The sequence below is a fragment of the Neovison vison genome, chromosome 10, assembly GCF_020171115.1.
Source record: "Neovison vison isolate M4711 chromosome 10, ASM_NN_V1, whole genome shotgun sequence".
NCBI classification, from domain to species: domain Eukaryota; kingdom Metazoa; phylum Chordata; class Mammalia; order Carnivora; family Mustelidae; genus Neogale; species Neogale vison.
Genome location: NC_058100.1, coordinates 7,559,139 through 7,631,227, shown reverse-complemented (window position 1 = coordinate 7,631,227; position 72,089 = coordinate 7,559,139).

Sequence of the window (72,089 nt, the reverse complement as noted above, 5' to 3'; positions counted from 1 at the left end):
CAGTGTATTATTTCACCATCATCAAGCTGATTTGCATATGGTGTTGGTCAGCCATAATTTATTATGTACAATGAGACACACCTGAGTTCAGTGCAAATCTCCTGAAAAATGTTTTTCACAAGACAGAACATGGTGCCCTTCCCAAACCCAACTCAAAGATTTCCAAAACCCATGTGCTGAATTCGGCATTTTATCCTTTCCTTAGGGAGGGCTTTAAGGGCACTCAGTCCTTTCCATGACCCAACTCTGTTCTATCTCAGGGAAGAAAGGTATCTCTCTCTGCTAGATAAACTTTTCCTCACAGGATTTATGACCACCAACTCTCAGGCCTGCAGGTCAATGTACAAAATGAAAAAGAAGTTTCCCTAGGGGAACTGCTAACAATTTAATGAGACAATCAGGATGTTGGCCCTGAGGTTAAATGCCTTTGAAGACTTCAGGTTATTTCTCAGGGAAAATGCTTCTAGCTGTGGCTATGACTATCACTACAACAGCAACCTAAATTCAAATCTCATTGTTCCTAATGAATGACATAACAACTCTTGGCAAGTCTTTTTCCTCTTTCTGGAGGCTCAGCTTTCCCACATGTGAAGGAGATTGGCTCCCTACGGGCTACACTGACAGGCTCCAGAGATTAAGAAGATAAACACAAGTAAAGTGCAAGTTCCTTAATAAAGGAGTATTACAGAAATATCAAGTTCTATCATGATTCGCAGAGGAATTTGCCCCAAACAAAGGTTCCTGGGGACTTGTGAAGGCTTAGTGGTGTATACTGAAGGAGGGTAAGGGCCAAGCCTTCTGGTTGATATATAAGATTCCACTGTTATCAAGTCAACATTTCACAGAATAAAGGGGCAGGGCAACCTTCCCCGAATTGATGACCAAGTCATTCCTCTGATACTTACATGGTGAGAGTGGAATGTTAAGTGCTTTTTAATAGTTGCTAAGCACATGAGAGCTTTTATATCATGGTCCTTTTGTCTATTACCAAGTCCCTAGTAAATAAGGATGGCATTGAAGTTAGATGCAGAAAACTATTGAACTCAAATTTCCCTTCTCCACCTAGGAGCTTTAGGATGAAACCACAAGAAAACTGATCCTTTGGGGAAGAAAGGTAAGTTGAAATGGCCAGGCCCTTGCTCAACTGCTCATGAACTTGTTTTTTTCAGAGCTGCTTTGCTGGGACCAGACTCTTCAAAGCACTTAGAACATCACACTCCTCTGACCCTGAGCTACCGCAACAATTGACCATAGAGATGGCCCCCAGTGAGGCTTACTAATCACTTAGTACTAAAGTTAGCTTTTCTGGTGGTGGGGGGTGGGGGGAGAATTTGGCAAGACAGACCCATGCATGTATTTACTAAGAACTAAAAATTACATATTACGGGATTACTGTATCCTGTAAATAAGCTTGCAGATAGGTTTCACATGACCCAGGCCCATAGAGACATTATCAGGCTTCCACATTTCCCCCAATCTTCTTATATCTCATAGTGGGATGGAATTGACATATCTGATAGAAACATACTCTGGTTCCTTAAACAATGTAACTGAGTAAATGTTTATTGTCTGCATTTTATTGGCTTAATCTCCTCCCCATCCCAACCCATGCATTGTCCATGCATGAAAAGCACAGCAATAACAGATGTTCCTAGCCCTACATCTGAGGTATAGCAATATCTTAAAGGATCTTTTGAATTTCTAAAGAAAGATTATCTTGTGTTAGATTCATTCTTGATTTTACATATTTTATGGTTTATAAGGGTGAGCAAACTATAGCTTATTGGCCAAATCTGGCCTGCCATCTGTTTTTGTAAATAATATCTTATTGAAATACATCTATACCCATTCACTTATGTGTGTCTATATGGCTGCTTTTGCACTACAGTGGTAGAAGTGAGTGGTGTTAGAGACCATGTGCGATACAAAGCCTAAAATATTAACTATGTGGACATTTCCCAAAAGTTTGCCAAGCCCTGGCCCATATTAATTTGGAAATTAGCATTCTTAACATGATCTGTGTAATAAGCAATCATGTGCCAAAGCTTGCTTAGCTCATGAGAGCTGATTTTACACATCTCTTCTCACCTATGTATTCAGTGATGTCATGTTGGCTCCTGGAAATTAACCATGGCCAGATTGTTTACTCCACCGAAACCACCAAGTACTACCAAAATGATTTTTTTCTGCAAAAAGCTGGTTGTTAAAACACTTACCAGCACATCATTGGTAATAGCTCATCATTAGGAAGAAGCTCCATTTATATTAGATAATAGATGTGTTGACATTGAACAGAGATCTCATTAGCAACATGAACCCAATCTATGTTTAAAAACTTCACTAGAATTTGAACTATTTAATTCTGCTAATTACAAAACTAATTCAGTATAATATGGAACTCTTAGAAAACACAAAGAAAACCATACTTATAAGCTCATCACCATGCATACTATGAAAGAAATTCTGATGATTTTCTTTCATCCATGCTATATAATTGCATTTCAACGTATGAGAATATACTATTTGTAACATTTGTAATTTTGTTTTGATAGAGCATTTTTTTCATGTTGATAAATATTCTTCTGTACCATCATTTTGCTCATCTGTTATTTCATACCATAATTCAATGAAGTATGTCTTTATTGTAGTATATTAAAAAGTTCATGATGGAAACCACTGTAAATACATATATATTTATAATCCTGCAGATTTCTTTTTTTAAAGATTTTATTTATTTATTTGAGATAGAAAGTGAGACAGAATGAGAGAGAGAGCATGAGAGGGGAGAGGTCAGAGGCAGAAGCAGACTCCCCGCCAAGCAGGGATCCCAATGTAGGACTCGATCCTAGGACTCCAACATCATGAACTGAGCTGAAGGCAGTTGCTTAACCAACTGAGCCACCCAGACATCCCATGCAGATTTCTTTAGGATAAATTCTATAGCCTCATTTCATTAAAGCCCAAGAATTAAAGTTGAAACTTGCTTTATTTTTCATTTTTCCAAGCCTCTCTCAAATATTCATTCATTAACAAATTGGAAATGAGATTATTACATATCAGATACTTTCCTAAAAGTTGGAAATAGAGCAATAAAAATACTAAATTTTTAAAAATTTGCTATCTTGGAGCTTTCCTACTAAATTCAATAGGTGTTATAAAAAGAAATTTGAGGGGCCACTGATCTCAGGGTCCTGGGATTGAACCTTACATCAGGTTCCCTGCTTCTCCCTTTCCCTCTGTCCTTCCTGTTGCTTGTGCGTGCTCTCTCTCTCTTAGATAAATAAATAAAATCTTTAAAAGAAAAAGAAATTTGATCAATTCACAATTTAGTTTTATCCAGTACTGATTCATTGAGTAAGTAATTACTATATGTCAGACACTTTTTTAAAATATTTTATTTATTTATTTATTTGAGACAACACGAGCAGGGGGAAAAGCAAAGGGAGAGGGAGGGAGAGGACCCCCAACAGACTCCCTGCTGAGTGACAAGCCCTATATGGGGCTTAACATGGGGCTCGATTCCAGGACCCTGAGATCATGACCTGAAGCAAAGTCAGACATTTAACTGAATGAGCTACCAAGGCAACCCTGTAAGACACTCTTAAGAAACTAAAGTATCATGTTTAATTGCACTGATACTAACAGCTTAGTAGGGAAAACAGCAACAATCATCATATATATATGATACATATATGTGTGTGTGTTTGTTTACTTATTTATTTATTTAAGAAATCCCGGTTGTGGGGGTGCCTGGGTGGCTCAGTGGGTTAAGCCGCTGCCTTCGGCTCAGGTCATGATCTCAGGGTCCTGGGATCGAGTCCCACATCGGGCTCTCTGCTCAGCAGGGAGCCTGCTTCCTCCTCTCTCTCTCTCTCTGCCTGCCTCTCTGCCTACTTGTGATCTGTCTCTGTCAAATAAATAAATAAAATCTTTAAAAAAAAAAAAAAAAAGAAATCCCGGTTGCAAGTAAATCCAGAGTAAACCAGCTTAGTTAAAAGGAGAATGTATTATGTGCATAAAAATGTGTTTTGAGGAAAACTCAATTGTAGAAATATAATGAGGCATTAAAGAAAATAATGCAACTAGGGGCTCCAACTCTGTCAGAATCTTCCCTTTCTTTTGTTCCTTTTCTTTTGTCTCTCCTCTTTGTTCCTTACAAGCAAACTTGTGCTTTCTTCTCCCACCAACGATAAACACAAGTCCTGATAGATATATTTTATATATTATAGTTCAGCATTCAAGAATGATTGTGACTGCCAAACCCATAAACTCCAGTTCAAATACTGGTAGGCAGAGTGTATGTCCATATCTAGCTATGTGGAAGGAAAGGAGCAGATGGGAAATCCCTAGAAGTGCCAAGCACAGTGTGCATACTTGCCCATCTCTCCATACCTTCTGGTATTCTGGATGGCTTAATTTGGCATCAGTAATATCTAGCCTATACCTTCCCCCCTTATTAAGTTCAGGAGGAAGTTCCCCTGTGACATTCTAGCATCCACTCATGCATTGCCACTCACTTGTGTCAGGAGAGCAAAAGCAGAGTATAGTTTGATACAATGGGAAGGCCTTATATGTTTTGAGGTCAGACGCTTTGGGTTCAAGTTCTATTCCACCACATATAAACCCAATAACTTGAGCAAGTTGCTTAACCTCTCTGGGTGTACATTTCCTACTTTATCAAAAAAGGAGGAGGTAAGTTTTCAATACAACTGTGTATACCTACTAGACCCTCGTTTCACATAGAAACAACTACAAGTTATAGGGGCAAAAAGATATAAAATAATGAAATGGAGATATATTGAGTGAACAAAAGCAAACAGATTCTGAAGAGAAGACATTTTGAAAGGAGCTGTCGGAGTGATTTTGCTGTTTTTATAAGCTATAGCCTTATGACTGGCCAGAGTCAGTGCTGTGATAGGCAGCTAGAACCTTAATAGAAATTCAGCAGTCTTTCTGAGCTAAAGAACCAGAGACCAGAGTTTAGGACAAGCACCTGAAAGTGAGAGGGCAATTCAGAAAAGAGATACCCAGAGAGGAAAACCCCCAAATTCTGCATGCAAGGTTTTCTCAAATGTCTGGCTATTCTCTGAGATTTGTGCAGGAAACTGACTCAAAGCAGCTTGGCCAAGGCAGAATTCAGATGGGAACAGCTATTCAAAACACAAAATTTGAATCTGAGCCCAACCAATTTAAATGCCTGCTAAAGCAAAAACATTAACACTTTTAAAAGGAATGTAACAGAAACTAGAGTCTATACAACATAACATTCACAAAGTCTGGGGTACAATTCAAGTTAATTGTTATACACAGGACTAGGAAAATGTGACCAAGTCTCAGGTAAAAATACAAATAACTAAAACTGACTATGAGGTCATGCATATATTTGAATTAGGAAATAGTTTTTTAAGTAGCTATTGCAACTATGCTCAATAATGTAAAGAAAAAATACACTAACAATGATTCATTTGAAAGAAAATCTTTGAAAACAAATAGAAACTGGATAGAAATTCCAAAATTAGAAAGTAGAATATCTAAAATCAAACGTTCACTGGATAGACTTATCACTGGAATGAGGATGAAAGAAGAGCAAGTTCATTGAAATGAAGAGAGAAAAAAAGAAATTATTAAATCTCAAGAAGAAAGTGGAGGATTATTGGGATGTAGAAGGGAGTAGAACCTTAGTAGAGACCTGTAGGAAAATGTCAAAAGATCTAATATATTTTTACTTGTCATTCCAGAAGGAAAGGAGACAAAGAAGGAAGCAGAAAATATTTTAGAGAATACATGTAGAAAACTTCCTATTTTGATGAAAGCCATTATATTCTCAAATTCAAAGTGCAACAAATCCCAATGTATTTTATATATACATATATAAATATTTATATATATGTATTTTATATGTATTTTATATATGCATATAAAAAATCTTGCCTAGTAACATCATAGTCAGACTGAATAAAGCCATAGATACAGAGAAAAGCTTGTTAGCAGCCAGAGAAAAAAAAGGACATTGGCGCCTAAGTGGCTCAGTGGGTTAAGCCGCTGTCTTCGGCTCAGGTCGTGATCTCATCCTAGGTACCAATGGAAAAATAATTGGAAGAATTCTTTGGGTAACTAGAGTATCAAATCTGGAAAACTACAGCAATGTAAGTGGAGTGGGAAATCCTTCAAAGAAAAAGCACAGAGGGATTTCTGGATTCTATCTGAACAACCTTCTGCTTACCCTTGAACAATACATGCATGAATCATAGACAAAGAAATTCAGCTAAAGAGAGAATATTTGAATTGAAATTGAAACTATCATTTCAGGAACAGCAGTTTGTGTCCAACCAAGTTATGTGCCTATTAAAATAATCAAGTCTCATTGGAGAAAAATAATAGAATCTAGATTTTCAACAACTTATTATTCATTACCTTATATATGCACTGGAACCTATCTGCAGGAGAAAAAAACAAAAAAACTGAGACTAATGCTTAAATGATCCAGATGTTAAAATTAGCAAAGATTCCACATAGTTACTATAATAATTTTCAATGAAGTAAAAGAAAATAAGTTTGTGTATGTGAAAAATAGAAGAAATGTCAGCAGATAAAAATGAAGCAATAAAATAGAACCAAATGAAAATTCTAGAATGAGAAATATATATATTATAAATGTAACATATAATAAATATATAACATATTTATTATATATTATATTATATATACATATTTTTAATTCACTGAATAGAGATGACAGGGGAAATTTCAGTTAATGTCAAACCAGATTAATAGAAATCATGCAATATGAAGAACATTGAGAATAAATATACATAAAAAACAGAACTTCAAGGAATTTTTAGATAATTTCATGTGGTCTAACATATGTATAATGAGTCCCAGAAAGAGAGAAAAAATAGAATAGGGCCAGAAAGCTATTTTGGAAAATAATAGCTAAATGTTTCCAAAATTTGACTCAGGGACTAAAATTTACTAATTCAAGATATATAATGACTATAAAGCAAAATACATATGAAAAAGGTCATGAGTATGTACATCGTAGTCAACCACTAAAAAACAAAGAAGAGCAAATCTTGAAAGTATCACAAGAAAAATTAAGTATGAAGAAAGACAACAAATCAATTAATGGCTAACTTTTGATCAGAACTTATGTAGGCCAGAAGATAATGAAATAATGTTTTCAAAATGCTGAAAAAAAAAAAAAAACATCAACCCAAAATTCCTCATGTAGCAAAAATATTCCTTGAAAAAAGAAGGAAAAATAAAGACATTTTAGAACCTGCACTACAAGGAATACTTAGAGCATTCTTCAGACTGGATAAAAATAGTGATCCAAGAAAGAAATATCAACTACTTCTTTGGTATTAATAGAACTTTACACCCCTACAACTGTAAAACACACATTCTTTTCAAGTGCGCATGATACACACAACAAGATAGACTGTACACTGTACCATAAAACAGTCTCTTTGATCTAAAAAGTTTGAAATAGGGTGCCTTGATGGCTCAGTCAGTTAAGCATCTGCCTTTAGCTCAGATCATGATCCTAGGGTCCTAGGATAGAGCCCCACCTCAGGCTCCCTGCTCGGTGAGGAGCCTGCTTCTTCTGCCTCTCCCATTCTGCTCTCTGTGCATTCTCTCTCTGTCAAATAAATAAATAAAATCTTAAATAGATAGATAGATAACAAAGTTAAATTAAAAATTTGAAATAATATAGAGAATATTTTCTGACCACAGTGAAATTAATCTAAAAATTAATAAAGAAAAATATCTGTAAAATCCCAGAGCATTTGGATATTAAACAACACACTCCTAAGTAACTCATGGACAAAAGAAATAAAATGAAATATTATAAAAGTTTCCAACTGAATAATAATACAAATGCCATATGTCAAAGTACAAAAGCAAATGCACTGCTTACAAGAAAATATTTGAAAAATAAGAACAAAATTGGAGGATAAATACTACCTGACTTCAAGATTTCTACAAAGCCAACATAATCATGATAGTGTGGTATTGGCATAAAGTTTGAAAAATGAATTAATGGAGTAAAATAGCTGGCCCAGAAATAGACTTATAGTTATGTGGCATATGATTTTTGATAATGCACCAGGATGGTGGGGAAAGAAAAGTCTTTTTAATAAATGATGCTAGAATAACAGAATATCTATATGAAAAAATGAATCTCACAATGTACACAAAAATAAATACATTATAGATTTTAATACAAATGTAGAATCTTAAGGCTTTTAGGTAAAACTTGTTTTTTTTTAAGATTTTATTTATTTATTTGATAGACAGGGATCACAAGTAGGCAGGGAAGCAGGTAGAGAGAGAGAGAGGAGGAAGCAGGGTCCCCACTGAGCAGAGAACCTGACGTGGGGCTCGATCCCAGGACCCTGGGATCATGACCCGAGCTGAAGTCAGAAGTTTTAACCCACTGAGCCACTCAGGTGCCCCTAAAAACTTGGGTTTTGACAAAGGTTTGTTAAGACAGTCACAGTGGTCTGATGAGTTAGACTTCAAAACTGAAATTTTTCATCATCTAAAGTTACCATTAAAGAAAAGGAACAGACAACAATAGTTGGGGATAAATATTTACAATAAAACAATCTGATGAAGCATTGTATCCAGAGTATATAAAAAGACATGCTGACCTGGAAGTCTTAAATAAAAAAACAACAATGTTAAGACCAAATGTTGGCACAGATGTAGAATATCTCCAACTTCATTCACTGCTGGTGGAGATGTAAAATGGTTCAACCAAGTTGGAAAAATACTGACAGTTTCTTATCAAAGTGAAAATATCTTATTTTATGACCCAGCAATGTTATTCCTCTGTATTTATACAGTAAACATGGGAGAATATGATGACAAAAGCCTTGTAATGAATATTCACCATAGCTTTATTTCTAATAGTTAAACAAGTAGAAACAGTTCAGATGCTCAAAAATAGAATTGATAAATAACTGAAATATTAATACAATATAATATTACTCAGCAATAAAAATCAAGAAATTCTGATACACACAATTCTATTTGTTTTCTATTAGTACCATAAAAATGACCACAGACCTAGCAGTTTAAAGCAATACAAATTTATTCCCATATAGTTCTTTAGGTCAGAGTTTCAGAAAGGGTTTTGCTCAGCTAAAATCCAGGTGTCAGCAGGACTATGTTTCTTTCTAGAGACTCTAGGGAAGAATCCATTTTATTAATCACTCTATTTGTTGGCAGAATTCATTTCCTTGCAGTTGTAGGACTGAGGTCCCAGTGTTTTTGCTGGCTATCAGCTGAGGGTCTTTGGCAGTTTCTAGGGACCACCCATGTAACTTGGCTCACGGTCCCTGTATTAGTTTGCTAGAGTTGATGTTAAAAAAAAAAAAGGGAAAAGAAATACCAGAAACAGATGGGTCAGAACAACAGGAATTTATTGTCTCACTGTTCTGGAGACCAGAAGTCCAAAATCAAGGTGTTGTCAGGGCTGTGCTCCCTGTGAAGGCACAGGAAGAATCTCTTGTGGGTCTCCTTCCTCACTTCTAGTAGCTTCTTGGCTTGTGCCAGCATTAACTCCTGACTTCTCACTGTGTGCATGTATGTCTCCTCACATGGCCTTAGTCATGACACTAGTCATGATGAATCTACTCCAACATGACCTCATCTTAACTAATTACATCTGCAATAGTCCAATTTCCAAATATGGTCATATTTTGAGGTACTAGGATTTCAACATATGGAGTTTTGAGTGAAAAAATTCAACCCATAACAGACCTCTTTCTCCATCTTCAAAGTCAACAAAGGTGGGTTAAGTCCCTCTCATGTTTCAAGTTTATCCTACCTCTTCTTCCATCTTATCTCCCTGATGAATTCCTCTGCCTTTCTTCCTCTTCCACTTTTAAGGGTCCATATGATTACATTGGATTATCCAAGATACTCTTCCTATAAGGGTAATTAAATCTGTTAATTCTATTTGTAAAACTTTTGTAATATAACATAGCATATATTCACAGGTTCCAACAAAAGATGGACATCTTTGGGGGAGAACTTTTTTTCCTATCATGTCAGTGTCCACTGTAATATTCCTTCAACCTTATTTGTAGTATGTTAAGAAAAAAAAAAAAGAGAGGAGTAAAATAATATCTACCTTACCCAACAATAGTCTCATGGTGAGGTTCAAGTGAAGTAAGTAAACAATTATAAAGTGGTATTTAAATAAAATTCATCATCATTCTTGCACTTAATTTCTTTTTCTAAAAATTTTTCTGGAGGTATTTACTGAATAAGAAGATCCATGAGTAGATTCAAAGTAAATCTATTATTTGAATTTTACCTTCCCTAATCTCATCATTTCCAACAGTCTTGGATACAATCTATGTATGTAATTTTTTAGTCCTTAAAAACTCCAACTCTCTCAGCTACTGGGCAGTATTAGTCATTGTCCTGGGAACACACTTTCTTCACTTCCTTGGCTTTTCAAATCATGCTTCTATCATCCTATTCTTTCCTTCTACCATACTGGACTTGAAATTCAGAAACTCCTATTTATCCTTCAGATTATTAAACTTTGGTCTACACTTCCTCCAAACCCTAAATTAAAATAGATATTCTTGTTGTGAAATTTGTAATTGCTGAATAGATAAATGAGTTATTGACTTTCTTTATTCTCATACTTTCTCCTAAATATATTTTTTAGTTCTCTTTTTTCCCATGCTTTATTCTAGAGTTTACAAAGGGAGGAATATTGTCTGTCTTTTTCACCAATATATATACAGTGCTTATCACAGGACCTGGTAGGTACTGGGTGCTTAGTAAATCCGTACAGCATGAATAAATGAATGAATGACTAAATGAGGAAAGTCAACATTATCTTAGGATCAGAATTCAACTCTGTGGCCTCCCACAGCTTGTTCCGTTCTTGCACATTTTCTGATATTCTGGATCAGTCTTTCCTATGATGTACTTAGTTCACATCTTCTGCCTCAGCCAACTTCCTGAAATACTGTATTTGGAGCAGAAATCTGTTTCCTCCCTGATCCATTCCACCCTGTCTCATCTTAACTTCTTGCTTGATAAATAGAAGATATCTATCAGAACCATCTTACACAGCCAGATTTCTGGTTCTGGACCTTTCTTATGTCGAATTTCCTCGCACTTTATTCTTTCTAGGATAACTTAAAAATATAACAACGAGCAAAAGCAAGACTTACACATTGCCATCCAGAGATAAGATATCTTTATCAGGGTTTTTATTTATTATTAACCTTTTCCCTTAGACATTTCAACTCCCTCACATTATAGCCTATTTTATCCTATTATTGTAATTGTCCACTGAATAAATAAAGAAAATCACAGGATTGTCCCTAATATAAACACGATGAATATGTGCTAGAGACAGATGTAAGCCCTAGCAGAGCAGCTGCAACTCACAGAGAACAACATGGGGTGGGGAAGTGCCAGGGGGACCCAGTTTTAGGAAATGACTGACAAAACCACAAATGATCATTGCAGGGTAATCATGGCTCAGGGGCTGCTCCACACAATTGTTGGTGTGGCTGACTATGAAGACGTGATTATAGCACAGCAAAGTCTATGCAGCTGGACTCACAATAGAGTGGAATTCTTTGCAGAAAATTAGTGAACCACTGCCAGATTTTAGGTCCAAGGTAAATGAGAACAGAAAGAATAGATTTATTCTCTGTTTAGACTCTCATGTAAGCAGACTAACCACATTTCTATTGCTGAGGCTGAGAATTACACACTTTGGATGAAAGTTCAGACCTCTGGTTCCCATGTGCCTTCCAGTTCAACTATACCTTGTGGGAGAAATGGGGTGGCCTGCACCTAGAATCTGAAGTAAAGAATCCCCCAGTAACAGAACATCTGACCCTGCATCAAACCTTAGTATCTGCAGCTTACGCTGGAACCGATCTCTAACCTATTAATATACTGGGGTAATTAAAAAAAAAAAAAAAAAAAGGTGTGTGGGTAGAGGGGACTAGGCTTGGGAGGAATAAATGCCTTGGAAGCGTTCTTCTATAGCACTTTAGCATTTAGACATCAATTCTTCATCTTGGGGCCCATTAATTTTGAGAATATTCTTCCTCAAAGTGTAGTCCATGGCTCACCTGTTTCAGAATTATCTACAATTTCTAGAATGTTTAGATTTGGATTCCTTTTAGGCCCAATGAACTCTGATTTCAGGTTGTAGGGCATGTGATTCTTCATTTTATTTTATTTATTTTAAAATTTTTATTTATTTATTTGACAGACAGAGGTCACAAGTAGGCAGAGAGGCAGGCAAAGAGAGAGAGAAGGAAGCAGGCTCCCTGCTGAGCAGAGAGCCCGATGCAGGGCTCGATCCCAGGACCCTGGGATCATGATCTGAGTCGAAGGCAGAGGCTTTAACCCACTGAGCCACCCAGGTGCCCCAGATTCTTCATTTTAATAAGCACTCTAAAGTGTTTCAAGGGCTTGTTAAAGTCTGAAATGCCTTACTGAATGATGTTCATTGACAGTTTTCAAGGGTGCCTTCAATAGCCCCCAAATGTTATAAACTATCAGATTATACCATCTTCTGAAGAATAATCTGGTTTTGTTCACTCACGTACATGCCAACTATAACCTTTCCCTATAGAATTAAAAGATAACCATGAACCAATTTTCAGATAATCCAGATCTAAAATGTTCAATGTGTATGAAAGCCACAGGGAAAAACTCTTCAGTCCTTAACTTAATCATTTTCTTCCTTAATCTTTCTTCTTTTGCCTTGTATAGTTGGATAAGTAGATGTTCCCAGGCTCAACTCCCATCTAAGTCTGAACCATCCTTCCAAGAATAGACAATATACAAGAAGTTCCAGAATTTCATCTAGATGCACCTGGAATAAGTTTTGCCACCAAATGACCTATTATCTTAGGAATCAGATTTGAGCAATATGTACCTTTGTAAAAATCAAAGTTACATTTTCTACTTATCTTTTTTTCTACTTCTATATGGGCATTTTACTATACAAGAAATATAATCCTTATACCACAAAATCAGCTAACGATAAATGTTCAGTTGCTTAATTTTCTTTAAATTAAATCTGTGCTCCAAGCTCTTAGCCCTCTGAGATAGAAATCAAATTTAGCCATTGTTGCATTTGTTCAAATATCCAAGACTATACAAAGATCCCAGGATATCTTACCCAGAAGACTACATTAGTCAAGAGTCCTCCACTTATTAGATTAACCAGTTAGCCTTAAGATATTCATTGGCCCAGATGCATGGTCTTACTGAGTTCAGTACTTGAGCTACTTCCATGCCTTGTTTGGGGACAGGACACTTTCTGAAGCTGAGAACCCTGGTGTTGTAGAGCCATCTTCTTCTCATGAATCATGTGAAACCTAAAGGTACTGTTACCTCCTTATGGTACCTCAAATGTTACAGGCAAAGGTTATCATGATTTTTAAGACTCCAGACCACTCTTTGGCCCCTTTCTGGGTCCAAGAATTTTAATTTCCCTTTTCTTTCCATTACTCTTTACCTTTGTCTGAATGTTTGTGTCTCCTCAAAATTCATGTGCTATACTAACAAGCAAGATGATGGTATTGAGAGCAGAGTTCTCATAAATGAGAATAGTGTCAAGGGAGGGGTAAAATTCTCTTGCCCCTTCTGCCATGTGAGGACACAGCAAAAAGATGGCTAGCTATGAAGTAGGGGTAGGTCCTTTCTAATATAAACCTGCTGGCCCCTTTAATGTGGCTTTGCAGACTCCAGAAATGTGAAAAATAAATTTCTATTGTTTATAAGCCCCTTAGTCTGTGGTTTCCTGTTATAAGAACTAAGACACTCCTCATCCTTACCTCTTTATCCTCCATTTCCTCTGCCGATTCTTGTCTATCTCTCTAAGGGGTCCAATTAAAAACAAAAGAACATGAGAAGAGTGATTATTACAGGCAACTTTTACTCTTGGCTTGCCATATAAATGTCCCTAACTAAAGGAAAATAAAAATCCTAAAAATCTTCTAGAACTAGGGGGAAGAAGAAAATAGAGGAAATAAAATATAAAATTTTAAATTAAAAAAATTATTCCTCTAATTCTATATCATTCTCTGGGACCCTATTCTACTAGAGTCTGCTCTCATCCCCAATTTACTAATGAGGACCTACCCTCCTATCTTTTCTATCAAGCTTATTTAGTCTAAATTGAATTTCAATCTTATAATCCTAGATTGCCATGCATGAACCAGTCACTCAGGGCATGACCTCACCCTCCAAGTTGAGTATTGCCAACATACTCCTTGGGGAAACAGTTCTCTATGTCTTATATTTCTGCACATCATTTAAGCAGAGATACTAATTATCTTCTTTCTGGACTGTCTTTTCAAGGATGTTTGTACAGAGAACAGTCTTGGAAGATCAAGATAGTATCTCCCTTTGGAATTAAATAACAGGTTTATGTACTATACAGTATTGTAAAGACAATGTCTCTTTCTGCAATAAAGGGCAAGTTCCCTTACAAACTTATAAGAGAGAAACTGCTTTTCTCTGGAGTAATGGAAGGGCATGCTTAGGTCCCTACGCTCAGAATTTCTCTCCTGTTACTCTCCTCTGTATGTGGAAGTAACAGTTGTTCCTCTTTGCATTACACTGTGGAAACTGAGCATCAGGGAACTCAGCACAAATCCTTGCATTCTGGCTACTACTATTGCACTAAATAGTAGTCTTTTATCTCTGACCCAAGCATCTTGTGTCTTCTGCAAGTATCCCTGAAATTTTGGCAAGTAGGATATAATCATAGGACCTGTACAATTCTTTGCACTCCTGTGCCCTGCGTGCTGGATGGAACAGCCCTCAATCCAATAGCAATATTTATCCCAAACAAGTCTGACTTTGCTAAATTTCTTACACACTCAGTATGGGATCAGCCAACAGACTCTTTAAGGGTCAGAACCAGACTCCCACAGATCCATACCCCAAACCTCGTGCTTCTTGTCCTCTTAAGACCTTCATGCTGAGGTTCTAGAATGAAATACCTCAGCCAGCCTGCATTTTGAGAAGTCTCAATTAATATTAACTGTATAAATAGTAACTATACATATATATTTTTTCATACTTACTAAATATCATAGAATTAAAGGCCTTACTATAAATTAAATATCTATTTTCTTCTTTTTTAGGGAGCAGGTAATTATGCATTAGGATGGAGAGGCTAGCGGGCATTTTTTTTCACAGATTATTTTCTAAACTCAAGTTCTACTTTCTCTCCTTTCTAGTTTTTTTTTTTTTTCTGTTTATCTCCAGGTTCTCCTCCTCCTCTCTTCATTTTTATAATCTGAATGGGTCATTGATCATAATAGCCCTCTTCCTGCTCATGCACAAAACTCTAACCACCCTATGAAAGGAGTCATAACTATATTCTACGGCTCAGGGCATTTCCCAGCCTGCAGCTTCCTTCTGCCTTCCCCATTGAAACACTTTATTTAAAGGATGGCTCACGGGCTTTCATCCCTCAGTCATTTGGATACACACATATACACACACATGTACATACAAATATGCACACATACGAATTACATACAAAATGGCACCTTAATATGCATATATATGTTCTAAATAATAACAAGACTTATGTACCCCAAATCTAGCTTTAAAATAGAATATTATCGATGTATTAAAAACTTCCTTATGAGTCTTTCCAATCTCATCTGCCCTACAGTTAATTGCAACTTAAAATCACTGCCTGTTTGTTGTTTTTATTTATAGTTTTGATTTATCTTTACATATTCCTAAACTTTATATGGTTTTAGCTTTCATGGTTTTGGAGTTTATATGAATGGAATTATACATATTATTCTGTGAATTTTTTTCTTACAATGTTTATGGTGATAATTATTTCTGTTGTTGCATATGTGGACATGGTTTATTCATTTTTACTTAATGATTAGATTTTTGTACTCTCTCCACCACCTTTGGACTATTGATTCTATTGCATTTTCTGCCTGACCTTGGCCCCAGACAGTGATACACACATCACCCTCAACATTATGCTCTGTGGATCTGGGGCTAGTCCTGTCTTCCTACTATCTGGCCCAGATACCCAGGACATGCCACCCAACTTTGGGGCCTAACCTTGAAACTCGTATCTTCCTGTGAAAGCCGTGAAAGATCTTAGGTAGCTACCGGCTCAATAAGATCATGGCTGCTTTCTGTAACATCTGCATGTAATGGAAGAGTGTACAAAAACTGCTTATGGTTCTTCCAATTCCTTCTCCATCTTTAGCTTAGTTCAGCGCAACACCATAGTCCAAATGAGGTCAAAAACCAGATAATAGAGTCAACATGTAAAATGGAAAACAGACTCAATGAGTTTAAAAAAAAAATACAGCTTATGAAACTTATTTCAAAGATCTAAAATGCATCCTAATATTAAATCAGATAATAGGGGTGGTATTATAAGAATCTCTCAGATGAAAAGACTCTTTTCCCCTCCAGTCCCTCCCTGACTCCTCTCAACATCATTGATTCCCTTCCCCTATCCTTCTCATATACCATGTGCACAAAGCAGCAGGTTTTCAGCATGAACTCATTAGAGCTACAGACATAAACTAAAGTAAGTCCTCTTGGCCTCTCTTTTTCCTACTTTTTCTATTGAATTTTACAGGATTTGGTATGAGACAGATGGCATTGGTTTTCCATGCAGGCAATTGTTGGTCCATTTAGGCTAAGAAACTGATGGGATGGAGAGGCTTGGGAATGTCAAGAGGGAGGGACTGGCATTGGTGAATTGGGTAAGGACAATGCCAACAGAATTTTGGCAGTTTTGCTGAATTTTGAAAACATATGCAAGATTAGATTAAAATACTCTTCAAACTAGCAAAAGCTGGGGCCAGCTTGTCTCTGCTAGAATGTTCAGGCTGGCTGGCACTTCTGACTCTGAATTCCTATTTAAGTGTCAAGTCTGACCTTTACTTAGTTTATTTCGATTCTGTTTAATTCTGCAAAATTTACTGAAGCCAACTTTAGCCAGACTACTGCAGATCCTAAAGAATGTATCATTTAGTATTAAGATTATTTTTGAACATTAGGAAAAAATTCCAAAGTAAGGAAACAATGGATCCTTAGGGCTTCTTCCTACTATGCAGTTTTTTCATCTTACTTTTGTAGTCATACACAGCAATAATGATGGGGTCAGAGAGAAGGAATGAAGGAAGAAAGGCAGGAAAAGGATAACAAAAGCAAAAAAAAAAAAAAAGGAAAGAGAGAGAGAAGAGTAAGAGTTGTAGGTGTTTTACGCTGATTAGTATTATGAGTCCAACTTCTAACAAAAATCAGTATGATGAAGGCGATGCCCACTGAGTAGGAATTTAAAGATACTTCTTAACTTGGGTAAGCAATTTCATCTCTCTGAAATTTAGTTTTCTTTCTTTTTTTTTCTTAAAGATTTTATTTATTTATTTGAGAGAGAGAGAGAGTGAGAGGGCATGAGAGGGGAGAAGGTCAGAGGGAGAAGCAGACACCCCATGGAGCTGGGAGCCCAATGTGGGACTTGATCCTGGGATTCCAGGATCATGACCTGAGATGAAAGCAATTGCTTAACCAACTGAGCCACCCAGGTCTCCTGAATTTTAGTTTTCTTAACAGTAAAATGACATGGTATGATCAAATGTCCTTTTTTCTACCCAAAATTTAGATTTGAAACTAATTTAGAGTCATGTCTGTATTTTTTTGGGGGGGGCCAGTGATCCTCTTCTCCAGGGCCCGTTCCTCAGTGAGCATCCTGAGACTTGGAGAGATAAAAGCGTTTTTTCTCAAAGGATCAAGACAAGAGTTAGAATTATATGTCATACTTCAGAGTCTTCATAGTCTGAACTCACGGTGGTCCTGACTGGGTTTGCTGAACTGTGGCAAGATGAAAAGGACAAGATCAGAAAAAAAACCCAAAAAACAAAAAACAAGGTAAAGATCATAATGATGTAAAATATCTTTGCAAGATTCTCTTTCTGTAAACTTGATGCACCTTCACTTCTGTTTACATAATTGCTCCAGTATCGATTAAGGGGCAGTAGCTCTATCCTTAACAAATTATTCATTTATCACCTGCTGGAAGCATTGCCACATATGTGTCTTTCCATCCCTATACTGTACAAAAGTGCCAGACAGGGGCTAGTGTTGGACCTACCTGACGACCTAATCAACAAGAAATCTTGACACACATACCCCCGCCAAAAGCTCTTTTGAAGACTGGAGATTACACATCTTTGCTTCATTAAGCCTCCACTTGAGTTAGAGGTGGTCGTAGGCAGCACTGGGCAGAAGTAAAGAAGTTTGGCTGGCTGTCTCTCACCAACTTGGAGGAGCCCCACAGGCTGTATATCACACACCTTCTCATTCCTAGCAGATCTTCTCCCCAGCCAGCTGTCACAATCTGGTCTCTAGGGAATGTTGCTCTTCTAATAGCATCCAAAGGAAGTTAAGCTTTCAAATTTCTGAAAGATGACTTTTAGTGTGGAAATTTAACCATCATGAAGCTTTATTTATTTTTTCTGTTTGTTTCTTTAGAAATGAGAGGAGGGCTAGGGAAGAAATTTCAATGGACTTCCTACATTTTAAAGCGGCTTGTATAATTTTTTTTTCTTCAAAATTCTACAAATTAAAACTATATATTCTTATTCCAATCAGTTCCGGGGTGATGAATTTCTTACCTAAGATAGAAGAGAACTAGATTTCAACTTTTAGTACTGCCTTATAACATAAGTGAATGGGTATGTTTTTGGACTCAGATCTGTGTTCCAGCCCTACCTTTGCTGCTTACTGGCTATACCACTTTGGGTGAGTTCATCACACTTCTATTCAAATCCAAGCATCAGCTCTTTGTAGCCCTCTCCATGATGCTTAAGCTCTCAGAGACTTGATTTCTCTGTAAATAACATGAGGACAGTAATGTCATAAGCCATTATGACATTGGGTCACTGTGTGGATATTCAGGATGGACTATTTCATAACATAATCTTGACCCACTGATTTGTGGACACACACACAAAAGGTGCTCCAAGATGGAGTAACTGTTGTTAACAAATTTGTTAATGGAGAGAGATATAAGGGTTATTTCAAAGTCCTGTGTTTACAGCTCCTCAGTGTCTAAGTTATTAGCTTATGTACAAAAATCTTACTCACCATCTCAAGTTGGTAGCTAAGCACTTTATCAATTCTGTAGGAGCCTCTGCATACCACATTTCGTTAAGAGATGTAGTTGAGATTTGACTTAATCAATTGCTCCAGTTACCTGGTTCCCCCTCACCTGCCAACTGAATATACAGCTTATTGTAGAAATATCACTGGTGAATTCTAACACATAATAATGAAATTTCCAGACCAGTTGTCCAATAACTAAATATACCCAAATTATGATGAGTATATATGTATATGTATATATATATGTATAGTTACTATTTATATAGCGAGCATAGGTGAGATCCAGAATCCTGCTGAAAATATAGAGAAAATAAAAATACATGCTTCAATTATTAACTAAATTGAAAAAGGTCAACTTTCAGTGTCAGATGTTGGAGGTCAAATGAAAACTCTTAAATAGGAAAGTACCAACCCTTTTCATCACCTAATAACACATAACTCAACGTTTTAAACCAAGAAACAAGAGACTGAGGAATAAGATATTATCACTTCCAGTTGATAGCAATAAGACACTGGAGTAATTTAAGCACTGGAGGAATTTATTAGCTGCTCCAATCAGTACTGATTTGGGAATTTTTATATATGAGAGACTTAAAAGTGGAAGTGGAGGAGAGAAAGAGTTGGCTGATAGGGAATATAAAATAACATTTACAAACATGTTTTTATAAGACTGAGGAAGACTGTGGGAAGCCAATATCTCTCCTAGGATTTCTCTCCTTGGTGTCACCTCTAGTCAACTCACGTCCATCTCTAGTTCAAAGCTACCATCAATGCGATGTTACACTGTGAAGACCAACAAGGAAGATTCTTCTGGTTGGAATATTAGATCCCACTCATAGAGAAAACATGTTTTATTTATCATCCCTACAATGTACTTAATACGTATGAACAGTATATCCATTCATATGTTATTTCAACAACATTTATGAAGCATCTACTCTGTGTCAGGCACATTCTAGAAGCTGATGTTATAAAGATAAATCAAGTATTGCTTCTCCCCTTAGATAGTATGTAGCTTAGTGAGAGAGCCATGTAAGCAGATATCCTATAATTGAGTCAGGGCTGTGAAAGAGAATTACCCACATTGCCATCGAGTGGAAAATTGAGTGCCAGTTGAAAGAAAAAATAAAGAAAAATATAATTTTAAAAATTATGATGTAAATACCTTTTAAATGTAAATAATACTTTTTTTGTAAATTAAAAAGATACTTCACAACAATTACTCATTACATAGTACTAACTTTCTATTATAAATCTTATAGATGTATTAAACTTACTAAGAAAACATTTCCTTCAGATAAGGCAAAAGAAGTGAGTTCTCATTTAACTTGTCATTCATTCATCTATTCTGTTGTTTATTACTTAACATCTTTTACTGCAGGTACTATACTGGGCTTCCTAATTGTTTTATAATTAATCTTAGAAAAATCATTTAAAAGCAATTAGAACTTTCACATCTGTATATTAATATTATCATGTTTTTTTATTGAAATTGTTATGAAGATTAAGGGTTATAGAGTAAACATAGGAAATCTATATGTTTATATTATAGCAACTTGGAAAATTATATATATAAGAATAGAATGCCCAGAAGTCTTCTGATTTCCCTTAATTCATGAGCCTTTCATTTCTCTACTCATTGTTGTTATAAAGTTCCCTGACACTGATTCTCAATTTATTCCAGACTTGAAATAAAGCCACATGAGGGACTTCCAGGTTCCACTTGGGATGTAGAAAAAAGGTAATTAATATTGCTTCCATCTTAACAATAAGAAATACCCAGATAAAATCCTAACTTTTCTTGAGTCCACCAGATTGCTGAGGTCACAGGATAATTAACTTGCTTGACATTGAAAGACAGGTAGATACCTGGAGGAAAGTCAGGACCTCAGTACTTGCTTCCCACTAGCAGAGCAGAGGCAAAAGAACCTTAGCCACCACATGAACTGCTCAGAAGAAATCAACTTAAATTTTTTACCCAACTGTTTACAGTCAGGTATGGGCTGAAGAAAGATTGTTCTGCCACTCACAGACTCCTCTCCATGAACCTCACTCAGTGCTCACAAGAAAGATTGGGACAGGCTGAACGATATAATGAATCAATAATGCCAACTGTTTTAAATTTAATTCAATAACCATTTATTGAGTATCTGTTGTGATGCAATTAAACATAGACCTTGCCTTTAAAAAGCGGAGGTGTGATATATGATCATTTCTCAACTGGTGAAATCCTTTTTTACCTTTGAATACATGTAGAATTTTATTTTTTCTTTCTTTTTACTTACTTCTTTATTATTAATATTAATGCTCTTATTAATAGTTAATGTTTATGAAATCTTAACAAGTGCAAACCCATCCAGTGTAACTGCAACATGCTAACTGCTTTATAGGAATTATTTTGCTAATCCTCACCACAAACCTTTGAGGCACCAATATTATAGTTCCCATTTTGTAAATTTAGAAGGAGATTTTTTAGATTCTTTTTCTTTAATTTGACAATTTATAAAGCATCAGGAAAAAGGAGATTTTTGAAAATTAATCAAATTGCTAAATAATAAGTGATTTAATAAGGTAGAATTTCATTGAAAGGGTAAGAGTTTAAAATAAATTTGATCAGTTTTCACAAGATATGGAATGAGAAAGGATTCAGGAAAGCATTAAAGAGAAAAGAAATGGGATATAAGATTTCCAGAACAGTGGTATTGTTTAAGGAAACCTCTCCCTAAACAAGAATCTGCTAAACTGGTCGAGATTAGCAAAGACAATCAATCAGAGCAGAATGATCTCTGAGAACTGAACAAAGGATTTACAACAAATTGAGAAGCATTTATTAAAAAAAAAAAATCTATGGGAACATGGTAAGAACAGCAGGAGGTGACACCATTTTGGCTAAGCCTTGCAGAAATATTTGAGCACGTTTAGAAGCTGAGTGGTATTTCCCATCTCCTGGGTTGAAAAATTAATCTGGATGCTTTTGGCAACCAGTGAACATTAGTAGATCCCATTTTCTATAGGTCTATGCTCTAGAAGGTTTATATCAGGAAGCTGAAGAGCAAACATATTGCGATCATTCCCCCACCCCAAACTCACATTGAATAGGGAGGATCCCAGCATGGCCAGCTATAAAGAAAGAAGTCCCCCTTGACTGCACAGTTCTGTGTGGTCAAAGAGCTGTTCCAGTGGCTCAGCAGCTTAGTGGTAGCTCCCAGTTTCCCTGATTAGCCTAGGTTGGAAGACCTATTGGTTAGATTTGGCAGCTGATGAACATGAGCAAATTCCATCTTCTGGCTCTAGGATGTGGAAAACTCTTAATAGGAAATGCCCAAGATATGACGGCAGCACTAGTAGCCCCAAATACACATACACACACACACACCTCCTACAGGGAGGGTCCAAGTGGGGCCAACAGTAATGTTCCCCAACTCCCCCATTTCCTTCTCCATAGTGCAGAGGTTGTACTCATGCAGACATCAGAGCAAGCCCCAAAGTCTGCCCTTGCCATGGGACCAGGCTTCATTTGGATCTGACTGTGAAAAAGATTATGCTCTAGGGCATTGTTGAAAACAACAGAGCTATCAATTAAGCAATTAATGGAGAGTAATAGCTGAGGGTGAATGCACTAGAAGAACAACCACATTTCACAGGGATATAAGAGAAAGAAAAAGTCAAAGAGAACACAGCTAAAACCACAGTCATTGTTGGTAGTCAGGAATATTTTGTTCATGACCAAGGCTATAAATTCTGAGGGCAAGCAACAGAGGCTGCAAATTGCAGGGCAAATAGATGGCACTTCCTAGTCCAGCTGAGTCACTAAAAAAGAAAAAGAAGCAAACAAGCACACAAAACAACAAGACCTATACTTGTATTGTTGGGCCTATAATATATAGAAATGTAATATACTTAGCAAAAACAGCAGCAAGGAGATAGGTGGGAACCAAATTGAATTGAAGTAAGAAAATGACAATTATCACTAAAATTCATAGGGAGGTAAGTAAGAAATGAAGTGAGAAATGAAGGAATAAGAAGTTCTAAATATGAAGGTTAATACAGCCCTCTACCAATACATGCTTTCTTGCCTTTCTACTCTCAGCTTCCTTGAATGAAAATAAAATAAATACAGTGAAAGTCACAACGCTGTGTAATTGGGTTTGTAACATACACAGATATAGCATGTAATAATAATGGCACAGAAAAGGAGATAATGGAGCTATGTAAGAATAAAGTTTCTATATCACACAAGGATTAAGTTAGTTAAGTGTGAAGCAGATACTGGTAACTTAATGAGATATGTTATAAGCTCTAGAGTAACCATTTAAAAATGTTTAAAAATTTAAAATTATTAAAGGAATTATAATGTCACACTAGAAAATATTATTTAATTAATGCCAAAGGATGCGCTAGATTAAAGAAAGAGAGAAAAATACATGAGACATAAAGCAAAGTGGTAGATGTAAATCAAACTATCCTGATACTAAACTTTAACAGTCCAATCAATAGGCAGATTATCAGATTTGATATGGAAAACAAGACTCAATATTGGGTTATTTACAAGAGACACACTTTAGACTTGGAGACACAAATTGTTGGAAAGTAAAAGGGTAGGAAAACACGTAACACATATATAGTGCCCTTAAGAGACCTGACGTGGCCAGACCAATATTTCACATAATAGACTTTATTACTTTTTTTTTAACAAAATAGACTTTAAAACAATATTACTAGATATTACTGGGATTAAAAAAAAGAATATCTTATAATGAGAAAAGGCTTAATCCATTACGAAGTTATAAACAGATAAGCACTTAACAGAAATTCAAAATATATGAAGCAAACACTGACAGAACTGAAGGGAGAAAAAGACAATTCAACAATAAACGTGGGGACATCAATACCTTATTTTCAGTACTGAAAAGAATAGTAAGTGTAAGATAAATATGGAAATTGAAGACTTGAACAATGTTATAAACCAACTAGATCTAACAGACATCTATAGATTCCTCTAACCAATAACCACAGAGTATACATTTTTCTAAAGTGCACATTGAGTATTCTTCATACCATATGTCAGAGTTTCCATTAGTAATTTTTAAGAGCTCTCGTGAAGAAAATCCCAGAGCCAAACTGAATCTAGCAACACATTTATTAAAAAAAAAAAAATCATACATAATGACCTGGTGGGGTCTATCCCACAAATATAAAGTTGGTTTAATATCTGAAAATCAATTACCTTAATGCACCTTACCAATAGCATTAAAAACAAAAACCTCATGATCACCTTAGAAGTCATACAAAAAGAGCATTTGACAAAATGCATCACCCTTTCATGATAAGAAAAAAACAAATAAAACAAACAAAAACAAAACAAAACAAAACAAAAAAACTCTTAACAAACTAGTAGTAGAAGAAAACTTCTTGAACCAGATAAAGAACATCGACAAAACCCACAGCTACCATCTCCACTACAGTCTTAGCTGTGAAAGACTGAATGCTTTCCCCCAAGAAGAGGAAGGGACAAGGATGTGTATTCTTGTCACTTCTGTTCAACACTGTACTAAGTTCTAGGTTCTAATCAGGGTGATTAGGCAAGAAAAGGAAATGGAAATCATCCAGGTTGAAGAGAAAAACTTTGGACTATCTGTTTACATACGACATAACCTAATACAGAGAGATTGCTAAGGACTACAATAAAAATTAGTAGAAATAATTAATGAGTTAGCATGATTTCAGGCTACAAGATCAATGCACAAAAATCTATTTTTATCTCTATTCAGTAACAGTGAATGGATAGCTAAAACCCTGCCCTTCTCCACTGGCTACGTCACATAGGTAAAGAGGGATAAGGTCAATAAAAGCACTTTGACAAAAGGAAGAGTATATAACCCATTTGCATAGGCACAAAATAGTTTCAAAATGCAAAGCGGCAGCTCATCTCATTACTCCCATTCCCAAAGAGCAGTAATTATTTTCACAGGGGTCATTTTTGCTAAAAAGAGAGAAAACAAAGAAAAATCCTTTTTTGATTAACAGAGGAGTCTTCCAGGCAGATTTTAGCACAGAATTATGTATTTTCTCCACACGAAGACAGGGCATTCTAAAAACTCTTGTCATTGCAACAATATTCTCATGGCCCAAAGAAAACTTGCAGAACTGTCCAACAGGAATTGGGCATGGAAATGGAGCAGGCCTTCTCTATGGAAATACTGTAGATACCTTCCATGTAATCAGGACACATGGTCCATGAGGACAGAACCTGAGGCAATCACTGACACAGAGACTGAATGTGTATGATGCTTAGCATCTCTGAGGTGGGAAGGGAATTAATAATGCCAACTCCAGGTGACACTAACCACAAGGGTGACAAATGAAGACAATCAAGACCAGAGCCTGTACAGAGACATGGCACCATGCACAACACACCACGGCAGAGTCCTACACCAAAACTGAGTGCGGAGATCTTAAGCACCTAACACTAGATCTTCATGACATTTGTGTATGTATGTTATTTTTGAGTGTCTTATATTTTACTTCATATTATTTTTCACTTTTTGCTATGTGTGTGTGTGTTGGGGTTGTCATTAAGAAGTTTCAATTGAGACATCGTTAAAGAGAAGAACTCACATTGATTGGAACTCGTCATGATCACTGTTGAAGGACTAATGGAGAAGACCAGAGAAGGCTGCCCTGGTAGAATGGTATCTCAACAGGGACCAGTCTTTACAAAGGCATTGAACAATTATGACAATTTTTCCTTATGTTACAAAAAAAAAAAAAAAAGGATTAATAAATTAGCAAAGGCGGGATTTTTCAAAATACAAAGAATTTTCTGTTTAATTTATTTCACAGTGGGAAAACCTGTCTTAAGAAATAACATATTTGCCATCATGTGGAGGTGTTTAAATAGAAGCAGGATGGTAATTTATCAGAGATGACGCCGAATGGGTCATGCATAGGGGAGAGTATTCTCTCAATCATTGAGAAATATTTATTGAGAGCTAAATATGAGAGTGGTAAATAGGCTTCTGGTTGCATGCCAACTCCAATCAATTTGCAGAAGTTTCCTGGGATAATGTTGAGAGGCGCCAACTCTATAGCAAAGACCGCTCTAATAGATTGGTAATACCTATCAACAGAAGCAAGAGTGGGAAGAAATAAATTAAATTCTAGGTTGTTATACTCCTGTTCCAAGCCCTGCTAGATACTGAGAATACAATAGCTAATTTACAGCAAAGGGATAGTCCTTGCTTTCATGAAGCATACAAGAAAATATATAGACCTCTGTGAATGTCTACCAATTGGCTTTCTAGGGGAAAAACAAAACAAAACAAAAAAAAAAAAAACAGAAAAGTTTTATCCTAATCCCCTTCCATTAAGCTTACTGTTGGTGCTACCTGAAAAAAAGTTTTCAGGTATGAGATAAGTGAGCAAGAATGTTTACTATAAATACAGAAATTTCCTGTAGGGTCGTCAAGAGCTTTGTTACATTACTTACTTCTTACATGTTGTTTAAGACCTTGTTGGTTCATGCTTAACAGATAAGGAGCCTCCAGAGAGGGAACCCATAGGTCCTAGAGTATGTTTTCTATTCTGTAACCAGTAGGTCATAAACAGCCATCTCAGGGAAGCTTTTTGGTTTTATTTTTGGTTTTCAGAAAGGAAAAACTACAAACCAAGGTCATGGGATAATTGTATGAAGTATCTGAGAGAAAAGATTCCTCATTAATTTCAACACTGATAAGAAAAAGTGTTGATGAGAAAATAACAGCTGAATGCGGGTATCTGGATTAGGGGGCCGGAGCTCCCCGACATAAAGGCCAGCAGAAAGGCCAACAAAGAAGCAACTGCTTTGGGAAAAGATGCACAGTCAGGCCTGCTCATGGAATAGATCCCCTGAAGGAAAGCTTTTTAAGCAATAGATATCAGAATGGTAACTGATCAAGTAAACCCTTGAGAGAGTCAAGGAGCAAGAGATCTGAAGTATTGACCAGGGCCCTAGATTGTCAGCAAGGGGCTGAAGAGTCTTTCTAGCCCTCTTAGCTAGACTTTAGGGGTAAAAGGGAAAGTCAGCAGATACTTCATTCTTTGGAAGCGAGACTCCCCCATAAGTAGCTTTCCAGGTGAAAGCTAAGAAACACTCTCCAACTACCTGTAGAGAAGATAACTCAACATCTAAGAGCTCCTGCTGGGGAATGCTCTATTGAGTCATTATTCACAGGGATTGATTGGATACTAAAACAAAACTGCATCAGGCATTATGGGTGATTCCTAAAATATTTGAAAATGTCATCTGTCTTCCATGAGATTCCAATCTAGTGGAAAAGGTGAAACAGTCACTCAGTAGTATAAGAAGAGTGAAAGACGGATTTTGACAAAGGCCAAATAAGCAAGGAAGGGATTAAAATGGACTCTGTTGGGTGGGGGACTTATTATTTAAGTAGATGAGGGAACAGAACACTTTTTCTTTCTATCAAAAGATTGGAATTGAGAGTCAAAATAAATCACCCATCAGCATAACTACCCTGCCTGCTAATTTTTTGGTTCTCCAGGTATAGAGAATTTCACATTTGACATGGCATCTCCTTTAAATTTAATATTTTCATATTCCCATTTTCCAGGGTATCTCTAAGTCCCCTATATTTTTGCCACACCAGGCCACTCACAGAACCGTCTGCTCAACATGACCTGCCCTCAGTTCTGCAATTCCTTACCTCTTTTCAGTCTGCAATGTCTTCCTCTCCCCCCCAAATACAGACCTAGCAAAATCTTTCTTCTCCATGGATTCTCTCTGATCCTTCAGAATTAGCTGCCCTTTATCTTTAATCCAACATGTTCCTCAGGTTTTGTTTAGTATTTCCTACCTTCTACTTTTACACTGTATTATACTAACATTAATTAATTACATGTCTATTTCCTCCATTCAATTGTAAGCTCGAGTAGAGTTGTATCATTGCTCACTCATTTTTGAAATTTCTTAGTTTCTGGTATAATCCTTTGCAGATAGAAGGCGCTTCACTTGTGCTTGTTGAATAGAGAGCCAAATCAACCATGCAAACAGACACCAAGCTCCCTCCACCAATCTCCGTGTAAACACTGTAACTATTTGTGGGGCACAGCTTTATTATCTGTTAATGCATAATTGACTATTATTTAGAGTGTAGTCCTGGAGCCCTGAATCCCAGTGTTCAAATCATAATAGTTGTGTGACCTTAGATAAGCTAATTAAAGTCTCTATGCTTTAGTTTCTTCTTCTGTAAAGCAGGAATAATAACAGTACTTACATCAATATATTGTCAGGCTTAAAAATCTTAATCTACATAAAGCCTTAGAACACAGTGTCTGTCCCATAAAAACATAGTAAATATCACTTGTTACTTTGCAAGCCTAATGATCCAATTCTAATTCCACCTTGATTGGTAAAATTACCGTATTTTCCTGTATACTTGTAGCAGACACCGTTGTTTGCTCATGAAATCCCTTATCATTCTTTCTTGTTATTGGGATGTCCATCCACCTCTAGGAACACACATGCTTAGGCAAAGTGAACTCATCTGCTCACTGGTGATTCTGAATAACCTAAGCCAAACGTGGCAATTCCATCCTCCATAATTTAAAGGTAAGTATACGGTAAGACAATAGGGTAGATACTCTGAGAAGCTTCTCAATTAGTTTCCCCCTTTTTTCCCTCCCTCACTTCCTTCCTTCCTCCTTATTTCCTTCTGTTGAAGCAACATACCAGAAAAGACTGTTCTTCTGCTGCTGTTAAATATGAGCCCCAGGAGCACAGCAGGTGTTTTGTGACCATGAGTGTCACTGGCTACACTGATGATAGACACAGTAATGATGGCAAAGTAGATAGAAGAGTTTGGATTCAAAGTGATATTGTTGATTCCATTTGTTTGCCAAACTTCTATAAATATAAAAAAAAAATCTATGGTACCATTTTTAAAAGTATAAATTCTCAGGTCCTAACCCAAGCCCCAGAATCAGAACATCCAAGAGAAGGGGCTGGATAACTGATTTTTAAGCAATGAATCTTATTATCAGAAAAATCTGGAAACCCTACTTTAATCCATTTTTAACTTGGTTTCCTATTATTTCACCTGAAATATCCTACCTGATTTAATAATTTCCAAATGCTTTAGGGTACTGATACAGGAATATTATAAAATTTCAGTAAGACTATCTCTCTGGAGTTGGAAATGGCTTAACTAATCCGTCACATTCCAGTTACAGGGACTGTGGTAAGATGTGTGTCTCTCTCTGGCCCCTTCCCAAACTCCCCAACTCCTAGAACACATGGTTGCCTACAGTGGGCAGAAACATCAAGGAATTTTTAAAATAACTTTAGAAGTCAAGTCAACAGTACACTGTGTTACACTAATAGACACTCATGAAAGCGAATTATAAAGTAGAATCGGCTTAACCAAGGCATACCTCAGTTAGGCCCATAATGGAACCCAGATAGCTACCCTGTCTGGATCCAATTTGCTTTTATTTTAGGATTTAGGATTTCTGACTCTGCTAGACCCACCCTTGGTACCACTTATGGGCTGAGTTTTGTGACCTCCCAAAATTTATATGTTGAAACCCTAATCCCCAGTACCTCAGAACTTGAAGATAGTGTCTTCAAAGAGGTAATTAAATTAAAGAAGGGTCATGTGTCTGGGCCCCAATCCCATATGACTGTGCCCTTTTAAGAAGAGATTACAACCCAGACACACACAGAGTAGTCACCATGTGAAGCCACAGGAGGAGACAGCCATCCACAAGCCAAGGAGAGAAGCTTTCGGAAGAAAACAACCCTGGCTATGCCTTGGTTCTGGACTTTCAGTCTCCAGACTATAAAAATAAATAAATAAATAAAATTAATTTCTATTGTTTAAGTCAGCCAGTGTGTGGCACTTTGTTATGGCTGCCCTCTCCAAAGAAAGCCATGCCTTTTCCCCTTGAATGTTTGCAACTTACCTTGCTGCCGCTCTGAAAGCCTGCACCTTAACATTCCCCTCTTGCTGGCGACCCAGCCCATTTTGGGATTTTGTTTCTGCCGGAACCAGCCATTTATGGGCATAACACTGTAGTCGGAAGGGAAGACTGCCCTATACCTTGCAGTGTTCTCTTTGCTATGCAACCTTAAATTCTTTGCTGGTAGAGATTAGCCCTCTGCTTATGCATCTCTCATCAAAATTCATTTTATAACTGTCTGTTTTCCCTTCCATTGACAATGTCCTGAGGATAACACTGTCTTGCTCATCTTCAGTATTCCAGCCCCTATTGTAGGACACTTGCCCATCACAAGTGTGCCAAAAATGCATGTTAAAGAATGAATAGTTAACAAATGAATGGATGCATGAATGAAAGAAACACTAGTCTCCTGTGGAGCAGAGAAACAGTCACTGTGATGCCCCAACCGGGCATTTGATAAATATGCCAACTACTGACTAGCGAACAGAGCAACTCTGTAAAGATAATAAACGGCATCACTTTCCCTCAGCTAGATTGATGACACGTATTACCGTGGCTATTTCTTCCCTGCAACGTTTTTCATTATAGGGAATATTAATGAGTTAACAAGGACCCTATCTCTGTTTATCTCCTTCCCCATTTGAACAAGTAATTCTGATGCTAATTGACAAATCTCCAGGTTTATAATAATTTGGCCCGTGTGGAAACAGCAGCCTGGGGCAACTTTTAAAAAATTCTCTATACAGAAATAATTACTGGAATTCCATGGTAGAATTTGAAAGCCTATCAATAACAAATACTATCTGTCTGAAGGTAGGAACTTTTTCCAGGCTTTTCAGGTCACAACTTTTTCATCCATCAACTGATAATAGATTTATGTAGCCCCTAAAATATACAGCGTGCTATGTTAGGCATCAGTATGTTAGGCAACAGAAAACCTAAATTTTGCTCCCTTACCTCAGAATACTTCCAACTTGACTGTGTTGCAAAGATGTGTATGGATTAAAAACTTAAATGCCAGAATAACAGAATGGGTATTGTGAATGTCAAATGACTTATATGTAAGTTAATATGTAAGAAGCTTGATATAATAATTTATATCATGTAGAATTTCCTGCAACATGCTTCATTTTAGAGAATGTAGATGAAATATAAGTGTGTGTGTATTTGAAGAATATTGCAGGAAACACAGAGTATCAGTCTGGAAAGATAAATACCAAACTGTAATGGTGGTTATCTTTGGGTGGTACAGTTCTGAATATTCAAAATATCTGCTTTATACCTCACTGTATGATGTGAATTTTTACAATTATACATAAAGTAAATGCATTTAGTTAAAAATATGAGGCTCTGCATTCTGGAAATCAGCATGGAGATTTCTCAAAAAGTTGAAAATAGAACTGCCCTATAACCCAGCAATCGCACTACTGGGTATTAACCGTAAAGATACAGACGTAGTGATCTGAAGGGGCATGTGTACCTGAATGTTTATAGCAGCAATGTCCACAATAGCCAAACTTGGAAAGAACCTAGATGTCCATCAACAGATGAATGGGTAAAGAAGATGTGGTATTTATACACAATGGAATACTATGCAGCCCTCAAAAGAAATGAAATCTTCCCATTTGCAATGACGTGGATGGAACTAGGGGGTAATATGCTGAGTGAAATAAGTCAATCAGAGAAAGACAATTATCATATGATCTCCCTGATATGAGGAATTTGATAGGCAGGGTGGGGAGTTTCAGGGGAAGGGAAGGAAAAAATAAAACAAGATGGGATCAGGAGGGAGACAAACCATAAGAGACTCTTAATCTCACAAAACAAACTAAGGGTTGCTGGGGGGAAGGGGAGTATGGAGAGACTGGTTGAGTTATGAACATTGGGGAGGGTATGTGGTATGGTCAGTGCTATGAAATGTGTAAGCCTGACAATTCACAGACTTGTACCCCTGGAGCAAATAATACATTATATGTTAATAAAAATAATTAATAAAAATATGAGGTTGTGAATTGTCATGACCAAATGAGGGAGGATATCCAGGGTAAATGCTAAAACTTCAGAGGAAGAGAATATAAGTGGAGCTGAAATATTCAAGAACAGCATTGTTGAAGAGGCTGGGCGTGAGCTAGGCTTTGAATGATGGATAAAACTGAGTTGGTTGAAGATACAGAGACCAGGGACCACTCATAGCTATGCATGGACATTACCTTTAAGTCAACACAAAGTAACTCCATGTAATTGGTCCACCACCAAAGTGAGTCATAGGGTTCTCAAGAACTGTTGACACTAATTTCCTAAGACACATCTCATTTATCCCTTCCTTTTTTTTATCCTGCCACCTGGCCTCAGAATCGTGGTCTTGACCCATGCTTGTGATTCTATGACTGGTCTTTGGATTTGGCCTTCAAAGTGGTTTTTCATTCTTGACTTATGCCTTTTTTCAAGGACACTGACCCAGATGTTTCCCTCTTACTTTTTCCTTTTAACCCACATTAAGGAGTAGGCCTCACTGTAACCAGCTCCTGGACCCATCCATCTGTCCTGACACTAGCTAGCCTCACAGTGGTGTCTGCCTTATCTCATCCACCCTCCAGGAGACTGTATTTAACTCCAGATACAGGAAATGAAATAACAAAGTTTGTGCTACACAAAGTGTGTTCAGAAGTCAGTGTTCAGTGTTCAAAGGCAGGATTCATCCAGGGAAATTGAGGACAAAGCAGGATGACACTGCCAAAGACCTTAAAGATACTAGTTTCCTATTGCTGTTACAAATGGTCATAAACATAATGGCTTCAAATAACCCAAATAGATTATTTTACTCTTCTGTACATCAAAAGTCTGATATGGGTGGGCTAACATCAAGGTTGGCAAAATTGTGTGTTTCTTTTGGAAGGAACAAAGAAGAATCTGTTTGCCTTTCCAGGTCCTAGACAAAGCCTACCTTCCTTGACTCATAGTCCCTTCCCATCTTTAAAGCCCTCAAAGCCTATATGTCACTCTGACTCTGACTTCTACCTCTTTTTCCACTTTCAAGGACACTTGTGATGTCACTGACCCCGCAGATGATCCTGGATAATCTCTTTACCATAAAGTCAGCAGATTCTAACAACCTAAATTCCAACTGTTACTCTAATTTTCCTCTGCCATATTACATACCACATTCACAGGTTATGGGCAGTAGGATGCAGACGTCTCCAAGAGAGCATTATTCTGTCTACTACAGAGAGATTAAATATTTGAATATAGTCCTCTAGATAATGGAAAAAGTGTTGATAGTTCTTAATAAATGACAATGTAAAAGGAAAATTAAGATGCATAAATATAGTTTGGCTCATTTATCACCAGAAAATTAAGTATTTCCTCCCTTAAATGATTAAATTCTAGATCATATTATCAGGAGATCCATGTCCAATTTTGCAAGTCCATTTTACCAAGGGAAATGGGATCATAGAGATCTAAAAGTAGCAAATTGTATATGAGGTTGGTCAAAAATTAAAACAACAAAATTATCTGACAAGGCCAATGTTCCTACCCCCCAAGCACAGATAGTCTATGTCTGTACAGAATGATGTTTTCATTGCAGCAGATGGTAGTAGTTTTGACTCAGCCAATCTCAATTCTCCATCATATTATTTCTCTCCTTCTTCCTGTGACTTCCTGCCACCCCCCAAAATTAATGTCAGACAGGCCTTTGTGCTTTGGCTGACATTCAAAACTGTCACCTCCGTGCACACATTAACTCCAAGGCCTCTGTCATCCCTCACATTAAAATTCTATCACCAGGAGTCAGCACAGCTTGACTCAGCAAGCTAAGGGGCTGGTTCTGAGCAAGATGCAGTGACAGCAGGCTTCACGTGTGACAACTCTGGTCAATTTGACAGCAATAAGACACCCTCCTTAGAACCAGTTGCAGCTCTTGTTGACCCAAGTGGGAAGGTCATCCTTCTGAGCAATTCTCTCCCCTTCCCATGAGAAAGAAAAGCCAGGGGTTACAAGATTTGGGTTGTGAATATTTTATGTTTAAATGACCACAACAGTGAAGAACAATTAGTAAGTTCCACGATCAAGGTTTACATTCTAATTGTGAAGGGTAGCCATTTGTTGACTTAAGAGACTCTTTAAAATGATGGCCCAAGAAAATAAACCCATACCGTGGGCAATAGGCCATCGCAATTCTGTGCGGAATCCTAGAGAGAGGATGACTGTGAAGTCAGCCACTAATTCTTCCTTAGTTTATAAATGATGCTCAGAGAAGTCGAATTCCCAGGAGCTACTCTATTAATCACCTCCAAAGCCACTCATGTCCTTCCACTTTTCCCCATGCCTGCCCTTTCTCATGTAGTCCCCCACTGGATCGGTAGTATAGCTAGTGCCATTCTCTGCAATTGGGGACCAAAAACTCATGATGATCATAGTTGAACATTCGTTCATTTACTCTGCTTTTTAGACTAAGCTAAGTTATATGCAAACAAATAAAATATGGTGGACAACAAAGAGTTCCCTTCAAAGTTAACTTCTTCTGTGAAATTTTTTATGACCTCTTCCCAACTCCCAGGAGATATAAGTATCTTACTCCTATGTGCCCCCACTACACTCTTGTCTTCATTCAATTTAATTCTGTAATATGTAAACCACTCATATTGTTTAAAAGTCAACACCACATAAGCATATGCTCAGAAAACTCTCCTATCTACCTTTGTCTCCTCAAACACATTTTACCCCCCACCACCGCTATCTCCTATAGATCATAATTTCCACCCCTCTCTGGTTTATCCTTGCCCCCTGGTCTTTAGATATGTCAGTCATAAAAGCTGTGCTCTTTAGTGGTCTATGAGAGACATGTTTACCTCTCCCTTGAGACTGGAAATCTCTTGATAGCAGGGAACATGTTTGATTTGTCATTAAAATGCTGGTGGCTACCACATGTTTGGTATACACTAGATCTCCTTAAATGTCTATAGTCTATTGAATGAAAACCTTCAAGAACTCCTGACTCCAAGGCACAAGCATATCCCATTCCCATTCAGTTGGCTGGACTTTTATTCTTAAGTGGTTATCATAACCATAACTTCGTAGTGTCTATTGGGAGGGAAGTCACAGAGAATGACTACACCAGATATGACATTGGGCTCAAAGCCAGCAGAAATGGAATGGAGCTTTGCCTCTTCTCAGAATGAGTCTGAGCTTGGGACAAGTCACTTAAAATCCCAGAGCCTATGTCATTTTCTGGAAAATGTGGTTGGTAATTAAGGACACTTCACAAAAAGTCTTCACAAAAAGTGTAGATTAAATGAGATAATCTATAAAGGCAAGCCCTACAACTTTATGTCCTCCTTCAGAATGGTGTATACTGTCTAGTTTTTCACATAATGAGCATGCTACATTTTTTGAGTCAAAGTGTTTGAGATGAAGTTTGAACTCCTTTGCCTGATGTGATATTCCTCAGCCACAAGAGCAGGTGAGCAGGTGACCAGTGAAAACTATTCCCAGACTAGTCTCCAGCTGCCTTGTAACTTGGTTTTCTCTTTCATAGAGATTTTGAGCAGAAGAGGTCACAAAATCACTACTGGAGGGGAGATTGGGATAGAGACATAGTATTTTGGAAAAAGAAGTGAGACCTAAGTCGAGGATAATCATCAAGTTCAAAGACTGTTTTCCCAGACTTGACCTCCCCAGACACTGTTCACACCATCCCAGATTTCTGGGACTTAATATGGCTGCTCCTAACAGCTGATTCCACCCAGGACGTGGTGTGTCATCAAGAGGCTGGCCAAATATATAAATAAGCAGTGAAGATGGTGCTTAAGAGAAGCTTCAGTGTAGACTGAGGTGACTCTATTTCAACAAGACAGATCTGCGCTCTCCTGTCAGTTAGTTGTCAAGAGTGGGTCACCTTAAAGGTAATAAAGGCAGTGGGACATTTTCTTTTCTGTGATAGTGACAACACATGTTTCTATAGCACTTCAGAATTCACACAAAAAATTTCATGTACATTATTTCTTTTGAGCCTTTCCACAATCCTCTATGTATTATTCTCTCCATGTTGTAGCTGATGCAAGGGAAGTTCAGAAAGCTTAGGGGATTTATTTAATGGAGGTCACATAGCCCTTAATCGGCAGAACCAGGATTCAAATGAAGCTATTTTTGATGCCAAAATTGAGGCTTTAAACCCAGAGCTGCAGAGTCGGGGGACAGCAGACCAGACAGTCCACTGAAGTTTCTTGGTCTCTGACCCATTGTGGACTTATCCTTTTCTCTTTATGTGCTTGTGTCTTGCTCTTTCCATTGCCTAAACCTCCTGACCTGGGCCCTCAAGCCTGTATGAATCCTAACTAGGCCAAGCCCACTTTAAAATAAATACATGATTCTTAAAAATGAATAGACTTTATTTCTTTAGAGAAGTTTAGCTTTATGGAAAAATTAATCAGAAAGCACAAAGACCTCTCCCTGCATCCAGTTCCCCATACCATTTACACCTTTAATCGTGTAGGACATTTTAGTAATTGATGAATCAATATTGATGCATTACTATTAACTAAAATCCATGGTTTATAATAGTATTGACTGTGCTGCTCATTCTCTAGGTCTTGACAAATGTATAGATAGATATTTGTCCATCATTACTGGGTCACAGAGAATAGTTTCACTGCCTGAGAAAGTCCCATCGCCACAGCTGTGTGTCCCTCCCTCCCTTGCGCACTCCCTTGGTAGCCACTGATCTTTACTGCCTCCTCTGTAGAGTCTCCATCCTTGTGCCTTTTCCACAATGTCATAGAATTGGAGGCATACAGTGAGCTGCCTTTTCAGATTGGCTTCTTCCACTTAGAAATAAAGGCTGAAGGTTCCTCTCCATTTTTCCATGTTTTGATAGCCCACTTCCTTTTAGCATCAAATACCATATGAGTGTATCCGAGTTCGCGTATCTATTTACCTATTGAGGGACATCTTTAATGCTTTCAAGTTTGGCAACGCTGAATAAAGTTGCTGCAAAACAAGCATGCGTGTACATAAGTTTTCAACCCATTTGAGTTGAAAGGAGTGTGCACATTGGATTGTATAGTAAAAGTATATTTCGTTTTGTAAGAAACTGCCAAGGTGTCTTCCGAAGCAACTGTACCATTTTACATCCCCACCAGACATGAATGAGAATTTCTGTTGTTTCACCCTCATCAGCATTGATGATTTCAGTTTGGCCACCAAAGAGACGTGAAGTAGTATAGCATTGTTTTCATGTGCCTTTCCATAATGATGTATCATCTCAAACATTTTTTCATTTGCTTATTTGCCACCTGTGTATCTTTGGTGAGGTGTCTATTCAGATCCTGTGCCCATTTTACTTATTTTTTTTAATTTTTCTTTTTTTTTAATTAACATATAATGTATTATTTGCCCCAGAGGAGCAGGTCTGTGAATCACCAGGCTTACAGTCTTTACAGCACTCACTACAGCACATACCCTCCCCAGTGTCCATAAACCAACCATCCTCTCCCTACCACCCTACCCCCAGCAACCCTCAGTTAGTTTTGTGAAATTAAGAGTCTCTTATGGTTTGTCTCCCTCCCGATCCCATCTTGTTTCATTTTGTCCTTCCCTACCCCCCAAAGCCCCTTTCTGCCTCTCAAATCCCTCATATCAGGGAGATCATATGATAATTGTCTTTCTTTGATTGACTTATTTCATTCAGCATATTACCTTCTAGTTCCATCCACATCGTTGCAAATGGCAAGATTTCATTTCTTTTGATAGCTGCATAGTATTCCATTGTATATATATACCACATCTTCTTAATCCATTCATCTATTGATGGACATCTAGGTTCTTTCCATAGTTTGGCTATTGTGGACATTGCTTGTCCACAATAGCCAAAATTGTGGCTTTTTTTTTTTTTTAATTGGGTTGTTTTTTTTCTTATTAGAGCCAAAGCAATCTTTCTTTGGAACTTGCCCTGACCATTCCAGCACGCATGAGTCTTACCCCTCTGAGCACATGTGGCTCATTGTCTGTAAACTAATTAGCACTCATGGATTATGCCTCCCATCATTACTTTACTTTCCATGCCTGGTACAGCCTCCCTAACTTACTAATAAGCTTCTTTGAGGAAGGAATACATCCTCAAACTATTCACAATACATGTGGACATATGTTCTGTACATAGTAGGTACTCACAATTTTCTTTTGACTAACCAAAAAGTTAATAACCTAGAAAGTAATTCGATTATAACCAAGACTATTTTTGTAACCAGAACATGCAGGAACAAAGTAGAGTAGATGAGATTTCAGGATATCTATGGTAGTTATTGTTCTCAGAGGAACTTATTTCTTGGGTTTCTTTCTTTCATTCTTTCTTTTTCCAGGTTCTTTTGTAAAATATCTGGTATGAAGGGCAAACATTCTATGGCTATGAAATCACTTTGGATGTTTGCGAAAGAACTCACCTCTACCATCTAAAAATTTTATGTACTTATTTTATGTTCTATCTCCAACTTGGAAGAAGGCAAAAACAAGATAAAATCTTGTGTCTACCTATATTCAAAGATCATTAGTTTGCATGAGCTAGGACTCCAATAAAAGGAGATAGGGCTCCCTTCTACCCTCTTGGAGTTAGGACTCCAAAAAACCCAACCATCACCAAATTAATAAAATATCTTAATTGGGCATAATAGCTTGTCTTTAATAGAGACTAGTAGAGAATGAAATGTTGAAAACAATGCTGTACACATAAACAGAAGAGTCAACTATGGTCCACTCTGGGATTGCACCAGGACCAAGCTGCCAATAATTCTATTTATTCGTTCAACTCATTCATTTGTTCATTCTTTTCTGACTGAAAAGAATAAAACTCAGGGCTTTTTGTGTTTAAGCCATGTATGTACATGTGAAAAATGAAAACCACCAGCCTCTACAAATGAGGTTTTGTGAGGTCATGAGGTCAGCCTCAGTCAATGAATTCCAGATGTCTGAGTATGTATTTGTAATTTCTCTTTGGGGGAGGAAAGATTCTGATAGTCAAGACAAGACCTGAGAGAACAGTACCACTAAGAGATGTGCTGTGTCAAGGAACTTTCTTCTGTGGATGGTTAATTAAGTTGTCCAGGGGGCTTATTTTATAAGAGTGGCTAATATACCCAAGCCTTTAGATAATTGTGAATTATAAAATGCAGTGGTAGGGAGAGATGGAAGGAGTAGAGGAAAAACAAAAACAAATCAACAGATTACAAGGAGTACAAAATTTCTTTAAGCTTACTGGTGTGTTTCAACATGTGAAATAAATTATTGGCAGCTTTTGTGTATGGAAAGTCTTCCAGACTCTTGTGTATGGAAAGGCTTCCAGAATGAACTCATGAGTTACTGGTCTGTTTATTGCACCGGCTGTGCGGCCATGGTTATGCCATGGACACTAGGAGTCTCTGAGCTCTCCTTCTCTGAGTTCACCTCTGGGTACAGAGGCTAATAAATAGTCTCCTAGCTCTATGAAGGGTTACTGAAAGTACCCAAATATTATTTATGTTCCACTCTCTTAATTCAGTAAAAGTGCATAAAAATACGAGCCAATTGTCTCTGTCAGCACTCGAATTTGCCATCCTACTAAGCATCAATTTGTGTATAAGGTTAACCTTAAAAACATCTACCAAATGTAAAAGCTGATGCTACTCATTTAATTTTTATTCAAGAAATTACAAATGATTGATTCAACTTAAAAAATAGCCACTTTATCTTAATATTCTGATTATGTTCCTATACCAAGTGAAAGAAAATTTTTAGCTATTTCCAGGGTAATCTTGACATATTAAAATGAGAGGAAATGTGTTAAATGTAAAAGCATAATAATTCAGGGTGGGGGGAGCAAAAAGGCACTTAATGACTGACGTACTTAATAGCCTGAAAAATTGAGACTATTTCAGCCACCTGAGGAGCGTCTCCAGCATGGGAACATCTACATTCTAAATTTTAATTATTATCTTGATGTCCAGGGTTGGGTGGATGCATGGTGCCTTCATTAAATTATAAGGAACCTCAAAATAAAATTATATGCACTTTGTTTTTCTCATAATTTATTTACATGATTAATGTTGATAGTGCAGTAAACATTTTACATTGAAAACCATTTCTTCATCTAGATGTCTAAGGACGTTTCCAGGTTTGCTTTCTGTATAGGGTTAAGATAATCTTTGATGACAGAAGATACTGATGACCATTGCATGATTCAGCTTTCCCTAGGTTAAACAGCCCCCCAAATTTAGTTGCTTAACAACAAAGGTTTATTTCTCACTCACATTACATATTGGTGGCAGCACAGTTTTCTTCCATGTGTTTTATTCCAGAATCTGGGGTAAGAGAGAGCCCCTCTCTGCTCAAGGCAGAAGGAAGGATTAAGAAGATGGGCCAAAACTCAGTAACGCCTGCTTGAAGCATGTCTCCTCGGCTCAAACCTGACTTTAACCCACATCATGTGGTCAAGCCTGACATCTATGGTGGGGTGAACTTCTCCTCCCGGAAGGCACTAAGTCCTTTAAAAGCCTCCTAGAGGAAGTGGGGAGGGAATAATAAGAACAATAATACAATCACCATACCAGCTCTCACACTTGTTTAGAAAGCTATCTGTTGATATGGGAGGAATCATAACTGTCTGTGTTTCATAAAAATCTATGAAATAGTGGGCAGTCAATTATAACAGATTTCTTTCTTTGTTCCCTCCCTCCCTTCTGCCCTCTTTTTTCCTTTCATCCTAAATGTCTAAATACTCAGGAATTGCTCCAAAGGATTCATCCTTTGTTCTAAAATCCAGGCAAGGCTGTGTCTCCCTGAGTAGCCATCGTAATGAGTGAGAGACAGGAGGAGGTCATCAGTGGAATATACTTTGGTCACAGAATTGCAGTCCTTTCTGTTCATAAACACAGGACAAATTCAAGGCATCAGTGGATTGATCAGGACTCTCAATGTTTATGCTGAATGTTTATAGGAATTGCCTGGGGATCTTATTACACAGGTTCTGGTTGAGGAGATAGAGGGGGAAGCCAAGTATTCTACACTTTCTAACAAGCTTCCAGGTGATACCAGCTGCCACCCCAGGGACCACACGTGGCGTAGCAATTGACAAGGTCTCTCCTGAACATCTTTCAAAGCTTGGTGTTCTCTGAAGTCCTTTCAATTCGTTTTCCACGCCCACATGACTTGAATAAAGGTCCATACAAATTGTCCATGATCTAGGGTGCTTACACTTTTATAACATTGTTTCTTAATGGAAGGGGCAGGGTGTTACCCATCTCTGTGTCCTCATAACCAACATCCGGATAACTGATAATCCTCATTAGCGGGATCCACAAATGCTGAGCTGAGGCAGAGAGGGAGGGGTGCCTTGCAGAATAGGATGCAGGAGCCTTTATGAATATTACAGTAAACATCCCTCCAGAAGAGAAGGCCTTGTTCCCTTTATGGGCCCCTGCCCCTGGGATGGGATGGTTTTTGCTAACCCTTTACTTATACTTCAACGCACATCCTTGCCTCAGGGACTTCCCGTGATTAAGATTGATCATCTCAATCTTAGGAATGGGCTTCATTTACGAGGAAGGCAAGACCATTCAATTCCAATTAACTGCACAGTTCTTGTGTAAAAAACAACCTTAAAATTTTAGACTATTTAAAGAAAAGCAAAAGTCCCCACCCTTACTTTTTTCATAAAACAGAATTGTCCTGACAAGGGCTTTCCTGTTCTTTTGAGTCAATAAGGCTCAAAGAACTTAAAAATAGATGATGGTTTTACATTTATCATTTGAACAAACATGGGAAATTCAGAAATAGTTGCCATGGAATTCCGGGAATAATTTTTTCCATCTCCACAGTTGGCAAAGTGGTTCTAAGGGAACCGTAGACGACATAAATGCACACACTGGGGATGTCTTGGCATCTAGCCTCCTAAGACATAATGTCATTTGAGGCCAATCTCACTTGGAGGGTACACTAGTGATTTCAAAAATGCTGCAGTGATGCTTCCTAACTCAGTGAAACTCTCTCTCCTGGGGCACTGATGATTGTAAGACACCACCAGCCCTTCATTTTCCTCTCATAACATTTCCTCCTATTCCCAGTTGTGTGTCGGTGAGAGCTAGGGATAAACCAATATAGGGAAAGGAAAGGTATGAAAAAGGCCACTGAACTAGAAAATGTGTAGCTCTGGGTGATAATTTCAGATTTAACAATAATTAGCTGTGTGACCTTGAGGAAATGACTTAAGAGGACAGTCCTCTCTTTCCTTACCCATGAAACAAAAGGATGTGTAAGATTCTAAGGACCTTTCCAGGTTAGCCTTCTCAAAGGGAAAGCAGTTTACAATACAAGATACTTTCATTGATAGCCACCTGGTGGCTTTAATATGTAAGCATATGGACTGCATAATGTATGCAGCCCCTATGCATATAGAGATGAGCTAAACAAAAAAGAAGGAAAAACAGGAAACTGTCATGGAAAGAGATTGGGACTAGAAGTCAGACAAACTATTCCTTTTCCTCTCTTTTTTTAAGTTTTTATTTAAATTCCAGTTAGTTAACATACAGGTGACATACAGTGTATTGGTTCCAGCTGTACAGTAAGAGCGATTCAGCAGTTCTATGCATTACGAGAAACTCATCACAAGTGCCCTCCTTAATCCCCAGCAACGGTTCCCCATCTCCCCATCCTCTCCCCTCTGGTCACCCCCAGTTTGTTCTCCCTAGTTAAGAATCTATTTCTCTGTTTCTCTCTCTCTCTCTCTCTCTCTCTTTTTTTACCCCTTGCTCATTTGTTTTGTTTCTTGACTTCCTCATATGAGTGAAGTTGTGGTACTTGCCTTTCTCTGAGCGACTTATTTCTTAACATTTTGCTCTCTAGCTCCATCCATGTCATCAGAGGAATTACTTCATTCATTTTTACTGTTCATTCATATACCATTCATTTATTCAGAAATATTCATTGAAAGTCCGTCATTTACCAGTCACTAGACTAAGGTCTGGAAAAAACAAACTCTTCTGCCCTTTTGGAATTGTTATTCTCCAGGACAGTTGGGTAACATAAAGAAAGAAAGAAAAGAAAGAAAGAAAGAAAGAAAGAAAGAAAGAAAGAAAGAAAGAAAGAAAGAAATGATAACTGAAGATCAGTGTAAGTGTCACAGAACAAATGAAAGAGTCACAGAATTCCCAAGTAGCAAGGGGGCTCTGTGTTCAAGGAAGAGCAAAGAAGCAAGTGTGGTTAGAATGCACTGAGCAAGGAAAAACATCCAGGAGATACACTGTAGTTAAACAAGACAAGTCTCACAAAGCCTTAGCGATCATAGCAAGAATTTTAGATTTTAAGAGTAAAGGGGAAAGGGAACCTGAGTGACTCAGTCGGTTGAGCATCTGTCTCTTGACTTCAGCTCAGGTGATGGTCTCAGGATCCAGAAACTGAGCCCCACATCGGGCTCAGGCTCAGCAGTGTCTGCTTGAGATTCTCTCCCTTTCCCACTCCTCCTGCCCTTCCCTGCACTCTCTCTCTCTCTCTCACTCAAATAAATAAATAATAAAATCTTTTTAAAAAGAGCAATGGGCAAAAAAAAAAAAAAAAAAGAGCAATGGGAAATTGAATCATTGAAGAGTTTTAAGGAGATAAGCGGCAAAGTTTACATCAATCTTTCTGGATATTGTATAGAAAGGAGAGGAGGGTGTTGGATAGAGTGGAGTGAATTAGTGATGGACTTGTAGATCTTTATGTACTATTTTACAACCATTTATGGCCAATTAGAATCATTATTTTTTTATGTTTCGATTTTCCCAAATTTGCCCTGGGTAGAAAGTAGGTGGGAGGAAACTTAAAGGTGACTTCTATGATTTTAGCACTATTTCAATATTCCATCAGTAGTGTCCAAGGGTTCCAGCTTCTTCACATCTCCACCACCACTCTGTGTGTGTGTGTGTGTGTGTGTGTGTATTTGAGAACAGCCGTACTAATGGGGTAAAGTGAAAATCTCATTGCGGTGTTGATTTGTATTTTACTGCTGACTGCTACTGCTGAGCAGCTTTTCATGTGCTTCTTGGCCTTTTGTATATCATCTTTGGAAAAATATATATATATTCAAGTGCTCTACCTGTTGTTAAGTTGTAGGAGTTCTTTGTATATTCTGGATATGAACCCTTTATCACATATGTGATTTGTGAATATTTTACCCCAATCTGTAGATTGCTTTTTCACTCTGCTGATTGTGTCCTTTGAGGAACAGAAATTTTTAAGTTTGCTGTAGTCCATTTTGTCTATTTTTGCTTTTGCTGTCTATATTTTTGGTGTCATTTACAATAAATAATTGCCAAATCCAACATCATGAGACATTTCCCTGTTTTATTCTAAAGTTTTAGTTTTGGGTCTTATGTGTAGGAGTTTATTATTTTTTTTTAACATGGTGTAAAATAAGGGTCTGACTTCACTTTACGTGTGGGTATCTACTTTTCTAAAGACTTATTGAAGAGAATATCCTTCCCTGATTAGGTAAGCAAAGCACCTTTATCAAAGGTGTTTTTTTTCCCCTTCTATTGTGCATTCTATTGGTCTACTAGCTGTCCTCATGAAATACCGCACTGTTTTGATTACTATAGCTTTGTAATATTTTTTGAAATCAGGAAGCATAAGTCTTCCAAATTTGTTCTTTTTTTTTTTTCCCCAAAATTGTTTTAGTTATTTAGGGTCCTTTCAGATTCCACATGAATTTCAGGATAACATCTTTCTATTTCTACAAAAAAAAAAAAAAAAATTCTGATAGGTTTTGATAGAGATTGAATTGAATATGCAGATTGGTTTGAGCCTATTAACATCTTAACAATACTGTCTTCTCGTCTATGAACATGACGTGTCTTTCCATTTATTTGTGATTTCTTTAATTTCTTTCCGCCATGTTTTAAAGTTTTTGGTGTAGAAGTCTTTCACTTCCTAGGTTAAGTTTATTCCCAAGTATTTGATTCTTTTTGATGCTATCATAAATTTTGCTTTCATAATTTTTTTTTCCTGACTATTCATTCTTGGTGTATAGAAATGCAACTGATTTATGTGTAATGATTTTATGTCCTGCAACTCTATTGAGCTTATTAGCTCTGACAGGGCTCTGTGTGTGTGTGTGTGTGTGTGTGTGTGTGTGTGTGTGTTTCTATAGATAAAGTCAAGCCATCTGCAAACAGAGATAATTTTATATCTTCCTCAGCAATTTGGGTGGCTTTTGTTTCTTTTTCTTGACTAATTACTCTGACTAGAACCTCTCATGATGCGTTGAATGGAAGTGGTAAGCGTGAGCTTCCTTGTCTTGTTGCTGATCTGAAAGGAAAAGCTTTCAGTCTTCCATGATTAAGTATAATGTTAGCTGTAAGACTTTCATATTTAGCTTTTATTATGTTGAGGTGGTTTCCTTCTGTTTCTAGTTTGTTGATTATTTTTGTCATGAAGTGATGTTGAATGTTGCCAAGTGCTCCTTCTGCATCAATTAAAATGATCATGTGGTTTTTGTCCTTCAGTCTGTTAATGTGATGTATCAAGACAATTGATTTTGGGGCGCCTAGCTGGCTCTGTTGGTGGAGCATGAGACTCTTGGTCTTGGAGTTGTGAGTTCAAGACCCCCGTTGGGCATGGAGCTTACTTTAAAAAAAAAAAAACAAAAAAAAAAAAAACTGTTGCTTTTTATATGTTAATGCAAGATTTTACAATTCTTTTAATTTTAAAATTATTTATGCTACCCTTCTATGAATTGTCATGGGTTTTCAGGATACAGAGCCATATCTTAACCATCTGCAAATACAGGTATTTTAATTAATCCTTTCAAATCCTTATCCTTCTGATTTTGTCCTTTCGTCTCAATATATAACCTAAAAGCTCCAGTTCTATGGTGAATGATCATGAAATGGCCATCCTAGCCTGATGCCAGACTTCAGAGAAAAGAGTTCAGTCTTTTCCCATTAAGTAGATCTCAGTTTTTGAGTAAGGAATATATATATATATATATATATATATATATATATATTTTTTTTAATGTTGAGAAAACATTCATTGGTTATTTTTACCATGTATTTTTATTGGAAATGTGAGTTAAATTTTGCAAATGTTTTTCCAACATATATGAAAAAGAACATAGGACTTTTCTCACTAGAACTAATAATAAGGTGAAATATGTTAATTAACTTCCCCATATTAATGTATCTTATATTTCTGGTAGAAGGTCTATTTTGTCCTGATACATTGTTTTCTTAATGTGATATTGGGCACTGTGTTGCTATTTATTTTGGAACATTGTGTTAATATTTATAAGCAAGATTTGTTGGTGGACTTGAGGAAAGTATTTTTTTAATCAAGTTTTGTTATTAATGGTCTATTCTTTTTGTCAGAAGAATTTGGACATTTCCTTCTTTTTCTGTGCTTTCATACAAGTAGGATGGCCTGGACATTGACATTTCCATAGAATTCCCCCGTGAAATCATCTCGACCTGCTGTTTTTCTGAGATGTGGAGAGTGAGAAGTAACTCTTTGGTAACTTTCTCCATGCGTTCTATAAAAATTGGACTGTTTGCTTCACTACAGTCAATTTTGGCAAAGTATGCTTTCCCAGAAAATTATCCACTTTTGCATTATTTAACTCTCATCTGTCTCAATGGGCTTTTTCCCTTTGTCATTTTTTATCTTGTGTATTTGTAGGTTTTTTTGTTTGGTTGTTTTTTTTCTCTGCCATGCCTTTCCCATAAACAGTGTTACCTTTCTTAATTATATTAGCTTGTGATTGCTTATTTTTTTATAATCAAATGTTTACTTATTGATACGGCTATTTCCCTCTTTTCTACTTCATTAATTTCTTTCCTAAAAAGATATTATTTATTTATTTGAGAAAGAGTGAGAGCAAGAGCAAGAGCAAGAGAGAAAGAATGAACAAGAGTTAGGGGGAAGGGTAGAGAAAGAAAGAGAAGCAGATTCCCCACTGAGCAGGGAGCCTGATACTGGGCTGGATCCAAAACCCCAGGATCACAACCTCAGCCGAAAGCAGACGCTTAACTGACTGTGCCATCTAGGTGCCCCTCTACTTCATTAATTTCTGTTTTTATTCTTATTTCTTCTTTCATGCTCCTTTATTAACTGAATTATTCTGTTTTTCAAATATTGGAGTGACATGTTTAATTCACGTTTTCCTTGTTCACTTTTATTGACATATCTCTCTAAGACTATACAATTTCCTCTGGTTACAGCTTTAACTGTATAAGGATACATAGATTCTTACACATAATACTTTAATGATTTTTTTATAATGTTGTATTAATATGTACTCCTTCATTTGAATCTGGGATTTTTGCATAATAATCAGAGATTTTTTTTGTATGATGACTACTTTGTGTAATCTATTGAACTTTTTATTGTAATCCAATATGTGATTCATTGGTGAATTTCACAAATATCCAATGTGCATTCAGACGTAAGATTTATTCTCTATTATCAGGGTGCAAATAGATCCATCTTATTTATTATGCTGTTTTGTCCCTTTTATCCTTCTTTATTTTTTATTCACTTGGCCTGTCTCAGTCTGAGTACGGCATGCCAAAGTCTCTTAAAGTTTGCTTCTGTCTCTGCTTTTCCTTTGGTTTCTGTTTTAGGAAGGTGGCTGATGTGCAAAAATTCCTGTCTCATGTTGAGTGTGAATTGTGGCCTTTGCCTTCATAACGTTTTCTTCTTTGTCTTACCTCCTTTTGTCCTGAATTCTGTCTTAACAGGTAGCAGAATCAAAGCCCAGCTCTCGCTTTCTTTGCATTTGCTTGGTACACGTGGCTCAATTCTTTATCTATAAGCTTTCTGCACCACCTTGTTTTAGTTGTATCATGTGTATATGGAACAGGGTCGGTTTTGTGTTGAAACCAACTTGAAAATATGTTTTTAAGACACAAATTCAGTTTTTGTGCATTTACTATATAATTGATATATTTTATTTCAGTTCTATAATTATTTTACTGTGTTCATTATATCATTTCCCACTAAAGCGACTTGCACCATGTGATCTCTTCTGTCTCTCTCTTTCCTTCTATTACATTGTGCCATTCTGTGTTTGTCTTGTTATTTAGGAAGGCTTGTATTCACCTCCTACTAATGCTTTTATGTAATGGCCAGAGTCTCTTTTTCCTTGCTTAGACTACTCTGCCTGGCAGCCTTAAATGATATTCCTTGATTTTCCCAGCCTCCTACTCTTTTCTGCTTTGCTTTCCCCACTGATTTTCCCAATTAGTTGTAAATTAAAGTTTGTAAAGTTCATTGTCTTTATGTTATGTTGCAAGGCAAGATATGGGCAATTTTATTTGCTCTCTTGTTCATCTGTGTTTTTGTTTTTGAGGCTGCATGGAGGGATTCCAATTTAGGCTGTTGCCATTATCCTATGGACCTGGAAGCTTCTCATAGATTTTTATGAGAATTAAATGAGCTAATCTATGTGAAAGCAAAGATGGCTGATTACCCTTTGGTGGAAATACTTCAGTAATTTGTTTTCTTGCATTTAGAGAGAACACATTTTTTTTCTAACTATTGTCCATTAACCCTTTTATGTGAAGTATCTTGCCACCTTTGGCTTTCTAACATGCCTTCTGCATTGATACATAAAACCTTCTGATCCCATAGGAAGGTACGTGAGGTTGTGGGCAGATAATATCTCAGTGGCCTTCCCTGGGGAGACCAGGAAGAAATGACAGAACTGGAAGAGAAAACACCAAATAGGAGGAGAAGATGATGAGAAAGATATAGGGAGGAAATAAATTGTTAGTTCTCTCACATTCTACTTGGGTTTTTCCTGGACTATAGACAAGGCTGGGTAGTCCAATGGTGTTCAATGCACCAACTGGCCCAGGTTAAAAATGAGAACATCAGAAATTATTTGGAATAATAGCTATAGTTAGGCAACTTTTTCTTTGAAGAAGACATTGCACTTGGACATGAGGGAACAATATACATGACATCTAGTTAAAGACCTCACTGAACCTGAAAATATTTAAGACAATAAGTACTGGTTTAACGCTATGTTCACAAAAAGCCCAAAACCTTGTATTTTTATTGTCTTTGTTTTATTTTATTTTATTTTTTAAAAGATTTTATTTATTTTTTTGGCACAGAGAGAGAGAGTGTGTGTGTGTGTGTGTACAAGCAGGGGGAACAGCAGAGGGTGAAGGAAAAGCAGGCTGAGCAGGAAGCTGGATGTGGGGCTTGTTCCAAGGACCCTGGGATCCTGGCCTGAATCAAAGGCAGACACTTAGCCAACTGAGCCACACAGGTGTTCTCATTATCTTTATTTTAAACGTGAGAAAAAAAAAACCAAGATTCAGATTCAGAGAGGTTGAGAGAATGGTTGAAGGAGGGACACAGAGGTGACTTGATTTAAAGATTCCTTTGTTCAAATCCCACCCACTATAAGTTAAGATGAAAAAGGACAAGAGGAGTGTCCAAACAGAGTTGTTCTAAATGCCTAGAGAACGAGGTAGTTACTTGTGGTCAGAATGGTCTGGGATGGTATTTCAGAAAACGTTGGATTTTTTTGTAGCTTCCCCTCCATGCAGAATGGCATCTGTGTCTGTAATTTCTGTGTACCCCATTATTGTCTGGCCAGACCACCTACTCTGTGACTCATCTGGAAGCAGCTCTTCCTTCTTAAAAAAAAGAAACCTTGATTTTGCACACAGACCTTCAGGCAGGAGCCTCTTTTTAAGCAGAGGTTGTAATTAATACGATCCTGGGTCCTGGGAGGGAGCTGCACTGAGAATGCAGGGGTGGGGTTGACAAGATACAGATTTCCTGTTATGCGATCAGGACGGCAAGTGTGTGAATTCATCTGGAAGAACAGAGGTCTATGCATTGGTCACATAAGCACCAGCAAGGTGTGAAGTGGTCTTGGAATGATCTACAAGCCTATATCTTTTTTTGAGAACAGAGGGGTTTTTAAGTATCAGAGCAACAGGGTAGGGAAAGGGTTCTAATGGAATTGGAGATGTTATTGACAGGACCTGGCTCTGGAAGTGTCTTTTCAGCACCCCAGAGATATTTCTATTAAGCTCCTTATTTAAGATTGAGAATAAGAGAATAGAACCGAGAAATGATAAATAAAAAGTGGTCAGCCCAAAGCCCAAGCAGATCTAAGTAATCTCCATCACTATATCCAGGTATAAAACAGTATCACGGAATATTAGAGCAGAAAGACCTCGGGAAAATGGCGATCATTTTCATTTTGTAGACAAGGAAGCAGGATTGTCCCTGTTCAAACCTGGCCCCACTCTCCCCAAATAAATGGAAACAGCTGGCCCAGTGACCAGAATTGAAGCCAGTTTCCAAAGCTATTAAAGGCTGTTCTTTCCAGGGCAGCTCTTTGTGGATGATCCCAAAGTGGAAGGTGGGTGATGGAGAGGAAAAGCACAAAGTACCAGAAGGACCTGCATTTGAATCTCACCTTTGTTAGCTATTTTAAGCTGGACAGCCACGGGAGAATCTGTTATCTACCTTGGTCTTCAGTGTTTTCATCCATAAGATCTCGATAGTAATCCTTACCTTGTAGAAAAAGCTAAGCAGGAGTTATTAGCTCTTTCTAGAGGAAGCTACAGAAAAAGCGTATTTCAATCTGTTCATCAAAGACTGGTTGAGGCATTGAGAAAGGGGAGCTGTAGAAAATAGACATTTCAGGCAGAGGAAATGCAGAAGCAAAGTCAGGACCAAGAAAATACAAGGCCTAGAGAGACCATAGGACCCCGTGGTTGAGATTTTTGTGCCAGAGTAAGATTAGACTTTATCTGGTAGTGGTAGCTGTCGTAATTGGCAGCGTGGACTGAGGGCATATTATAGACAGGGCACTGTTCTAAGAATCTTACATTGATTGTCACATTTAATCCTTGCCAGAACATTGTCATGTAGATACTCTGGTCCTCACGGTTACCGAAGAGAAAACTGAGACACAGAAAGGTAAGGTTATTTGTCCAAGGTCACATAACGAGCAAGTTCAGAATCGGAGCTGCATCGGACAATGAGAAGCACACAGAAGGTGCTTCCGCGAGGTGGTAGAAGAGCCAGCTGTGTGTGTGTTTGTGTGTGTGTGCGTGTGTTCACCACATATTGTGTCTTGTTCTGAGTCCACATATGCCTACACTTACACTCTAACCTGCGACAGAAGTCAAACACTGTCAGAATTATCCGCACCAGAGTACACTGAATAGGTGCATATATTTCACTGGTGAATACTGTCCCCTCCATGTTAATCTCCGGTCAGCATCAAAGAACCACAGCCAGAAACCTATTTTCTTTTCTTGAGGGAAAAAAAAAAAATCTAAATGTCACAGTTATCAGAGTTATAGCACGCCATCATTGAAAATAACGCTTCTGAAAAAAGCAAGCAATGACTTAAAGAAATGTCTCTTACATTATGTAAATGTAAAATATACAGAATGGTACGTAGAGTCTACAGAGTGCCAGACCAACACTCCTCTTCCAAACTGTCAAGGTCATCAAAAACAGGAGAAGCCTGAGAAAATGTCACAGTTAAGAGGCGCCAAAGGGGACATGACAAGTAGATGTATTGTGGGGTCCTGGATGACATGGGGACAGAAAAAGGCATCAACGAAAAGAACATGCAATTACTTCTCTGCAAACTCCCCAGCATCTGAAAGCTGTGAATTTTCATACAATCCCTACTTAAAATGCTATGTTTTTGAAGTACCTCTTGTCAAAGTCTTTCAGAAAAAAACAAGAGGTCTGTGAAAAAGGATGTGTTAAATGGCTTCGATTTCCTTTTGTATTTTAATGTAGAACCAGGCCCCCCAGTGCTGTACACCATGGGTGGACAGACACTTGCTGGGAACACTCATAACACAGGACACAAAACTATTTCTTTGAAAGAAGAGGATATTTGCTATTGCTCTAACTTATGGTTAGGTGCCATTTAGATCCAGAGTTAATTTGAACCACAGGGAACTTCCAATATTTGACTCTTTTTGACCTGAAAAAGACAACTATAATTTCATATGGTTCATTCCAGTGCTTTCGAGGACAGGGAAGTCTGATCTGTGTGTTGTCTGGGACCTCTGGCTTTGGGGCCAACCCAGAGGCGCCTGGTGAGCCCAGTGATGCTCTCGATGTGAGCGGCCCACTCGGCTCCTTCTTACATCCCACACAACTCCACTCCCACCCCCAAATCAGCACCTGACTCTGGCCGTGCCTGGGAACCAAAAGGAGCTTGGTGATGTCATCTAACTCATCAAGAATCTAAGTCAAGGCAAAACAGGATTTTTATGGAAAAATTTTTGAAAATTAAGAAAATCTCTAAATCGGTGGCCTTTCTAGGACCCAGCTGCTGTTGAAGGACCAGGTTCTGAGACTTGGTGTGACATTTCCTGAGGGTGCCGAGAGTTTCAGTAGAAAGAGAACAGAGCGCATGAGGGTCTGGAAAAAGTATTTGGATTGTTAAAAGGCTCCCGCGCCCCGCAGTTGACCTACATTGCAGCGTCCTTAGTAATAAGGCAGTATTTTATCCCAGCTTCCTCTTTCCCTCCCTCTCTCTCCCTTCCAAATCCTGATTTCTTTCTTTCTTCCTTCCTTCTTTTTTTTTTTTCCCGGAGTAGCAGCCACAGAGCATGGGGTGAAAAGTCGTTGTAAGGACAAGTTGACAGATAGCATTCGGGTCTCTGGGTCACTGGAAGGCGTCGTGATCTGGGCTCAGACAGAGTGATTTCCTCAGTGATTTTAATCTTTCGTCTGTTAACACGTCATGCCACCTGGACATAATGCAGAGAAATCTGGAGGTTTAACAAACCTTTCCTCTTGCCCCAAAAAGCTCTCTTAGGGAGAAAACAAAACAAAACAAAAAACAAAAACAGAGTGAGGGAGAAAGTGAAAGGAAAGAGAGTGTTAACCCTCTCCCTGCCTTCGCCTCCTGCAGTAGAAAATCTAAGAAGGGGACAGACCTTGCTGGCAATTAATAAGCTCAGGGCTTTGTGTGAACAAGCAGGGCCTCGTCTTTATGGAGACTGTAAATAACATAACAAGCTGCCCCTTTTACCACCTTAGACACATGTAAGTGGCAGTTTTATCCTTTTTCGTTGACCCTCTGTTCAGGTTTTGATTTACTTTCAAATCTCTTGTCGTAGATTCTTGGAAAACATTTATTTTGGTGGTGGGGGTGGGGTGCAAGCTGTGGGAGAAAGGATGTAGAGACAGAGGGCTATCCATGAAGGGAGATATTAATATCTGTCCCGTGACTGCGGCCAGACAGTCTGCTTTTCTTACTTCCCCATAAGGTTCTGAGCTATTTCTGACCAAGGGTGTTAAAGCTTAGAATTAATGGGTTTCAGCAAAGTAGATGCCAGCATTCCAGAGAAATGCTTCTGCTTAACTTGTTAGAGATATGTCTCAGATCATGCTTGATAAAGCAGGGAAGTGGCGAGACAAAAGGCAGCCAAGGGATGGCCAAGAAGGTCCTTCGGGTTTCTTCCGTCTGGACAAAGGGTCGGAAGAGAGAAAGGCTCCAGCCCCCAACCCTGTGTTCCCCCAGAATGCTCACCATACTACTGGTAAAGCACTTATCGAACTTTATCACGGTTATCAACTTAAATGTCAGCAGTAGACTGTAAACTCCACAGAAGCAGTGACTTTATCCTTCATATCTCTCAAAGTGCCTGAAATATTGAGGGGGAGGGTGTTAAATATTGGCTTGTTTATTTATCAGATGTTGTCTGAGCATCTACTGTCATCAGGTCAAGAGTCAGCCAGTGAGGATACAATGGAGAACTAGTTAGGGTTCCTTTTCACAAGTTGCTTATAGTCTTATGGAGAGACAGATGTAAAAAATAACATGTATATTAAAATATTACAGATGTTGTCTGGATTTTCAGGATTCCACGAGGGAATTAAGGAGGGGTCTGCTCTCCTAGGGTACTGGGGAGGGACAGAAAGGATCAAGAAAGAAGTCACGGATTAAATATTTGCAGAGGAGATATAAGCCAAGAGCCACACAGGCCCATTGAGAGACGATCTCAGTGGCCTTTGGGAGAAATACAAGGGTCTGGAGTGGAGAGGAGGCAGCGGCATTAAAGTGTGAGAGGAAGGACACGCCCCAGAACTCAGCGACCACCGAGATGCAGGGCCAGAAAGAAAGTGGATGATGATCTCCAGGTCTCTGGCACTAATGGCTGTGTAATTAATAGCACAGTTCACTCACCCAGGGCAAAGGAGGGAAAAGAAGGAGGTCATGATACCGGTCACCTAGAGGCCATAATATCAGGGCAGTGTTTACTCATCCCAGTAACCAACTGAACAATGTTTATTTGCTTGGACTATCTCAGTTGCCTTGCCTTCCAGTACATACAGCTTGTCTTGTTGCCACAAACCTTGGAACAACACCACTTACCTGTGCCAAAGTACAATGGAAACATCATAGATGGGGAGTTTGGAAACCTGGATTGAGTCTTGGCTCTGAAACTGTCTGAGTCCCAATTTACACTCTTTTACACTGGAGATGAAATGTACTCCCTGCCTACCTCATTAGCTAGCTGGGAGTGTTGAATGAGATGATGCATCTCAAAGCCACACAACATAAGAAGGGAGATATGACAGATCCCATAGATAGCCCTCTGACCCAAGAATTTGGAAGGATATCAGATTTGGGGGCAGTGACAGAAAGCTAATGAAAATTAAAATCGCCCACTGCCTCGAAGTTAGCAGACCTGACTCATGAAGATGAAACTTCTCTCAAGAAGATATTTGCCAAGTGGTTCTGTTCAAAGGAAAATGTTCCATCCAATCTGCCCAGCAAGGGCTCACATTACAGAGTTTTGGGGAGGCTCATTTATCAGAGGAAAACTGCAACCATTTTCTTTGTCTAGTGACCCTAACGTGTGCAGGTGGTAGCCTTTAATCTTGGCCGAAGTTCATTTGGGACAATTCCATTCAGCTCCTCATCATCCTAGCTGTTGCTACGTTGGGAGCCTTGTCCTCTCCTTCCTGTCTTGGAAATTGCCACCAGTAGGCAAATACCTGACTACATTTTTGTGTGTGCAGAGTGGATTTTCCCTGTTTTATAATGAGGAAATTCTTCTTGTGAGACCAATTTCCAAGTAGCTTATTCTTAGAAGCTAGCCCCAAGACCTTTTCTCACTAACCAGGTAAATTAGAGCATGATCGACCATAGTAGCTGTTTGGAAAGCCAAGATCACTGTGAAAGGATCACTAGTGGCCAGGGAGATAATAAACATGTGTTAAGTGGCCAGTGGGTTTAAGACAAGTGAGAAGGATAAAGGCTGGAGTGTATATTCCACATCTAAACTCACTCATCTTTCTAGAAGGTGAAACATTGCTCCAAGAGTTCCTTATCCTCCACACCCCTGCCAGCACCTGTTACCTCTTGTCTTTTTGATGATACACGTCATGCTACCTGGACATTCTAACAGGCATGAGATGATATCTTATTGTGGGTTTTGATTTGCATTACCCAGGTGATTAATGGTGGTAAGCATGTTTTCATGTACCTTTGGCGATCTGTATATACTCTTTGGAAAGATATCTATTCAGGTCCTCATTTTTTTTAATCAGATTTTTTTTTTCTTTTGTTACTGAGTTACATGTGTTTTTTCTACATTTTGGATGTTACCTCCTTATCATATAGATGATTTGCAAATCTTTCCTCCCATTCTGCATATTGCCTTTTCATTTGGGGATTTTTTTTTTCTTTTGCTATGCTGGAGTTTCCTCAAAAATTTATAAACAGAACCACCATAAGATCCAACAATCCTACTTCTGAGTGTATATTCAAAGGAAATGAAATCATGATCTCAAGGAAATATCTGCACTCCTGTGTTTATTGCAACATTATTCAACTCACAATAACCAAGATATGGAAAAAATAAAGCATCTATCTGTAGATGAATGGATAAAGAAGATGTGCTGTGTATAAGTGTGTGTGTGTGTGTGTGTGTGATTGGAATATCATTTAGCCACAAGAAAGAAGGAAATCTTGCCATTTGTGACAACATGGATGGACCTTGAGGGCATCATGTTAAGTGAAATAAATCAAAGACAAATACTGTATGATCTCGCATATGAAATCCGAAAAGACCAAACTCATAGAAACAAAGAGCAGAACAGTGGTCACTGGCTTGAGGGGGTGGGGAAATGGGGAGATACAGGTCAAAGGGTATAAACTTCCAGTTACAAGATAAATAAATTCTGGGAATCGAATGTACAGGATGGTAACCATAGTTAACAATACTGTATTATACACTTCAAAGTCACTAAGGGAATAGATCTTAAATGTTTTCATCACCCCAAAAAATAAAGGTGATTATGTGAGGTGATGAAGGTGTTAACGAATCCTATTATGGTAATCACTTCACAGCATACATGTGTACCAAATCATGTTATACTCCTGAAACTTACAAAATGTTACATGTCTATTATATCTCCAAAAAAAAAGGGGGGGGATCAAAAAAAGGAAAACACTGTGTGTCCTAAATAAAATTCATTTGTGAAGCTGATTTGGTTTGTCGGTAACCAGTCTACAGTCCCTAATCTAACTCTTAAAATTTCCTGAAGATGTAAGTGAACTAAAACTAAGTAAAGAACCGAGGCATAGAGAGGTCCAATTCATAGAACCAATTCATAGGTGAAAGTGAACCAGAATAACTGTCTGGCTTTCTGCCTCTCAGGGCAAGGCTGTTCTTCCATTCTTGGTTGTGTTCTCTTCTGATTTTGCAAACTTGCATTTCTCCATCCTGGTTTCTCTTCTTTCCTGACACTCTTCTCCCCCATCCCTTATGCTAGCAGTGGGTATTTTAGGGTTCAGTAAAAAGAACACTGGACTTCAAATCAAAGGACTTGGATCCAATCCTGGTTCTATCCCATAGTAGCAGATCAATGTGGACCAGCTCTCTGATTTTCACAAGTTTACTCATTAGTGGATACTGGAGATTGCTCACTTAACACATTCAGTTTAATATTTTAATGGCATTCAAAATTTTTAAAATTGATGTTCAAATACTTGTTCAGTGAGCCCATTCTAGAATACTGTTTATGAGAAGATTAAAGTCACTGTCTATACTAACTAAACTGATGACATTTCTGTCACTGTGACCCCTCCCACCAAAAATGCCATCCATCAAGTAAAAGGCATCCATTGGAAAACCAGATTCTTACAAATCTGATTAGTCCCCTTAACATCATTTTAGAAACATTAGCAGCCTAAACAATTATTTAAGTGGCATTGGGTTTAGACAGATTTGGGATTAAAAACTTGTACTACCATTTAAAATCTTTGTGACATTGAATCACCAAAGCTTAGTTTCCCAATCTGTAAAATGGAAAAATAACAACAACTTCATCAGCATAAGATTAAATAAGGGTGCATGTAATGCATCTAGCACATGGTAAATGCTTAAGTAATGGCAATTTATGTTATATATTCAGGTACCTCCCTTAACCTGTTACCTCTCCACTAAAGTCCTATATGATCAAAACACAGGCTTACTCTAGAGGTTGTAACTACTTCAGCCATGGAAAGTTTTCATAAACAGTTTTTTTTTTTTTTTTTCTAGTTGAAGGAGTCTGGAAAACTGAAAACTGTAACATAATTTGAATGGAAGTAGCATTTGGTTGCTTCACATGGTTTTGACTGTAATAAATACATTTTCTCAAAGTGTCCCCAGTAGGACTGTTCCCCAGGTGGCCACTTGACTAAAACAACATATTAGAGAAGAATAACAAATGTATCATTTTTAGAGGTTTGAACTCATTATGGGCTTTTGGTTTTCAGAGATATTTATGTTCCAAGTGAATGACAGGTGACAAAATCTCCTGCCATACTCTCCCACCATCTTCACAAAGAGAAAAGTTTGAGTGATGGCTTTGTACTCATAATGCCTTTAGAGAAGTCTCCAAAGGATTTCTTCTTTGAACATGGAGAGACTCAGCTCAAGGTGATCAGTTTGACCCGAGAATGATGAAGCTTGGCCCACTGGTGGTGGGGGGTCATGCAGGATCAGGGACAGAAGAGATGTTGGGTGAGAAAAGGGGTACAGGAGCTCTTCTTATATTTTCCTTTTGCCTTAATCCTTGAGAATTCCTGAAAGTCTTCATCTTATGGTGAGGTAGCTTGTTTGGCTTCTTAAAACTTGTGGCGCACTCATCTGGGGATCAAATCCACTGTGTCTTTGGACTTCAAAAAAAGGGTCTTGCTCAAGATGTATTCCTGGTTGGGTTTGAACCAAGAGGAGAAACACCGGACAATGTTAATTGCACTGACAGCATGTTGCATTCTCAAACGCTGCAATAATTCCTGATAGATGTAGAATCAAATAACCTTGTAACCTGAACACGTTTTAGCTCCCCATCCACATTTGGTGAGCAAGGAAAACGAGGCCCAAAGAAGTGGAATGGATCACCTGCAGTAGGAGTTGCAAACTACAGCTCATGGGCTAAATCTGGCCTGAAAGCTCTTTTTCCTAAAGAAGGTTTTCTTGGAAAAGAGCCATACTCATTCATTTACGTGTTGTCTCTGGTTGCTTTCTTCTAGAGGAGCAAAACAGAGTAGTTGCAACAGATGTCGTATGAACCTCAAAACCTAAACATGTACTTTCTGGTCCTTGACAGAAGAAGCGTGCTGATCCCTAATCTAAAACCACACAATTAACTGGTAGCAGAGCCGGGATTAGAATAAAAGTCTGAAGTTTGATCCAATGGCCAATCTCTTGCCTCACACCAGAAGAGACAGACATATTGTAAGGACAAAAAAGTATTTACCCATGTAAATACTTAGGAGCTCCAAGTAAGAAAAATGACTGACTCTGAGTTATTTCTATTATTTTTGCTGCCTCCCTAATCAATATCAGGAGACCCTTCTAAATCCGCCTGTCTTCGTCTGGACTTTAACTGACATCAACAATTGGAGGTGAACTTCAGTGGTTCACTGGGGTCCTCCACAGCCTGAATGACCGCCTATCCCGGACCCTTGTCAATCTTCTCATTAGACATGCTCTTGTCACGAGTCCTCTTTCTGTGCCTTTAAAAAGAAAAAAAAATCCCTGAGTAAGGTTCATTCAGCATCCTAATAAGGATTTCATGAAGATTAAGCAGCAAGGGCATTTAAAGAACAAATCCTACCCGACAAACTTCATAGCGTTTTACAATGTAAATTTCAAATTAGCAGATGAAAGAGAGGCAAGAGATCGCATAGCTCTGCCTTTTAGCAAAACACTTGCTACAGGATCTCTCACAAAATGCGAGCGGCAGAGCTATTTTATATCAGCCTTTGCCAATTCAAATGGGCTTGAATGTTTCCACGTAGAAAGAGCGATGATAAACGGCAAGGCGAGGAGTCGGAGTGAGGATGAGGCACCTCCGAGTTTAACAAAGTAATGTCATAATTGACCTTGAACTGATGGCACTATGGTCACCAGATGAAAGCACATATGTGGGTGGAACTCAAATCTATAATAAAATCTCAAGGAAGTTCAAGATAATAAGGAAAAGAGATAAGGGAAAGCCAAATGACAACCCATGAAATATAGAAATAGGCCAAAGGTTTATCACTGAAGCAGTTCTTCCAAGTTCCGGAGTCCCAGGAAAGAACTGAACACCGAAAATCTTAAATTGGAAGTTAAAGTTCCTACTATCGAATATAAAACTTGGATTGCAGCGCTTCTCTCTGCCGGGGTGGAAGCTGAAGAACTGGAACATGGCAGGTTGGCAGCTAAAGAATAAGAGGGTCGCTGATTCCGTTATTCATGTATTCATGTGCTTATTCATTCATTCATTCAAAAAGGATTAACTGGATACCTGCCATGTGCTTGTCACCATTATACGTACCGAGGTTACAGCAGCAAACAAGCAGGCACCGATCCTGGGCTCATGGCCTCAGAGCTCGCTCTCTCTCCCTCTCTCTCCACATGCACATACCTCTCTCTCTCTCTCTCTGTGTGTCTCTCTCTCTCACACACACACACATACACTTCTCTCTGTCTCTCTCTCTCTCTCTCACACACACACACACACTCACATTTGTCAGGAGACCATAGGCACCAAGAGGCAAAGTGAGGTAATGTGATACCGAATAATGGAGGAGTGGGGAACAGAATTACTTTAGACAGAAGGATGAGGGAAGACCTTCAAATTGATGAAGTTCTAGAACCTAGGTGAGGTTCGGTGGGCTGAGGTCCGGAGCCGATGACCAAGAAAGAATTCTTGAGACATCTTTGGTGCAAAATGGTGGTTTATTAAAGCACGGGGACAGGACCCGTGGGCAGGCAGAGATGCAGCCGCCCCGAGCCTGTGAGGAGTGTCTGGTTCTATACACAGGAGTTGGGTAGGTGAGGACAAAGGGGTGTTCAGAAGAGCTATTGGGGCAAAGAATACTATCAGGATATTGAAGGCCTGGTTACTATCAAGTCAAGGCATTTCCCCTCTAATGAGGCATTAACATAAAGACAATTCGGAATTTCCTGGTGGAATGTTACATTCCTGCTATCAAGAGTCCTTGTGAGTGAGATTTAGGTTTAGAAGAAATTTAACTTTATTTACTTTTCTTTTTACCTCCGCCTCCTTTGACTTCTTATGGAGGGGAGGGTGGCATTAGGGCTTGAGGAACTGGGTTATGTGTCCTTGGAAATTGGGCTATTGATAAGGTAACTTCTTTGTTTATAAATCTCAAGGACATTTGCAAACCAAGGGAGACTCCTGCCTTACAGGATTGTGATCTCTGCAATATAACCATTTGTTCTTCTTTCAGGGCAGTCAGGGGTGCCTGAGGAATGTCACACATATTATTAAGGGGAGTGGGTGGAGAGGGGGTGCAAGGCGCCAGCCCCTGCTCCCTCCTCAGCCAGCCTCCAGCTCCCTCATCAAAACGACATGGCGTTTGAGTAGTGGAAGGATGTTCCATGCAGAAGAAACAGAAACAGAAGAAGCAGTGTTCCTGGGATGAGAATATACTTGACCTTGGGGGAACAGAAAGCAAAGTAGGGAGATCAAAAGGAAAATTCCAGGGAGTTCAGTTCAGAGAGGCAGACAGGGTAAAGTAAATACTGTCTTATAGGTTTGGGCAAGGACTTGTATTTTGTTTTTTTTTTTTCAGAGGAGACATTTTAAGTGAGGTACTAACATCTTGAAAAGATGACTCCGGTCGAGTCGACTGCAAGGATGCCAGTAGAAGGAAGAAGACCAGCTGAGAGGTCACTGCAATGTTCCAAACGAGAGCCACTGGTGGTTTAGACTTGGCTGGACACACAGTAGAGGTGATAAAAATCGGTTGACTTGTGGTTGGTCTATGGATTTCTTTTGAAAGTAGATCCAATAGGATTTATGGATGTGGGAAGTAAGAGAAGACAAAGAATTACAAATGCCTTCTAGGATTTGGGCCCGATCATCTGGGTGGGTCAAATAGCCACAGGGGAAGACTGGGAAAAGGGACGTTTGAAGGGGCCAGAATCAAGAGTTCAGGTTCTGCAAACTCAGTAAGTCCCAGGACCGCACACATCACCCTTCTTCCTACCTGATCCCTCTCAGGACCCTAAGAGGTCCTCATGAATTGAAGGTCATGCCATGGTTACCAACTTTAGGGAACAATTATCATGTTCAGGAAGAGAAATATTTAAAAATGCAAAGAGAAAATCAGAAAGCCACAGACCAGAAATAAAATCGCCTCTAGCAATAAAAAGCCCAAAGTTAAAAATGTGTTTAAAAAATTAGTGAAAAATCACAAAGAATAATTTTGTTTTAGTGGTACTATACTTGAAAACGGATCTTGGTGTGGGCAAATTGAGGGCTGGATAAAGAAATCCAAAACAAGGATTAGAGGAAAAGATGTTAATTTACATGCTGTATTTAGAAAGTAGGCTGACCTGTTAGTGAGAACCTATTGTTCTCACATTCAGAGCAAAGATAGTAAAATAAACAATGTTCAACTGTATATATCACGATTAGTTGGTTACCTTCAAAACCTTTGTTTTTTTTTAATTTCCAAATATAAGGTCTGGACTACATAACCTTTGACAAAGTTTCCGCCTTCAACATTTTTGTAAATTCTGGATTACAACCACTCCCATACTAACATCCTGTCTTCACAGAAAGAATCCCTCCCTCAGCAAGATGCAGGTTCACAGAGGAAGAGGAACTGCTTCAAAACATTCAGATAGGGGCGCCTGGGTGGCTCAGTGGGTTAAGCCGCTGCCTTCGGCTCAGGTCATGATCTCAGGGTCCTGGGATCGAGTCCTGCATCGGGCTCTCTGCTCAGCGGGGAGCCTGCTTCCTCCTCTCTCTGCCTGCCTCTCTGCCTACTTGTGATCTCTCTCTGTCAAGTAAATAAATAAAATCTTTAAAAAAAAAAAAAAATTCAGATAGGAAGAAGGGGTGACAGCAACAAAAATTAGGTCCAGGTGAATGAGATCAGAACCACCCTCCCTTCCATAAGAGGTCACAAAAACTCTTTTCTTTCAACCTTAGAGTCCTCTCAACCTAAGAATTCAAAACTCATATACTGCTTTCCCCCAAGGTTTTTTCCTTACATTCCCAATATGAGACATCAGCCATATACTGTAAGATCTGATTGGTTCCAACCCTCAACCTTCCACCCCACATTCAACCACTAAAGACAAGTTTTCTCAACCTCACTATTATTGACATTTTGAGCCAAATAATTCTCTGTTGTGGGGAGAGTGGTGAGCTGTCCTATGTTTTGTGGAATGTTTGGAAGCATCTCTAGCTTTTACCCACTGGATTCCAGTAGAAACACCCTTTCCATCTTCTCCAGTTGTGACAACTCAGAAACATGGTCAAATGTCCCCTGGGGAGGCAGAACTATCTCCAGTGGAGAACCACTGATCTAAGACGAGCAGGTCCAATGGATTCCACTTCCTTGCTTGAATGAAATGTCACCCTGGGCGTCATGCTCTCTGACCACTGCTCATCAAAGTAGTTTATAGATAACAATTCTTGCAGTGATATAAATCCCCATCCATACAATTAAGGGAGACATGGTTTATTTGTGTATTAGCATATCCAGCTGCTTGTTTGCCTTTGCTTGGTACTTCAGTCCAAGTATAGCAGTTTGGCATAAATAACACTCAGTCAGCTGAAGGCTGAACGGTATTGCAAATATCCAAGTCCTAAGCTACTGTGGTTTTTTCCAAGTATACGCCATACAAACCACTCTTAGCTTGAAAAGGAAGGGAAAAAACCCAACCCCAATGCCATTACTTAAATAGGCCCATTAAAAATGAACTGTGAGTGAAATACGGCTTTATTAAACAGATGACATTACATCAGGAATGATGAATCATAAAGTTTCTTTTCAGTATTACAATGGTATACGACCTTTTAAACTTTAATCATTCACCTCATATTCTGAACTACCGTCAGGTGTGCAGGCTTCTTGCTGATTACATTAACATGAGGCAGCTGGGGAGCTGTTGGCATCAAGTCTCGACAGGCTTTTACTAGCGTGGCTCAGCGACACACGGCCAGAGCTGGGGCAGCCCCAGGCCTGTCTGGGAAAGGCGGTGTAGCCTCTCCCTGACTGCCAGGTCCAGGAGGGACGGAGAAAGATTTCTCTTCCTTGTATATGATGTACTCCCCGCGCCTGGCAGAGTATCTGGCCCATAATAGTGATTCTAGCAGTGTTCATTGAACAAGTCTCAAAGTTCAAGGTATTGGAATAATCTGTTACATCTGGACAGGGCTTCCAGCTTACAAAGAACATAATTCAGTCTTCACAGGGCCCTGGTGAAGAAGGCCCAGCACAGTCAATGGTAGAGCTAGACTCCAAGTTTGTGTTATTTCCACAACTTTCCGCAGTGGATACAGGACGATTGTTCTTTTGCTAACAGCGCAGGCTTGGCTTCCATCTCGTCACTTCTATTCAGTTAATGTTCCCGTTCACAAGGCACTTAAACTCCCCAAGCTCCGGGGTCCTCATAGGTCGGTGGCGAGGACCGTTTGAGATGAGGCATGTGGAAAGCTTGCCATGATGGATGGGACGTGTACGTGCCCAACAAATGTTATTTATGATTATTAACATCTTCATACAAATATCCTATGAGGGAATAGGAAACTGCATCACAGAATCCTTATGGGAAAAAGCAGGATTTGAAATCACAGGGGCCTCCCTGACTAACGTCTTTAACCATTGACTGAGCCTTAATTCGCCTGCACGTTCTCCTTGGCTCTTCTATCTGGTTGTTAGGACACAGAGTAAGAGACAACTTGTCACCTGCTCTTCAGTGACTCCATCCTGCAACCTGACACCAAAACTGCCCCCCCCACCCCCCGGCTCTTCCTGAGAAGTTCCATATTATGACATCACTGGGTCAGTGATAATCTAATTAATATGTAAGTGATTTTTAGTTTAGTTCTCCTACTCTGATAAATCTCACTAATAATTTAAATGGCACATAAAAAAACACATAGAGGTTCAAGGAAAATTTAAGTAAATTTTATGTGATAATTTTGAAACAGATTAATTTTAAAAAGGACATTTTAAATAAATCTTGAATCTTTGGATTGTGGCTATGTAAGAAAACTTCATAACTTTTCCTCAGAATGTTTAAAGATCTCTCTTCAGGGACATTGGACAAATTCAGAAACTGTCCTTATTTTGTCCTAAGAGAATGTATACAATATTCCTCATGAACTTCCAAAATTAGGAGTTTGTGTATCATCTAGGATGCTTTTGGCTATAAATTTCAGAAACACCAGCTAAAGTAACATCAATGAGAAATAACACAAAGTCAGGAGATATGTTGGTATTGGAATTTATTAACTTGGTAGTGCAATGACTGTCAGCAAGACTCGGGTTTTTTCATCTTTCGTTTGCTATTTTGTTGGGGTATCACCTTGGTCCTCCCAAAAGGCTATGGCATCTCCTCAACATTGTTATGTCCCAAGGTAGAGGAGAAAGGGACTGTTTCTTCTTAGGCCTCTTTTGTTAATAGCAAATAAACTCTCCCCATAACCACCCCCCATACATATTTTTCTTATCCCATTGGCTAGATCTAGGCTCTATAACTACTCCCAAACTAATTATTGCTGGAGAGAATGCAATTATCATGGTTGGCTTAGAACAATTATGATTCACCTCCTTGAACTTGGGGAGTCCTTGCCTTTTTATGCCCATGGTCATTCAAAACAGAGGTTCTGTTTGTTAGGAAGAATGTGAGTAGGAATGGCTGTTGGGGAGGCAAGCAACTGTCTGTTATTATCCCCTTAGCCACACCTTAGCTCAGCGATTTCTAAAGCTGTCACCGTATCAGAATCACCTTTCAAACATTCTGGTCACATGCTAGATTATGTATATCACAATCAGGGGGATACGATCCAGAAATCAGTAATTTTTTTTAAGCTCCTCAGGTGATTCTGAGGTGCAGAGAAGTTTGGAGGTGACTGCGCTAGCTATTAGTTCAATGTGAGCCATGTTAGGAGAGCTCTATTGAGATATTTCCCTACTGGTCCATAGTGATCCTGTAGTTCCCATTCAGTTTCACTGAGTGTATATAACAATATCCTACGGCATAGTGTTGACTTGAATGGAACATGAAATATAGCATCATAGCACTACAGAACCTGCACAATAGTCAAAATCTGAGAGAAAATTAAATATTTCTGAATATTCAGTTAGCTAAATATTTTATATTTTAAAGTACCAAGTGTTTCATCATTTGATGACTTTTTAAGCTCTTTATTATTTCCAAATGATAATTAAAATGCGATGAGCTAGCTCTGTACCTTAAATTACACGATGGGGTTATAAAAGTTATCTAGTCCAACCCCTGAGATATTGGCTTCACAAACGCAAGGATTTTTATGTGTGTGTGTGTGTGTGTGTGAGTGTTTCCCACTGCTATGTCCCAGTCCCCAGAAGAATTCCTCTTATATCATGCACCGACTTATATCATGTTTTAGTTTTTTTCTTTAGTTAAGCGCTCTGTGGCTCAATTTACTCATCTGTTGGATGGGAGACATTAATACTGTAAAGAAAACGCAAAATTGAGATCCCTTTCTACCATCAATCAGCGGAACAATCTAGCAGGAGGGGATGGGGTCACTTGGTCTCCCTGACTTCTGTAGGAAGAGAAACGCTCCTTGGTACCACAGAGTCTCTATGAGACACCCATAGGGCGAGGTGTGTGAAAGTGCCCTGCCAAACGTGCATTCCTAAACAGATAAGAATTACAATTCAAATGGGATAAAGTTAAATGTTCAACTAACGCAAGGCGATATTCAGAGCGCTTTCCCTCCAACATGTGCTTTTCCTCTTTCTCCCTCCTCCTCTGTCGCTCTCCAAATGTTAATACGGGTCCCCTCTATAAATAACGATAGTGGCATACTGACATCCAGATTTAAACGTTGCAGCACAGCACCCTGTACGAGAAGGCTGACACAGAGCTTCTATTTTTATATGTTTAGTGATACATCCAAGTGTCACTCAACAACAACAGGAAAGGAGCGGCTGTGCCACTATCGCTCACTCAGATCTTCACCCGTCTTCCGCCGACTCCTCAGACACATCCCTGACAAGCGCCGTGCGGCTCCACCCGCTCACCACCTGTCAATATTTTGGTTGGGAAAAAAAAAAAAAAAAAAGATTCCAGCACATGATTCTTAATTTTCATTAGAATAAGTGTGTATACATTTTTTTAAGATTTTATTTATTTGAGAGAGAGAGAGAGCATGAAAGGGGCGAGGGGCCGAGGGAGAAGCCGGCTCCCTGATGAGCAGAGGCCCCGATGTGGGACCTGATCCTGGGACTCCAGGACCATGACCTGAGCCGAAGGCAGTTGCTTAACCAGCTGAGCCACCCAGGTGCCCAAGTGTGTATGTTCTGAACAACAATCTATGCTCAGCACTTACACTGCAAAGCTACAGGGTTTCCATTGCTATGCTTTCTTGAAATGCTCTCAGTATTCAAGGATCTCCGCAAAGATGATTCCAGACCCTCCGAGATGAGAACCAAAGTATATTCTAGCACTTGACAGAGAGCGCTGGGAAAGTGCAAGGAAATACCTTAGACTCGGTGATTAGAACTTCGGTTAGAACACAGGGCTAAGGCTCCCACCTCAGGCAAGGTGACCCCAGGGTTTTATACTTTATGTGAGCAACCTGAGGCCATAGCCCTGCCTCTTTAGTCACTCTCCCTCCAGAGGCTGAGCTGAGACATACCACCAAGAGCAGTGAGGGGTCAGGCCTCATCTACTGAAAAGCCACGTGGCTCACCAGTCTCAAAGCACCTGGGAATGCATCGCATGCAAGAAGACCACACTTCATCCCCCAGACAAGAGACACCAAACCTGGCAGGCAGTGGTTCTCCTGGCAGGGAGGGGAAGAAGTGAATACACGCATCAGTAATTCATCGTGTGGTTCTTACTGGATATGCCGTATGAGACTTGCAGTTTTGTGTGTCTTGTAAATCTGATTGAGGGAGCTAGCCATCTGTGAGACCAGATTATCCTGAGTTCAAATTCTGACTCTGTAACTTCCCGGCTTTGTGATTTTGAGCATGTCATTTTATACCTCATTCTTGTTTCCTCATCTGCAAAATGGGTTTGATAATGTGTAACTTAGAGGATTGGTCTGAGGATCATATGAAAATATATTTTCAGAATACTTACACGGTGGCTGGTTTATAGAAAGTTAACAGCTAATACTTACTAAGCCCTAATACATATTAAACACCGTTTGATGTACTTTCTCAGGTACCTCTAATTGTATTTGTAGTTTAAATCGTTTCTTTCTTTCCGAAACTTTACTTCTATAATGGGGTGTTACCCAAGCTAATAATATCAAACCCACAAGTGTTTTGTATTTGTTGTTCCAGGACAGAAGCATTAAAGAAAAGGCATTGACTTATAAAAAGATAAAAGAAAACAAAAAGCCATCATTGAAAATCTAGTGCAAGAATTTTGGGTAGAACAGGCTATATAGACTACAGATGGAAAGACTGACTGAGGATGCAGGAAGGCTTAACTTAGAAAGGCAGGCAGAGTCCTGGGTAGAGCTATCTACCTCTCACTTTCTGGGAATTCACTATGCCCTGGGAGACCCAGGATTGGGACTTGGTGCTTGGGATTTGTAGAAAGGTAGCCCAGAGAAGCACTCACTCCAGCTCTGTCTTCAAAAATTATCTCCTGCCCTGGGATCAGAACATCTAGCTTTGGCCCTAGCATTGAGATGGTGGAGGTGGGAGCTGAAACAGGTTGAAGGGCTGTGGCATGACAGCTATGCCAGTAACAGCTTTAGCAGGTGCAGTGATTGTGGACCTGAAGGGGAAATGCTTCTCCTTCTCATCCCAGTAAGTCTTGGATGTTTGAGGGTCTTCTCACTCTTTGTTCACTCAACCAGAGACCACCAAAGTCAGTAACAAAGACTATAAATGCTCCAACAAGGACAGGAAAAGCTTTCTTTTTCCCGACTTTCAACTGGGCTACCACAAGTGAAGGGAAGACAATTAATGTATATATCTGAAACTTTATATAATCTGGGCACTAAATGATATGAATTTGTTATTTAACCTTAATATTTTGTCTCGATTTTATAGATAGGGGTATTGAGTTTTAAGGACATGAAGTAACTTAGGGTAACTGAGTGACTCTGTCAGTGAAGCAACTGACTCTTGATCTCAGCTCAGGTCTTGATCTTAGGGTCGTGAGCTTGAGCCCAGCTTTGAGCTCCATGCTGGGCATAAAGCCTACCTAAACAAACAAACAAAAAATATGAATTAACTTGACTGAAACCACAGTACTAGTTGCAGATGTAGGTTCATCAAGATGTCTGTCTGACTCTAAAATTCCTTATAGGAAACAACTCTCATTAGTGTTAAGAATGGCATCCTGTTATTTAAGAATTTCTAATTTGTCTTTACTGTCATTTGGGGTCATGTTTAACCCTTTTAGGTTTTGATTCAAGGTTTGCCACCATATTTATAAAATCCTATTTACCATTAACCTCACCCCCCCCAAAAAAAAGTACTTATGAAAATAATTACAGATGCCAGGACAGCACCCAGTACCAAGTAGATGCTCAAAAACACTCACTGAATTGAGTTTGAGAGAATTGGAACTAGCAAATAAAATAATAATAATAATGTTTGGGGTGAGAACTGAAGAGTCCTAAGAAGGTTCCAACAACACTTGGTACCATACCTTACCAAAAGAACTCAACATCTTGGAGTTGTCGATGGATTTAGAGGTGTTCTGTGAAAGCATGTGTGTACTAAAAAGCCCTGAGAAGGGAGCATATAGCTTCTTAGTGGGTAGCTCCAATGATGGAGAACTCACATTCCCATAACTCCAGTTTGAAAGAAAAAGGAGGCTCCCTTGCTTTGCCAGTACATTAGAACTCTGCCCTCTGAGTCTAGGAGATCCCACCACAAAAAACATTAGGAGTCTTCATCTTCTTTGCAAGAATGAGCACCGATGTGCCTACTGATGCGTGAGCACGAGCAGTGGTTGCTTCTTCCTGCTGGCCATGAATCTCAGCCTCCCAGGGATTCATGGGCAAATGTCCTTCCACCGAAAAGTCAGAGGTCTTTAGAGTAAAAAGGATTACAAAGCATGAAAGCTTTCAGCAGAAAAAGGGAACTGAAAAATTTCCAACTTGCAAAAAGACGTGGAAGTGCGAAAACCTTTGATCAGTACTTCATTAGGGGATTGAAGAAGAAAGGACATGGAAGCTGATGGAAAATCAAGCAGTGTAGCAGAATTCTAAATTTTAAATTCTCTCCTCAAAAGATTTACATATTGATTGAATTTTAGTTTTTTTTTTCAGTCTCTTATTTGTGGAGATACCTGGTTGACTCAGCCAATTAAGCATTGGCCTTCGGCTCACCAGAGTCCTGGGATTGAGTCCCGCATGGGACTCCTTGCTCAGCAGGGAGCCTGGTTCTCCCTCTGCCTGCCACTGCCCCCTGATTGTGCTTTCTCTCTCTCTTTCTCTGACAAACAAATAGATAAAATCTTAAAAAAAAAATCTCTTATTCATGGACTTTGTTCAACTAACTACTTTTCTGATAAGCTTACTGGTCAACCAGTGTTGCAAAAGACTAGGACCAGGTGATCTCAGAGCATTCTGCCCTAGGAATGTGTGGGTGCCTTATGACAAAGTGAGCCTTAGTGGTGATGGTGAGGGAATGAGAGGATGTGTAGATAAGGGGACACTATTCAGGAGCGGAAAACTCATGGATATCAAATCACTACTCAGAAACCCGCTTGTAAGAAGAAGACAGTGAACCTGCATACCCAAAATCCTTTGGATTAGATACTATACCAGCTTCCACCCTATAGCCCTCAAGGGATTAACTAATTTCAACTGTAATATGTGAGTTACTACTCAGTTTCTGGAAAAATGAAAGATCACTGAGTCAGACCAACTCTAATAAGGGATAAATTATAGAAAATTCTGTATAATAGTATATTTTATGGAAAACTGAATCTTACCACATTTGAATGCATGTACTATTAGGATAGCTTGCTAATAGACTGTTGGGGTGTTTTATTCCTAAAAATACATTCTTTCTTAGATTTTTGTTAAAAGACAAGATTCAATTATAATTAAGTAAGACTATGATTAAACACTATATCTGTCTGAAAAATAAGGATTAGTCTCCTAAATAGGCTGTAAAAGCCCCCAGATAATCCTCTTAATGTTCTCAGCTTTATAAAGCCCCATTCCCCCCATAAATATAGAGAAAATAAACCTCTACAGAACCAGTTTTTAGGATGCCTCTATTCCTCAACTCATGTACTGAGCATGGAAAAATGTTTCTCTGTTCCAGGAGGGTTTTTTGAAACAATGAATGCTGGTGGGCTTGTCCCACTTTCCATAAAATAGATCTTCCTCCTTATTTCTCTTATTCCTCCCATTTTGCCAATTGCCTTCCCCTCCCTTCTTCTTTTCAAAGAACTTATTTTCTCAAGCTGTTCTCAGTTAGGCAGTGTGTGCAAAGAGCGCTGATGTTTCCACTCTAGAAGCCTCCAGTGATTACACCCAGTCTCTTTCATGCTAGAACTACATATTTATCAACCCCAGAGAGCAAAGATGAGGCGGCACCAGGGTAGTGAGTGATGTGAGTTGCTGTCACAGCAGAAACTGTGCTGGTGGAGGCCTCCAATAGAAAAAAGACCCTGGGTTGGGAAGGGACGAAGAGCACAAAGAAAAAAAGAACGTATGAGATGAACTTTAAAAAAAAAAAAAAAGGCTGAAGCAAGCAGTGAGTAATTCGGAAGAAGTTGGTGGTGTGCACAGTTGCCAGTCCCTGCTGGAAATGCCCTCCAGTGGCCAGAAGTGGGTCATCAGTGTAATGAACCAGGTAGCCTCACATCTGGACTCCTTGGTCCAGCCTCGGGTGTCCACCTGGGTGCAACAACTTGCGAGTGTCAGGGCTGAGAGGTAAGCGAACGTTTTCGTTTCATTTTCATCTCCTCCATCAGGCATAGCCTCTTTGGGAAGAGCCCACCCTTCTTGATGAACCAAAATAACCAGAGGCAGCCACAGTCCAGACTGGGTTCCTTGACATCCCTCTAGGCCCACATGCATTTAAGAAGTAACTTGCTCTAACCCCTGCCCAAGCTCATAACTTACAAGCTTCTAATTAGTAATCACCCCAGGCCTTTGAGTTGCTCGAGATGCAGATAATTCTTATTTCTAATAATTTAACTCTTCTGACAACAACCAGCATTTTTTGTAAAGAGTATTTGGCTTCAAGGAAACTGGGCAAGATTGATGCACAGTTCACCCAAACCATGGCCACTGCTCATGAAACTTCCCAGAGCACTTTTGATCCTGGCAGTGCCTTAGCATGGTCATTATCAAGCACACATATGGTAACCACATTTTCTGAACCTCAAACGGGGACGCACTGGTCCAACCATAAGAAAGGAGGTTTGATAATGGAGAAATGGTACCCATCCTTCTCATGCTTCTCAAAGTGTTAACCCCTCTTTACT